Genomic DNA, 72,089 nt, shown 5'->3' with positions numbered 1-72,089 from the left:
ATCCATGTGGAATTGAGAAAAGCCAGGATCGCTTTCAAAACAAAATGAAAAAAGCTTAGGCGCTCTCTATCCTCTATTTTTTACTACTTTTATGAAGTTTCTATGTCTACCTAGCCCACCCTTAAGTAAGTTCAATCCCTTAATTAATTAGTCAAGTAATACATAGACCCGGGTATAATTTGTGAAATTTTATACCAGACCTAGACCCAACCCAAGTTTCGAATTAAGACCCATAAATTTTCAATGTAAAAATGATAAAAAAATATGGTTTTATCGGGTATGGTCCAGGTTTTGTTCATGTAGTTCTTATCAGGTCCGGGTATGTTTTTTCTTATACTAGACCTGATTAGACTTGGGTCCAGTCTCGATACCATACTAAAAAATTTGGTCCAAGTCTGGTTCCACCTGGTCCGAACCAAACCCAGCCGGTTGCCCTAGCTATACTACCTGTATTAATAAATTTATATATTAAATATATCATATAATGCATATTATATATAATATATTAGTAAAATACTATAAAATATAGATAGTATATACATATATTTGTATTTGTTATATAAAATATAAAGTTAACATGACCCGAGTTACGAGTCACTTCATTGGATTTTAAAACCATGTTTCATTATCTTAAACAACCATGTTATTTACCCATCAAAAAGAGTTTTCATTTTCAACAGTTAACTGAACCAAATGTAGGTCAAGAGGTGATCTAAAATTTTCTTGAAAGGTTGATCGTTTATCATAAATAGTTGAAACCTGAGGCACTCTATTGTAAATCTGTCATATCTTAGGCACGTACACGTCGATTATCTTTAAAAATTTTAAAAAGTTATTAGGAATGAATATTTAAATAAATAAATATATTTATTGGTATGAACCAAGATTTTCTTACTTTTTTTCAAAAATTTTACTGTACGGATGTGATCTAACCCCTTGGTTTTATAAAACCAGATTCTTGGATCATCCAATTAACTATGTACAAGAAGAATCTTTTAAGAGTAAAAAAATCAATGGCTTAGAAATTTTCACAATTCAAGCAAAAAAAATCATATTTTTTATCCCATTAGGATGATCCAACAATGGATTCCTAGCAAATGGACTATGTTGAATGCATCTGCAGGGCAAGATTCAAAAAAATTAAAAAATGAATTATCGATTCATACCAGCAAGCATTGGTTGGTAAACATATTTTAGTTTTCTTATATATATATATATATATACCGTCTCACCAATTGCTACCCATATTAGCCAGAAGCTTATAATGCCATATGTCAGCGATGAAAATGGCTTTATTGCCACTAATACCCAGATACCAACTCAAGTTAAGTGCAGAATTAAATTCAGTAAGACGGGCCAAAGCCAGCCAATTATTGAATGCAATGAGGGTTAAATTTTCCTCTTCACCTCGATTCTTTTATCTCCTCTCCAAATGGCAAGGCATAGGTCATGCCAATGCTACAAAACTCCAAAGAAAAGTACATGTAAGTTCCTCTGAAAGTTAAAAAAACTTTTCCTTACACGAAGGACACCATCTGCTGCAAAAATTTCCTCTTGAATGTAAAGTCATTTCACTAGACAGTGTACCCTTATCCCAATTGATCCTTTTAGGGGTGCCCTTAAATTTAAGGGTCACTTCATATTACTCAATACAAGCAACCAAGAGAATGCCTTGAAACCAATCAGGTGGACACCATTAATTCTGGTTGCATTTCCAATACCCTCTTTTGTACCTTTGATCTTACCTTGAATAAAAAAAAAGGTGACTATTGGAGCTACACCTTAGTGTTTTCTTCTGTCCCTTGTACCACAAAGCAGGTTATATGTTCCCCCCCGAACAGGGCAGTTAGCTACATCTCATGCTCGGGGGTCCCAAAAAGCACCACGTATGTAAGCATGTGTGTCTCGTATCCCCATGTTTGTCAACATTAATTAGCGTTGGAGTTTGATGCGATTGCAAAGACTTAAGTACCCTCTTCTCCATTGGTGCCAAAAAAAATGACGATTCTTGAAAAGGAGTGGTTGTAAAGACTTAAGTGCCCCGAAGATGATTATTTAAGACCCAGACTCTGCACTGCAGGATTATCTGAGAAAGAAATCTCCCCTGGAGGAGGCCATGAACATCAACCCTCTCACACTCTCTCTCCCTTCTATTTCTGCTTCTATGCACATCCAACAGAAGATCTTACATTGCTCCATCAAGCACCGACTGACCTGCACATTGACTGTTGTGGAGCCTGATTCAGAGTTTTTACCCTTATAGGAGGAGGGTTTGGGGGTTCATCCCAGCGTGGGTAGCATCATTCAACTAAATGAGTTGTAGATCCCGATTAAGAGTTTTTACCCTTATAGAAGAGGGGTCTGGGGGCTCCTCCCAACGTGGGTAGCATCATTCAACTTGAAGAGTTGTGGAGTCTGATTCAAAGTTTTTACCCTTACAGAAAAGGGGGTCTGAGGGCTCCTCCCAGCGTGGGTAGCATCATTCAACTTGATGAGTTGTGGAGTCTGATTCACAGTTTTTACCCTTATAGGATGAGGGTTTGGGGGCTCCTCCCAATGTGGATAGCATCGTTCAACTTGATTTGTTGCGGAGCCTGATTCAGAGTTTTTGCCCTTACATGAGAAGGGTTTGGAAGCTCCTCCCGATGGTCATCCGACGAAACAAACCTAAGCCATCAAAAATGTCTGTTTGAACTTTTCATCGTCATCTTCTTCTTCTTCCTTCTCCGTAAAACACTGTAAAACCCTCTCTCTCTCTAGAGAAGAAATCAAGGGAGGCAAAGAGTTCCCCCTGGAGAAGGCCATGAACATCAACCATCTCACTCTCTCTCCCTTCTCTCTCTACTTCTGTGCACATCCAACAAACGATCCAACATTTCTCCATCAAACACCGACTGACCTGCACACTAACTGTAGCATCATTCAACTTGATGAGTTGTGGAGTCTGATTTAGAGTTTTTGCCCTTACAGGAGAGGGGTTTGGGGGCTCCTCCCAGCGTGGGTAGCATCATTCAACTTGAAGAGTTGTGGAGTCTGATTCAAAGTTTTTACTCATTCATATTTTAAGGCATTAGATCTCATGTTTGAACATCCACGCATGTGCAGTTTGCTTTCATCATGTTCAGTTGCTTTCTAGATTATACTTTGAATTCTGGTGCATTTTAGATCTATCGATTTGTATGTAACCAGAGCTCATTTTAATCTGATTTTTTTACTGCAACTTCATGCATATGTCTTCATGCTCTCCACCAAAAATCAGATCATTCTGAGTTTGTTTGACCCACTTTAAAAATCGAGATTCAAAACCTATTATTTTGCACCGTCAGGATTTTAGCAGAATCAGGACCAACTTGCAAGAGTGATTTCTCCCTAACCAGAGATGATCTTTCCGATCCGTAAAAAGGGTTGTTTTCTAAATTGAATCTAGTTTGTTTATACCAAATTTCAGCGATTTCTATGGTGTTTTCATACCAGTTTTTGGGTCAAAAATTATAACCCTGTCACCCTATGTCATTTTAACGGCTCAGATTTTGATCTATTTTGTTTAAATTTTATTTTCCTAATGAAAGATCATTTTTCAATTCTGTAAAACGGGTTTTCTTTGTTTATGTGTCTAGTTCATCCCTGTAAATTTTTAGAATTTTTCATGGTCAATTACTATTTTATTTTGATTAAATACCAGAACCTTGTATCCAGATTTTATAAATGTTCTGATTTTGGCCCCCATATCATGACTGTTGTAGCACTTCTTCAAAAAATCGTTATTTGATTGGCAATATTATTCAGCAAATTATTGTTATGATTTTTTTGGGTCTCTAATGAGTCCCTACTATGATTTGTAGTATTTTTGGGTCTCCAACGAGCCTCACAATGATTTATAGTGTTGTTCGGTCTTTTAACTATGATTTATAATGCTTTGGGGTCTCCAACAAGCCCCACAGCGATTTGTAGTGTTTTTCGGTCTTTTAACTATAATTTATAGTGTTTTCGGGTCTCTAACGAGACTCACAGCGATTTATAGTGTTGCTGGACCTCGCTATAGCGATTTGTAGTGTTTCTCGCTAAACACTACAGCGATTTGTGATACAAATCGCTATCCGAATCAGGACCAACTTGTTAGGGTCATATCTCCCTAACCAGAGATCGGATTTCAAATCCGTAAAAAGCGGTGTCTTCGTTATGAAGTCTAGTTTATTTCTGTAAATTTTCAGCGATTTCTATGGTCATTTGATACCCTATTTAGATCTAAAATCAAACCCCTATCAGTGTGCCTTATTTGAGTGAGATAGGTTTTTATTTCATTTTGTAAGAGTCATATCTCCCCAACGGAAGATCATTTTCCAAATCCGTAAAAAGGGTTTTTTTCCTCTATGTGTCTAGTTTATATCTGGAAAGTTTTATAACTTTTTATGCTCGTTTGATATTTCAAATCTGTTAAAAACCGAGAAGGGTTATAATTAACTTCCATCTACTCACTTAAAACGGAATAATAACATGTTTGTCCTTTTTTTGAACTGTTTGTTTTTTCTTTTTTGAATGAAAGGCATTTTTGTCATTTTCTCAAACCATCACTTTATGAGAAGAATAGCAAGAAAGGGTACTTAAGTCTTTGCAACAACACCAGAGTCCGATGCAAAGTTATGTCAACATACACGGGAATACGAGCCCCATGTGCTTGTATACGTGGTGCTCATTCAAAGCCCCGAACACAGACGTGGGATTCAGTGAATCATCGGGGGGGAACATACACCACCCTCTCCTTGTACCAAACCCCTTGAATCTCTTGCACTTGGGCCGGAGCCTGTACTGTCTGGGGTGGCAGTGTCACCTTCCCATTTCCCAAGCAGTCACATGGACTAGGAATATTAGGGTCACTTCATTTTGGGCTCGGTGTGATCATCATGGAAATCTACAAGACATAGTTTGAATGAACTTGGCTAGGTGCATGCGGTCACTATTTGGCTCGAACCCAGATGTTGTCATGGTAGAGAGAGTTAACTCAACCTTCTGACTGTACTAATGAAGGTGCTTGATATTTTTGGCTTTTTCATCTTTTTTGTTTTGGATAATTGAATGAAAAAAATCCATCACCGACTGCACATTGGTTGGCCTTTGGTTAGTCAAACCCTTACACCAAGCTTCGACCTTGCATCAAGGGATGCCACTTGTGTGTTTCGAACTTATAACATCCAATCAACTTGGTGGCATTAATTACAAGTCGCCCCTATCAGATGAGCTTTTGCAAAGCTTAATGCAAGCATATACTTACCAAAAATTTTGGGAGGATTTTCTAAGGTGATAAATTTTAGGGCACAATGTACATTGACTTCCTAAAGAATCATTGATCGTGGCCTATCATCCAACCCAGTTTACAACATGGGACGTCACAAGAATGCGGGCAAAAGGACACGAGACACGGGATCAATGAGTAATTTCCCAATAAAAGTGGCATGTAAGAGGACACGACATGGGAGTAGATTGGGAGTATCTTTGTGACAGAATGTGTAATGGAATCTGACATGTGACCAATTATTGTATGCTATATTACAACCAATGTTGTAGTGTCGGTGTGATCATCATGGAAAGCTACACGACATAGTTTGAATGAACTTGGCTCGGTGCATGCGGTCACGATTTGGCTTGACCCCACATTTGGCTCGAACCCAGATGTTGTCATGGTAGAGCGAGTTAACCTTCTGACTGTACTAATGAAGGTGCTTGATCTTTTTGGCTTTTTCATCTTTTTTGTTTTGGATAATTCAAGAAAAAAAACCCATCCCCGACTGCACATTGGTTGACCTTTGGCTGGTCAAACTCTTACACCAAGCTTCGACCTTGCAGCAAGGGATACCACTTGTGTGTTTCGAACTTGTGACATCCGGTCAACTTGGTTGCATTAATTACAAGTCGCCCTTATCAGATGAGCGAAGCCCTTGTGGGCACATTTTTGCAAAGCTTAATGCAAGCATATATATCTATATATATATATATATATATATATATATATATATATATACTTACCAAAATTTTTTGGGAGGATTTTCTAAGGGGATAGATTTTAGGGCACAATGTACATTGACTTCCTAAAGAATCATTGATCGTGGCCTATCATCCAACCCAGTTTACAACATGCGACGTCACAAGAATGCGGGCAAAAGGACACGAGACACGGGATCAATGAGTAATTTCCCAATAAAAGTGGCATGTAAGAGGACACGACATGGGAGTAGATTGGGAGTATCCTTGTGACAGATTGTGTACTGGAATCTGACATATGACCAATTATTGTATGCTATATTACAACCAATGTTGTAGTATCGGCCGATACATATCATATGGACAAAAACTCGATACGCTTCACCCCTGAATTGACTATTTTTTAATAAATGTAAAAAAATACTTAAAATTAGTTTTTAACATTATTTTAAAAGCTTTAACGTGTCACGTTCTGATTGACATGACATTTTTTTGCTGATTTAGAACGGTTCACTTGAGTATATATCTATATCGGCCGATACTGGGCCGATACCGATTGATTACAACCATTAGGTCTGTCACCATCAACTAACAAAAGGTCATTTATAGGGTAACAGGAGGGCTTTTAATCACTTTTGCTTAGGGAAGAAAAATGATCCCATAACCTAGGTTGGAGCATGAAACATGCGTCCTGACAATGTTGCCAGTATAGGAATCGGACCTGTAGCGTTTGGCCAACGATTCCGAAATCGATTCGGTTTTGAATCGGCCAAAAATTAATTAAAAGATATTATGTGTCAATCAGAACGTGATATGTGTTAAAGCTATTAAAATAATATTTAAAATATTAAAAAATAAATTTAAGTTATTTTTTTTATATTAGCCGATTTAAGTCAGTATCATATCGATTTTCTGGCGATACGTATCAGCTTTTACACACCGGTACTGACAAATTGGTCCTGACAACCTTTTTGATGCCACATAGTTTCTCCCCAACTAGGGATGTAAACGGTTCCGATTTGATAATTAGAAGAAACCAGAGTTCGATATCTTATTATGGGATGAGAGGAGCCACATGAACTGTGACCCTGTTTTGATGTACATAGAGTGCGGTTGTTGATGTGGGTTTTTTTCCTGTACTAATAAAAAAAAACACCTTATAAGTAGGGATGCAGACGAGCTGGGCTGAACTCATGAGCTTGGCCTGGCTCGGCTCAGCTCAGCTCATGAAGAAATATTGGTTGTTCAACCATGGCTTGGGATTGGCTTGAGTCGAGCACAGCACAGCTCAGCTTGGCTCAAGCTGAAAACCTTTATTTTAAAAACTTTTAAAATTTGTGTAAAATGCTTTTTTGAAGAGTGGAAAACTATGAGATTTAAACTCATGCTAGTTCCAAAGATAACTTGTCCATTAGGGTAAGACCCTTCTTTGTGTTAACATTATGAACATTTTTTTTTGAAAGGGGGTTAGGCAGACCCCTACCAGTTATAAAACTGATGCCATTGGGATTTGAACTTGCAAAGTCCCAACACAATGTGACATGCACTAGCTGCTCCTACTAGACAACCCAAGCCCCCAGTTCGTTAACATTAGAAAACTATTTTTTTATATAACTATGTGATCCCAGCTTAATCGGGCTTACCGATCTTAATCCAGATAGACTGCCTTTTCAAGCTCGATTCGTTTGTGTACCAAACCTGAACCCTTGTTCAAGCTCAGCTCATTTATATTTTTAATGGGTTCAAAACGAGCTTAAATGGGTCAAGCACGACTCGTTGTGCATCCCTACTTATAAGTACTCGCTCTGGTGCACAAGGAATAGATTCTCGTAGGTTTTGACCTTGTGGCACACCAAGTATCGAACTCATGATGTTCTTCAACTTGTTAGTCAGATCCAGTGTTCGATGTAGTGGCTGCCCCCACTAAAACAAAAGGGGGTGCCTCCCCACCTCAGGAAAGAATGCATTATTTATTGGTCTATTCTTGAGATCTTTTCTACTGTATAGATAAAAGAACCATATGTGAGATAATTAAAAGAATTTGTATGGGAGAAATATTTAACTGTGGATATAGGCCAAGTCTATCCTATATGTGTATGTTTTATTCATGGTTTTTGTGCTCTGCTCATCCTCATCTTGATGCTTTCTAGTAGTCCACTAGCATGCATCCATCTCTACTCTAGAAAAATTAGTTTCTTATGAATTCTTAAAAGGCCCTTTATCAATAACACCTATCATCTCCATAAAGAGCATTGTCATCAAATGCCGAAAGACCATCCCCGGTGCCAGTTTTTGTTGTTCTCTTTATTTTTCTTTTGTTTCCAGCAACGTCTGCCCCAGCCAAAATTCATTATTCCCAGCAGATTTTCAGTCAATAATACTGTCATGGCTTCAGTGTTGTAAGTTCATGAATCAAAGTCTTGTGGTTGCATTATAATTATAGATGGTCTGTCGGTTGCCAAAGGTTTGCCACCAAAAGGAAAATGATCATAAGGCCTCTGGTCCACAATGCAAGATGAGGATGGCTCCGTGCATTAGAAATCATGTAGGTCCAGTGTTTTTTGACTCGGGCAAATGATTTCTAATTGCCATGTAATGTTCAACCAGCACCAGCAACAAAGGTGTTGCATTTCTCTTTTATACAAACCCACAGGTGGCGCCTCTTGCCGCAAGGTCGAAACTAGGTGTGCTCTCCGATGGGCAGAGGGGACCTCAAGCCTCAAGGGTTTTACCGACCTGAAAACAGCCAATATGCAGTCGGCACCAAAGTACTCGTCCCACAAGGACTCCACCTTCCTGGCTAGAAGCAAATGTGGTTTCTTACCTGACATGGTTTAACCGTAGTTTGAGACTCACAACGGGCACCCCTTGCCCCCACAAGATCGAAGATGTGTGAACTTCCCAGTCGGCTGAGGATACCTAAAGGGCTGTTTTTCTATTAGCCTAGTGAAAAAAAAGTATCAAAATGCTCATGAGTGGACCTAAGGTGGCAAAAGTAACTGTGGGATGAGATGATATACCAATACACAATTTCTTTTTGTTTTGAAATCACCGCCACTAGTGTATAGTGTCAACGGGTCTGGTTTATCCGGACCCGACCCTGACCAAACAATATAGGGTCTGGGTATGGTGACAAATAAGAAGACCCAATTAAGACATGGGTCTGGACCCTAAGGTCCGATTAATACATGGACCTGGGTATAGTTTGTGAAATTTTACATCAGACCTGACCCGACCTGAGTTCTGATTAAGACATGCAAATTTTCAATGTAAAAATAATAAAAAATATTATTTTACCAGGTATAGTTCGGGTCTTGTTCATATTGTTCTTATCGGGTTTGGGTATGGTTTTTTTTATAGTAGCCCCGATTAAACCCGCATTCAAACCTAATACCATACCCAAAAATTTAGTCCAAGTCTGGTTTCACTTGGGTCCGAACCAAACCCGACCCATTGACATCCCTAATAATGATGATAACAAGTGTTTTTTGGTGGGCCCCACTAACATTGATAATGATGGTATTGGATGGTGGTGGTTTCAAAACACAAAAAAAAGAAGAAGAAAGAAAACTTGTGCTTTGGCATATTACTTGATCCGGCCTCTCAGCATGGCCAATTGATTTCAAAATCATGGATGTAGTTGTAAGAGCATTGGTGCACCTAGGAGTGTCTTTCTAGTGGGTGAGGGGGGCAATTTAGGGGTTTTATTGTCCAAGCAGGGGCTTCGTAGTGTCATGGGCAAAAAATTACCTGGAGAGGGTGATTGGGGAACTCTTTGCACCATGACCAGCTCGCAATTTGCCTTTGAGGGAGTATGAAAGCTTTGGGGGGACAAACTACGTAAGCCTTTGAGAGTGTGAAAGCTAATTCAAGGTTGCACATATCTCATGCATGCTTAGCACATCAAAAGTTTTGAAGAAACTAAGCTGAGTGGGTCGAAAACATAGTTATGCTAATGCCTTTGGCATAGAAGCAACCAAATGAAGAATGTTTGCATCGCCTTCCCGTGTCAAGTGCACAAGCAATTGATGGTCAAATAACCAACAATGCATTTGAAGAAGCACCACGAACATTGTAGAACATGAGTTCCAACAGAACACCGAACGAGACAATAATTGAGTCTTGGGGCCTGTGGGTCCTGCATGACGTATAGCGGGCCCCACAAGAGACCTTATATTGAGGAAAAGAAAAGTCTTATGACCCTCAGCCAAAGCCAGTTGCTAGAATGATTTAGTGAAACTTTCTAGCTAAGAAGAATCATCATCGCTCGACATGCACTCGTCAAGCCCTTCACAAGGATGCAAGATTGAGTGGCAAGGTGGGGAGTAAGATTTGACCCCAACTCATGCTTTAGATGCCCATGAAAAGAATTTGCATACTCATGGGTATCCTCGTGCACACTAATGTCTACTCGTGAGATATAAGGGTTGTCTCTTCAAATCTGTATGATTGACATATCAATGAAAGTCAAGAAAAATGGTTCATATATAAGTGTTATAGGAATTGCCCCCCCTTGCTACTAGGAGGAACTCGAAAATCATAAATTTTTACTTAGCCAAATTCTTAAGAGTGTGCTTGAACGAAGTATCGAATTTTCACAAACTGACCACAGCATGGTTTTTTCCATATATGAATGTGTGGGCGACTTTTGATATTGGGAAGTAATTTCTCAATATGTATGGAGGAAAGTGGGGTTGTGTGGGCATTAGCGAGGCATCATTGCACGAAGTTGCTCCTCTTCATGTTTTTTCACGTACATGTTCTCCATATATGATTGAGTAGGATAATACCAAACAGTGTGTAGTGAATTCCACATAGAGCATGGGCAAATGCTCGTCCAAAGTTAAGTAGGGTTGTGGGTAGCTTAAGACGCCCCCGTGGCATGGCCATAGGAGGTCGTGGGTGGCCTAACACCCCCCAATGAAGAGAACATGAGTAGGAGCAGATGTACTTGAGATAGAAGATGCATACCAATGCTTGCTTGTCAAGGAGTTATTTAGTGTGCTGCCTTGCCTCGTGCCGCCATCACATGGCATAGCCATAGGCAGGGGCGTAGCTAGGGGGGGGCAGGACTGGGCTGTAGCCCAGTCCTGCCTCCCCAAACAGTTAAATTTTTTTTTTTTTTAAAAGCCCAATCCTAGCCAGCCCAGTCCTGCCTCCCCAAACAGTTAATTTTTTTTTTTAAAAAGCCCAGTCCTAGCCCTGCCCTGATTCCATATGAAATAGATTTTTATCCATTTTTTAGCCCAGCCCAGTCCTAGCCCAGCCCTTACTGCAGCAAATAGTTTGATTTGTCCATATGAAATAGATTTTTATTAATAATTGTAGCCATTTTTTATTTTATCTCAAAAAAAAAAATTTCGGGGGCGCTGGCCCCGAACCCCCAACTGACACACAAATAATTTTTTTTTCTACACCCCTGTTTGCCCCCCCCCCCCCCTCACATGAATCCTAGCTACGCCCCTGGCCATAGGCATGGACTTTTCACTTAGCAGCACACACATCACCATAGGCACCACTGCTGCATGCACACCATAGCAACACGCCACAATTTGTCAATGATGAACAAAGTTCAGAATAGGAGAAGAGCAAATCTAATGTTCGAGGCAAAACATCGTATTAAGGTGTTCTACCCAACTAGGTGGAGATAGCCACGTAGTGGCTGCCCCCTATTGAAAAGGGTCCAGTTGGGGTTAGGCAGACCTTACCAGTTGCACAATGATACCATTGGGGTTTGAACTTGCAACGTCCCAACACAAGGTGACATGCACTAGCTGCTCCTACCAGTTATACAATGATACCATTGGGATACACATTTGATTGAGGAGAGAGGTACAAATCCAAGAATGCCAAAAGCAATGCACTCCAGGTGCACTTGTAAATTGGCTTTGGCTATTTGAGGTCTTTTTTTAGAAGAAATTCCTTAAGTGAAAGCTAAGACATATCGGTACCTACTCAAGTTACACAGATGAAATGTGTTTGCTCACCAAAAATGTGTTTGCTCACCAAAATTGCCATGTGAGGAATTCTTTCAAAGCTGTCACAAAATTGGAAAATATTCTCAAATTTAGAAAGTGTATTGAAGTGAAAATATTGTTTCTTAAGTCCCTCCTCCAACCCATGTAACAAATATCGGTGATATTTGAATTATCACAATTTTATCACTGTATTTTCAAAAGGTGCTACATTTTCAAAAGAATGCATGTAATATTTTCAAGCCAATTTTAAATATTGCATTTTATCACGAAATTAACACACACAAAAAAACACATATTTATATTTTCTACCCATTTATATTTTCTTTATAGTTTTACATATATTCTATATATTTAATTGGTATCAATAATTAAACAGAGAGAGATATCAAAACAATTGGTTGGTATATTTTCTGGTAAGATCAACAAGTATGATTTGTTGTGAATTAATCAAGACTTTGTTAAGTTAGGAAACAAGAGTAATATCATGAAACAACATCTATAGCCTAATTAATTAACTAATTTGTTCTGAAAACCTTTTAACAAATCTAACTAAACAGGTTTAGGTCAGTGAGATCTCTGACCCAAACCGGTGTGGTCACATGCCCATAGACTATGAATAAAGTTATAGGCTAAGCGGGTTCATCTCTATAATGAGTGATATTGAGCCTTTTTAGTTTTTATGTGGTGGGTTTGACTTGTGATATGGCACGTATGGGCCTGGATTAGCAATCCAACTGAGTCTTGAGGAGGAGGACACCAACTAGTGAGAGGAGATCATATTGCATTTAACCAATCTTAATATTCAATCCTAATTGCATATCTTCCTTGATGGAGGTGTGTATGGGCCTCACTCTTGCAGTTCTCAAATCCCAAGTGTACTATGCAGTTAGCAAGCAAGTCAGATGTGTAGTGGAGATTGAGTATGACCTATGATCGGTTATATACAATATGACCTAATATGTCCTCCCAGTTACCAGCAGTCCAGATGAGACATGAGGGGGATCACCACGTATGAGTTTGGGGCTGGGCATTGGAGCAGGAAGCTAGTGTGTTTGGGTTGGTCATAGCCCACAATTTTGAATCCCAACCTGGCCTAGACATGCATGGACCATTATTTTGAATCTCAGTGGTGCAATATTTAAAAATTTTAAATGTGAAATTCAGAATAATTATGTAAATTTACATAAGTTTAAATTTGGGAACGACCTGAGTGAGATTCAGACTGACATAAATTCTGAAAAGCTTGTTTAAGCGACAATGGATCAGGTGCATTTTTGGGTTCGAACTTCAATTTGAATAACCCAAACTCAATATGGTAATTATGAAATAAAGAATACTAACGGAGGGGTAAAATTGGAAAATAAATAAATAAAATAAAATAAAATAAAAGAATTAAAATATGTTGGTATTAGAGCAATCAAAATAAGTGCAGATTCAATGCAGAAAAAAAATTGGAAAAGTCTATAAAATCCGTACTTGGCGACATCCTGGATAGCATAAATTTTAAGTCTAAGGTATAAGTTCAGATTAAAAATGAGAAATTCATCATGATTTCTTTTCGCTTTTGTCAGGGTAGATAGCTTATCAGCCGAGAAACTGGGAGTAGCAGATGGACTTCCTGATGGGAGCCCTCCACACCTTGACTAAAGCAGTGCAGTATAGCCAACAGTCTCAGCCACCGCAACCCTCAATGGTTACTTTTAAGCAGTTCATGAAAATGAAGGCGCCAGCGTTTATGGGTAGGGTCAACCAGAAAATGCTAAGATGTGGATCCGTGAGACATAGCAGATATTCGTTATCCTCATGGTCTTCGAGGATAAGAAGACAAGCTACTTGCAAAAGTGCAAGTTATACCTTGGGACAATTTTTTAGAAGCTTTCTACAAGGCTTATTTCCTCATTTATGTCCATGAGAAGGAGTTCCTGGATCTCAATCAAGACAACATGACATTGGTGGAGTACACTTCAGATTTAAGAATTTAAAGCGTCATTACACAAGTACCCATCTGATTGAGCATGCATGAGCGATAAAGTATATTCGAGGGTTGAAAGGTGGACTCAGGAGTCGGATCCCAACTAATCACCCTCAAACCCTGGTTAAGGCCATTGAGGCAATCACCACCCTTAAGAATAACTGAGAACAGTCCAGGAGCGCCCAAAAGCATCTTGAGCAGTCTGTTTCAAGGAGGGACAAAACAAGATCCTTCTACATGGGCAAGGGAAAAGCACCACTACAGAATAGGTAGAGTACCCTGTACGAGGGTTACAAACAAACCCAGCCAGCTGCTAGGATCTGCCCGAGGAGCAAAGGTAGTCACCTAGGGCGTCTATGCCCACATGACATTGGGGTTGTCTCTATTGTGGAGAGATAGGGCACTATGTCAAAGATTGCTTGAAAAAGAGGGCACCCTCAACCTCAGCAGAGACCCAACAACAGTAGCGATATCAACATCAACCTCAACAACGATTTCAGCAGTGTCCCAACGACAGTACTTGTCATCACCTCAGCAATAACAGTCTCAGTAGAATCAGCACTAGAGGTAGAACACAAGTAGAGTATACATGACCACTACAGAGGAAGTAGGCTGAGCAGCATAATCATCAATGGTATTATCTTTGTAGCTGATCACTCTGCACGAGTGTTGTTTGACTCAAGTACCTCTCACTCTTTTGTTTCTGTCAGTTTTGCTAAACTCCTTAGTCTACCGACGAGGGAGTTAGATTTTAGTCTGGAGGTGATCAATCTACTGAGAGTGAACATTACTTGTGTCGAATTCTTTCATAGTGTAGATATGTCTATTGAGGGATACCAATTGCCAATAGATCTCATCCTGATGGAGATGACCTACTATGGCATCATACTCGAGATGGATTGGTTGCACCAGCATTTTGCCATTTTAAAGTTTTGTGGTAGAAGGGTCTTGTTATAGCAACCCAACCACCCAGTGATTTAATTCAGCGCAATAAACCATACTAAAGGTGGAAAGATGATTTATGCATTAAAGGTGCAAAAATACATTCAACAGGGTTGTCAGGTCTTCCTTGCGAGCCTGATTGCCTTAAATAGTTCACTCGTGCGAGAAATCAATTTATCCATCGACTTGGTGCTCAAGACAACAATAGTCTCAAAGGCATTGTACCACATGGCTCCAGTGGAATTAGCTAAGCTGAAGAAGCAGTTGTAGAAATTGATGAATAAGGGTTTCATCAGACCCAACGTGTCACCATAGGGTGCACCAGTCCTGTTTATGAAAAAGGATGGTTCCTATGGATATGTGTCAATTATCGCATGTTAAACTAGGTTATGATAAAAAAACAAGTATCTTCTACCCAAGATCGATGACTTGTTTGATTAGCTGAAGTCAACCAGAGTGTTTTTGAAGATTGATTTGAGATCTAGCTGCCATCAGTTGTGCATAAAGGCTAACGATGTTCAGAAGACAACCTTTATAATCAGCTATGACCATTATGAGTTCTTTGTTATGCTATTTGGACTCATGAATGCGCCAACATCTTTTATGGATCTGATAAACCGTGTTTTAATGAACTACTTAGCCCAATTTGTCATTATATTAATAGATGACATATTAATATATTCAGATAACGAAGAGTAACACAAGAACCATCTACAGATAGTGCTTGTGACACTAAGAGAACATCAATTGTATGAAAAGTTCTCAAAGTACGCATCCTAACTAGATCACATTATGTTTTTGGGGCACATCATTTTTGGCAATGGCGTTGAAGTAAATCCAACAAAGGTTGAGGCAGTGTTGTCTTGAGAACAATGGAAGATTGTCTTTGAGATTTGTAGTTTATTAAGATTAGCAGAGTATTATTGTTGGTTTATCCAGGTTTTTGTGAGGATAGCGGCCTCTATCACTAAGTTGTTGAAAAAAGGAGTCAAGTTTGTTTGGAATCCTTAGTGTAAGGAAGGTTTCAAGGAATTGAAGAGGAAGCTAACCACAACTTCAGTGTTAGCCTTACCCAGTGGATTATGAAGCTTCTTCATGTACAACGATGCCTGAGATACTGGTTTGAGATATATGTTGATACAACACAAAAAAGTAATCGCTTATGTATCCAGACAGTTGAGAGTTCACGAGTAGAACTATCTCATTCATGACATTGAGTTAGCAGCCGTGGTGTTCGCTTTGAAAATTTGGTGCCATTACTTATATGGTGAGAAGTTTGAGGCCTTTTTGGACTATAACAACCTCAAGTAGGAGGACTTGAAGTTGAGGTAGAAAATATTGTTAGAAATTTTGAAAGACTATGATTTCTCTATTTTCTATTAACTTGGGAAAGCGAATATAGTCGCTGATGCCCTTAATTTATCATGAGATTGTCAAGGGTTTGGCTAGCTTAGGACCATTTAAAACCAATGGTTCTTTGGTAGTGAAGATCCAGCTCCATCGAGACATTTCATGCATATAGTCAAAAGGGCCAAACAGGACCATTACTACCCAGTTTGGGTAAGTTTCATTGGGCTTCAGGGGCTTGTTAGGAAACCCTAATCTTGGAATGGCATCATAGTCACAAATAGGCTGAACAAATTGAGTTTGAAGTGTTGAAGCTTGGCTCATTCTTGTGGTGAGCCAATCCGAGTTTGAGCTCAAAATGAGCCCGAGTAAAAACAAGCCAAGTTAGAGATGGCATGTTTGTAAAAAAAATATATATTGGTTTAGAAAGGAAAGAAATATGATTAAAAAAAAATATTTTTATTACCTAACGAGCTTACACAAGTCAAGCCGAGCCAAGTGCCTATTGTTCATATTCAGCTTGCCGAGTTCGAATGAGCGCTTTATAAGCCTAATGTGAGCTGAGCCATGAGCAACTCGGCTTGTTTTCCAGCCATAGTCACATATATTGCCTTTTGATTGAAAATCTCATGATTTTAACCTAAAATTTTCCAAGGCTGATATAATCCAAAAAAAAAAGTGACCTATTTTTGAAAATGTCATGCTTTTATTATGATATTATCACATCATTAACATGATATTCAATTGTTTATATATTTTTTATATGTTTGTATATATTTAAAAAATTCAAATATATGATGTTTTTATGAGAAAAACAAATCTCATCCCATTGGCTGCCACAAGAAAAACTCCCTCCATAGTTTAATAGCCTCTTTCTCTCTCATTTTTTCTTACATTTTTCATTTTGTTTTTTTACATTCTACATAAACAAGTGAAAAATAAAAATTTAGAAAAGTTATCGTATCAAAACATCTCATAAGCAAAATTTTCTTTTTACGTGAGGAATTTCTTTGCTTCCAAACAGGCCCTTAATTTATCGTGAGATTGTCCTTGGCTGAACAATCTGTTTCCGGTCCGGGTCAGGACAGAGCTGGCTAGATGTCAGCCAAGAACATAAGCATAGTTACGCTGTACACCCATGCATTGAGCACCGTCTATCTTCGAGATGGGCGACGATCAAGTCTTCCCGTGACCAACTTACCACCAATGAATACAGGATCAAGTAGAATAATACTGTGCTGCATCCTGCCTAGCACCCAAACAGGGATGGCAGTGGACCGGGGCGGGGACGGGGGACAAGGTCTCCACTCTCACCCAGTCTCAAAATTTCGCCCTCCATCCCCGCCTCCATTCCCACGCAGGTTTTGATTTTAACCTCCATTCCCTCTTATATTCTCGCACGGGTTTTGATTTTAACCTCCATCCCCACTTTCATTCTCGTTTCATGTCTTCCATCACCTGTCCAAACTGAGCGAGGCAGGGCGGGGCTCCATTTCTCCTTGATCCACTCTTGTTCTTAAAGGCATTTTAGTTATTTTATTAACCAGAATCGGGGGACAGGACGGTTGGCGTGGTGGAGGAAAGCATAAGTCCGTCCCCGCCTCCATCTCCGACGGGTTTTGATTTTAACCTTCATCCCCCCCTTCATCTCTAGTCCACGCTGGGCGAGGCCGTTCGGGGGCCCCGTTTTCCCCCGGTCCACTGCCATCCCTGCACCCAAATATAAGCAACCCCACCACAGGAGTGGGGACACGATCACAGACGAGAGTTTCTGCGATTCGCGAGAGAAGGAGAAGATGACGATGTTCCACTTCTTCAATTGCGCGATTCTCACGTTCGGCCCTCACGCCGTTTACTACTCAGCAACACCACTGTGAGTCCCTCGATTTCCTCCTTTCGATTAATCTTTCGCGAGTTTTCTTTTTGTTGTTTCTTTTTTTTCTTTTTTCTTCGTGGTGGTTGAATACCTTGACGTCTCTGATCCATTTTAGGGTTTTTTCACGATGATTTCCCAAGTTGGGATTCTCTATTTTTCAGTTTCGCGGTTGATTTCGACTTTTTTTCGTTGTCTGATTGTCGATTGTATTGTTAGATCTGGTTGTGGGTATCCGAGGAATGGTTTTTGACACGGTAGTGTAGTTGGTGTACATAATGGGAATGGAATAATGTGTAATGGGGGAAGGAGAATTTGGATGTAGCTTAGCGTTCAGTCCTTTGATTTCTAGCCGTATACGGTGAAATTTGTTATCCGGTATCTAAAATTTCTTAGTTCTTGGTTTCCTCATAGGTATGTTTGTGGCAGAATGAATCAGTGTAATTGTTTAGATTATTCTTAGCAACGGTATTTTGCTTTGATCTTTACTTGGTGTAGGCGGATGTCCTACATTGTTCTGTTTGCCAAATTTGATCACACTAGATTGACAACTGTTTGTTAGTGAATAATCTTCGGTAGTTTTTGATGCCAAAGAGATGCTTGGGGTTCGGCTCTTTTGGTGTAGATGGGTTCCTACTAACGTTGTGACATTATGTTCCTGATAATTTTGTTTGTCCCTGTTTTCCTCTTGAATTTAGTTCTGTGACAGTTTGTAAGTTCCATCTTTTGTGTTTGTTTAGTGAAAGTTAGTCTGAATCGTTCGTCTTGGTTTAGACCATGTTTCTGATTCTATTTTTTCACCACCCGTTGTGATTTTAGTCTAATGGAAGTTCTGGTTGGTTTTGGCATATTTTGTACGGTCGAGTTACTTCCAACAGATTCTCTCTTATTAGTCCTCTTTTCTCTTTCAAGGACGTTTTCTATCTAACCATCTGACTACCACCAAAATACCATTCAAGAAGAACCTTCTGTTGCTTTGCTCGTACAGAGCTGCCCACTTAGTTCCCTTTGAGTGTTCAAATAAATGCAGGGTTTTGCACATAAAACTTTGAAAATATTAGGTAAAACATCCTACCTTTGCCATCATCTGCTAGGATGTGGAATGCACTTTTTTCTTTATGTTAAGCCTATTTCTTCTCCAATAGTTATTGCTGCATTCTATAGTGTATTTTGACTTCAGTTTCCAATGGCCTCTTTGATTCATAATTTTCATTCCTCCATCCATGTGCTTATGTTATGTAACTTCAGGTTGCTGTCTGGAGTCTGTAGGTTGCATAGGATTTGCATCTTCTCTATCATCATGACTTGGACTCCAAGAGCAGGAGCATGTGGGGAGTGACAGAATCAGCCAGTGGGATTTTTTTCACATGCAAAAGCAGCTCTAGAATTTTAGTTGTGGGATGCTCATGGATCAGCTGATCCACTGGTTGCCATCTAAGATGCACTGATATGGAATAAGAAATGGAAAAATAAGTTGAATATAAAGAAATAAAGGATTGAATTATGGTATAGAATATCCAATCAGATTGTTCACTTTAATACTTTGATCCATGTATATTTGAGGTATCATAAAGAAGCATAAGAGACTTGCGAGAAAAATGGCATAAACGACAGTGTATGAGATCTTCAAAATGAAAAGTTAAATGTGATTTTCATTAACATCAATAATGCAATTTGAGTCACTAATGTTTGAAAAACTACTTAATTGCTTCTAGGCTCTAACATGATTAACAATAAAAGTAAATACATAAACACAACAATACAGGAATATGAGAAGACTAACTTGACACCTAGGTTTCAGCATAACAAAGCTTGCATTCATAGTTGGAAAACTCGATGAGTCAACTCGCGACTTGGCCGAGTTGACTCATATCGGCACCAAACCGAGTTAAAAAAGTAAGTTAACTCTGTTTAGAGCAAAGTCAACCAAGTCTTTCTATTTTCCTCGGTCCTGGCAATTAAAACTCGGCCGAGTCAACGAGTTTTACCATTGACTCAGCCAAGTTGGACGAGTCAGAGTTAAAACTCAATAAGAAACCAAGAAACCAAGAAAACAAGAAAACAATTGCTTTTAAATGGGCAAAAAGGTAAATTGAAGGTATAACCTTCAATGCTACTTTTAAAGCCCTTACCAAAAGTAGGACGTGTTTATTTGGGTGAGTGAAAGGCCTATTTATAATACATGCTAGATGAGTCTTCCACCCTTTCCCATCGATATGAGACTATTTTTCTGCCCATACAGGTACTACACATGACATGAGTTCTATCACCAAGGGATGGTGCACTAGGTAAGGTTGCTAGGTTATTCTAACTAGAAAAAATAAAATAAAGATCTTATATTAAAAATAACATAACAACGAAAAGCTCTCTTAACTAGGAAAAAAATAGAATAGAACCCATCAACCCAAAAATATTATAAGATATTGAGATGATTAAATATTTTCTTTATATTTAAGGAGATAATCAAATATTTTGCTTATATTAAAAAAGAAGAAGAATATCTACAAGTCTTATAAAATAATAAAATAATAAAATATTTAAATATTTGGCATTATATATATGTATATATTATATAAGTGTGTTAAATATATAATAGATTTAATAATATATATATATATATATATATATATATATATATATATATATATATATATATATATATATATATATATATATATATATATATATATATATATATATATATATATGAGAAATTCATATTTAAAACCAAGCTTGTAAGTATCATATTTTTACCCATATCAGTTGGTCACAAAGTAACACCGTATCGTATCATAAACGTATCATAATTTTTTAATAAAAAAGTTTTAAAAGATAAAAAAAATCAAGAAAAATCAGAAACAATTAGCAAAAATTATAAAAAAATCATAACACATGAAACAATGATGAATTGCATAAAATACAACCATAAAATCACATTTATGTCTCTATGAGCTATATAAGACATCATCAAACATCAACTAATATATAATCATAGATAATATTGCTTGCATATCTCACAAGAACAATGCCACAAGACCCATACTTTCATATTGCATAAACATAAATAAAATAACCAAGTTTATGAAAAACAATTCAAAAAAAAAAAGTACCGTATCGTACGATACGATACAATACAGGGGTATATCATACGATACACCAGATATAGGTACGATACACACCTGTATCAAGATATGGATGTGTATCGTATCGTTTCACCCCAAAGTAACGATACATATCGTACCGTATCGTACAATGCTTACAACACTGCTTCAAATGGATATATTCTTTAAAAAAAGCTTATATATAAAATATATGTTCGTTATTAATTTTTGATAAATTAAATAAAAAATCTTGGCTCACCCGAGTCACCGAGTTAGGTTTGGCCGATCCGATACCGAGTTCCAAGAATGCCAACCATGCTTGCATTGCCTTTTTGCACTTAGGTACACACTCAGTCTCTCATTGGTAATGATTCTACTACGGTGTCACATATTCACAAGCTGATCCTAAGTAATTATCATTGTTCATTGGATTCTAGAGAAATTACTTTGTTAGGATTGGGGAATTGCTGTGATTTTTCCTGAATAGCCTTGATTCTTCTGTTGAGAGTCACTTGGAAAGTCTTACCTATACTCTTCCACTGAATATAATAAATCCTATAAAATGCTGAGCTACAATTCTTCATTATAGATTGAGATCTTCTTTGAACTCAGGTCAACCTGTAGTCTCTTTTAGTGGACTACACTTGATGGCTGGATCGTGACTGAGTAGAAAATCAAAATCATACATTGTTGTTCCAGCAGAAATACTTGGAATAATTCTACCACTTCTGCTAGGAGTAACATTTTTAGCATGAGTTGAACATAAAGCAATGACTTTGAGCGATATACCTGAAAAAGAAGGGCACTGATGTAGTAGGATTGTTTGTATTGTTGCAACCTCCAGCAGAGGTTACTGTAGCAAATTAGACATCCAAAATCTTATCTTTCTCTTTATGTGTGGTTGACTTTGCATGTGTCACATGGATACAGATGCAGGAGCGGGCATGATGTGGATACACTTGGTATGATGCGATAATTTTCAAAAAATAGGATACAGGGACACAGCCGTACACACACATATGTATACATGTGTGTGAGTGTATGTTTACAACAACAAATCTAAATCACTATAATTAGGAACATCAAAAAATGAAAATAAGTTGAAATGGAAATGTAGTGTAATTGATGACAAATTTTAAAAGAAAAAAAAATCAAGTGAATATGAAATAAGTAACTAAGTTCATAAAAGAAAATAGATAAATTTAATGACACAATGTTGACTGTGTGAAAAATGGTTTGATCATGTTCATGAAGTGTCATATCGTGTCCATGAAGTGTCCGAGTGTTGTGTCGTGCCGACGTGGGATACACATGCTAAGGGAAGTGTCAGTGTGACGTAGCTTTGCATTTTTTTTACAGTCTCATATGCTCTATCATTCAGCTATCTTTTAGTCTATGTGGCATAAATTTTGAGCTTGTCATACAGAGTGTATACACATGATGTCCTGTTCCCGCATCTGTATCCAATATCCACGTGACATAGCATGATTGATGGCTAGTGCTATTTTTTTCTCCATCTTGATTGCCACATTCAGCATAAGTTCATCTGAGATTTATTGTTGCTAATGCAATTTGAGATTCTCTATGATGAGTATTTTGCAGGTCTGAGTATGACACTATTGGAACTTCAGCAAAAGCTGTCCTTGTTTATCTTGGAACAGCATTAGTCAAGGTTAGTTAATTGCCTGCTAGCTGCATTTTCTGTTTAGCAATACTAAGCATCTGCGATGGGCCAATGAAACACTGTATCTCGTGCAAGAAAAAGTAATTCACAAGTATCTTTTTTTCTTGTCACCCTTCCATCCTCAGTTGCAGTCTCTGTTGTTTCCCAAGTTTTTGAGGGCTAGTCATAGCGACTTATCTTCATGTTGATGTCTAACTTAAAGGGCATTGTATTGGAGCTATTAGTGTTAAGATATATATATATATATATATATATATATATATATACATTTGCTGTAAACCGAAATACCCAGCAAGGGTATTTCGGTCTTTTATTGTAATAGGCATCAGCCCATTAGGGGCTGTCAATCTTTTACTTATACTTTTATTTTATTTTATATTTTTTGTTTTTCAGTTTTTGTGTTTTTGGGGCAGATGACCGTTGGGAGCAGCCCAACCGTCATATTGGGGCCACTCCCTAGTGGCCCATTTGTATTATAAATAGGCCCTTTGTGCCCTTGTATTTCTAACTCATTTTTGAGTGACTCTATGCAATAACAAATTTGTTAGACCCCTGTGTGGGTGGTTTGATGATTCAATCAAGTATTCTACTTGATTGAAAGTGTGTTCTTGCATGTTTATTGGATTCAATCCATTTCATTACATGGTATCAGAGCTTTGGTGGTCCAAAAGCAATTCTTAGAAGAAAGTTCGTGACAATATCAAGGGGAGGATTGTGAGCTTAGCGAATACAACAAATTGTGGATTGTTGCATCGGAAAGCATGACACATCTCAAGAAAGTTTTGTATTACTTTTTCTTTCTCTTTCTCTACCCTTTCTCTTCGAATTGTAAAGAAATGGAGAATGAGAGGGAAGTAATAGTCTCCATTCCTGTATGCCTAAACAATACTAACTATGTGATGTGGGCATCCATAGTAAAACACAAAATATGAAAAAAAGGACTATGGGGTTTGGTGGACGGTATCGAAAAAATGTCTAAGCTCATTCTTATAAAAATTGAGAATGGGAATGAGGTTGTACTTCAAGGAGAGAAAATGGGTAAAGTCGTTTCCGACTATGAAAGAAATGGAAAGAGTGGAGGATGGGCCATTCCAAAATAATTGGATGGCTCATCAATAGTGTTGACATCAACAAATGTTCTAACTTGGCGAAATTTGATTTTGCTAGTAATGCGTGGAAATATCTTAAAGACACGTATAGTCTTAAAGATATTGCATACATATGCAATGTTCAAAACAAGGTGAGAACCATGACTCAAGGAGAGATGAACATTAGATAATACTACAATGTACTCTCTTCTTTGGGATGAATTGGCTCTTTTTGAGTCAAAGTGACATTGCCCACAAGACGTAGAACTCCGTGAAAACCAAATTAAAACAGAGCATTTCTACCGATTTATTAACGAGTTTAGACACACTACACAAGATTTCTGACAATGGAGAAGGTCCTTTTTTGTCCCACTAAATATTAGGAGTTTGAGCTCCTTTCCCCTTATACTGGGCTGTTACAGATAACAACAAAGAATAAGAGTTTTTTCTTTATCTCGGGAATAGGTTCAGCTTAGATTAATGAACCAGCTTGTGAATGAAAGTTGAACTATACCACAGTTTCAGCTTGCACTTAAGTGCATTGGGTGGAACCTATATGATGAGCAGCCTAGAAACTTAACATGGATTGGTTTCACCCTTGACACACTAGTTTTCTCCTACTATGAATTCTAGAAAGTGTTGGAGGTTATAAGTGACTAGTCCCAGGAGACTGGTTTCAACTGTTCACCAAAAGATGGGTTCCCGTAAAGTTGTAAGGCAATATGTGGGCCTTGGCTTCTACTCTGTTCTAGAAGGTTGTGGAAGTTGGTTGCCTGGTGACAGAGGTGCTGGTGATTGAAGCACTCTTGTTAGGTAAGTTCTGATCCACAAGAAGGGATTGATAATGTACACATTTTCTTGGAGAGAGGCTTAGTGAAAATACATGTTTCTGAAGATGAAGACTTCTTGCTTCTACATAGAAAGACCTTATGCAGCTTTAGGAATGTTTGGTTGCTGATTTTGTGATAAATGTATTTTTTGATAAAGTACATTTTCAATAAATTAGATAGTACCTGTTTTGTCTAGTCATATTTTCCTTCAAAAGTTGTGCCTAGCAAAAGCAAACTAAATGTGTGAAACTTGTATAACTGTTTTGCCCAAAATACATTTTGATCATTCAACAAGACATCCTCTGACTGTTTACTGAGATTGATTTTGAGCTTCCTAGATAAGTTAGGTGCAGAACGAAGAAGACCTCCTTTCGAGGGAGAGTTTGAGCTATTAGTGGGACAACAGTCTATAAGAGCTAGAATTCTGAACTGACACACACAGCTAGAATTCTGAACTCACATGCGCATGCACACACACACACACACACACACACACAGGTTCTTTCTGCCATTGGGGGGTGCAAACTCTTTTGCCTACCTTTGTGCCAGCATGTTGCATACTCTTTTCACTTCCTCCCTACTGTTCCACATTAGCCAGATCTGAAAAATACCGACAATAATGATGTTGATATCTGTCGGCTTGACTTTGAATTATCAATCTTCACTGCTTGATATGTAGACTATGTAGTTATGTACAATTTTTTTGTCGCTTTCTTTCTTTGATTTCCAACTTTTCATGCATGTTTTGCTTTTCTCACATTAGTGCTTCAGCATCATTATTTTGTCCATGTTTTCCTATTTTATTGGTTATTTTTTATGTTTTATTACTTTAGGAATAATTTCTCATTTTACTTTTCACGTCATTTATTCATGGAGTATACATTTATTCAAAACTAAGCATAAGTTTTCAAAATTCCAGAAACTCCAAACATTTTCAATATTAGGCTTCGGTTATCTTCTAAAAACCTTGGCAGTTTGCATATCATCTGCAATTTCAAATTTTAATTTGTTCCAACTCAATGCAATGCTATCTTGGCTTTATCATCATCATCAAGCTTCTCCCATCTAATATAGCTTTATTGCTGAAATAACATGTCTTGGTTGCAGATAGACTCTAGGTTGCAGTTGATTGATATGTTTTTGTTAGATGTAATTATTAATGTGTTTTTTTCTTTTTCTTTTGTTTGGGGGGGCGGCAGGTATGAGCACTACCCTGATTCCTATTGGTGGCCGGAGTGCCAGTGAATAGGTGATGACTGATGATCCAAACAATGCATGTTTTGTGCCCTGGACTGTTGGATCACACCAATCACATAACTTTAGCTGTCTAGAATATATTATTACTATGATGTGCACCCTTAAATCTGTTTCTCTTGAGTCAAAATTTTAATTATGAAATGTGCTTCAACCAAAAGTTTGATGTTGCTATTTTCTCTTTGTTTTCAGTTTAACTCACATATTCTAACTATTTTGGCAGCTTGTTTGCCTTGCCACTTTTCTCAAAGTTACTGAGAATGACAGCTTTGATCCATCTCAGGTATTTGTTTAATCCTAAGTACGTGGTAAACTTTCATTGAAGATTGCCTGCTTTGATTGGATGAGATGGTTCTTATGGTCTTTAGAACTTGAAGTTGTTACTTTTCAGGATTAGTGCCATGATAATGCTACATTTTAAATGGTATTATGGATATTTATAGGACTTTAAAATGTAGTTGAATTTTCTTATTTCTTAAATTAGTAGGTAGAGTTAGTAGAGTTAGTAGATGTTATGTGTAGGAGAAAGATTGATATTTTATGTCTTCAAGAGACCAAATGGGTAGGTGAGAAAGCTAAAGTGATAGAACCTTGGGGATATAAGATTTGGTATACAGGAATAAATAGGAATAGGAATGGAGTAGGGATTGCTATGAGTCGTCAGTTTATAGATAATGTAGTTGAGGTCCGTAGGAAGGGTGATAGAATTTTACTTATTAAATTAGTATTAGGTACGGATATTATTAATATTATTAGTGTTTATGCACCTCAAGTAGGTTTAGATGATTCCATTAAGCATCAATTTTGGGAAGATTTAGATGGAGTAGTACAAGAGACATCTTATGGAGAAAAGCTTTTCATCGGCGGTGACCTTAATGGACATGTAGGCATTAGTAGGGATGGATTTGAGAATATCCATGGAGGCTATGGTATAGGAGAAAGAAATGAAAGTGGAGAAAGGATTTTAGATTTTTGTTTGTCCTATGATATGATCTTAGCAAACACTTGGTTTAGGAAGAGGGAGTCTCACCTAGTAACATTTAAAAGTGGGGTTAATACGAGTCAGATAGATTTTTTCCTACTTAGAAAGAGAGATAGGGGTTGTTGCATCGATTGTAAGGTTATACCAGGAGAAAGTGTAGCTACACAACATAGAGTCTTAATTTTAGATCTTAGAATTAGACAATGCCGCAAAAGGGATAGACATAGGATAGATCCTAGAATTAAGTGGTGGGCACTGAAAGGAGCTAAACAAGGAATGTTTGTAGAGCAGGTAGTTAAGGAAGTTGATTGGTGTCTCGAGGAGGATTCAGAATCAATGTGGAATAAGATAGCGGGTGGTATGAGAAAAGTAGCTAAGGAGGTATTGGGTGAGTCTAAAGGCGGTGCACCACTAGGTAAGGATACATCATGGTGGAACGAGGATGTCAAATTAGCTATTAAGGTTAAAAGAGAGTGTTATAGAAATCTAAGTAAGAGTCGTGATAATGAGAATTTGGAGAAGTATATGATAGCAAAGAAGGAAGCTAAAAAAGTTGTTCGAAACGCGAGGGCTAAGGTATATAAGGAGGTTTATGACAAGTTGGATACCAAAGAAGGCGAGAAGGATATTTATAGGCTTGCAAAGATGAGAGATAGGAAATCGAAGGATTTGGGTATGGTTAGATGTATCAAAGATGAAACGCAAAGGGTTTTAGTCAAAGATGAGGAGATTAAGGAGAGATGGAAAGATTATTTTGATAAGCTATTTAATGATAGTCATGCTCAAGATCTTGGAGACTTCTCCATTCCTTTTCATGAGATAAATCGTGACTTCATGCGCAAGATTCAAAAGAAAGAAATTGCAGAGGCTTTGAAGAAAATGAAATCAAGAAGGGCAGTTGGCCCAGATGGTATACCTATCGAGGCTTGGAAATGCTTGGGAGAGAAAGGTTTAGAATGGTTGACAAATCTTTTTAACTTGATTTGGCGAACAAATAAGATGCCTAATGAGTGGAGGAAGAGTACTTTGGTGCCTTTATATAAGAATAAGGGTGATATACAAGATTGCACAAACTATCGTGGTATAAAACTCATGAGTCATACTATGAAACTTTGGGAGAGGGTGATTGAGTCTAGGTTGAGGAAGGTTGTCATGATATCGGAGAATCAATTTGGTTTTATGCCTGGAAGATCAACTATGGAAGCTATACATCTTCTTAGACAACTTATTGAAAGATATAGAGAGAGGAACAAAGATTTGCATATGGTTTTTATTGATTTAGAGAAGGCATACGATAGAGTACCTAGGGACGTTCTCTGGTGGACAATGATGAAGAAAGGTGTTTCTCTCAAGTACATTAGTATAATTAAAGATATGTATGAAGGAGTAGTAACCAATGTCCGCACTTGTGGAGGGGTGACAACCAATTTTCCGATAACGGTTGGGTTACATCAAGGATCTGCTTTAAGCCCTTTCCTATTTGCGATAGTGATGGATGAGCTTACGAGATCAATTCAAGAAAATGTACCGTGGTGTATGTTGTTTGCTGATGATATTGTTTTGATTGATGAGTCTAGAGCTGGGGTTAATGCTAAGTTAGAATTATGGAGACAGACATTGGAAGCTAGAGGTTTTAAGTTGAGTAAGAGTAAGACTGAATATATGGAATGTCGGTTTAGTAAGCAACGAAGTAGTGATGGGAGTGTAGTGAAGCTTGGTGAGCAAGATATACCGGTGAATGATTATTTCAAATATTTGGGATCCATCATTCAAAAGTATGGAGAAATTGATGGAGATGTAAATCATAGGATAAAGGTTGGGTGGATGAAATGGAAAAGTGCTACTGGAGTGCTGTGCGATCGTAGAATGCCATTGCGGTTGAAGGGAAAGTTTTATAGGACGACTATTAGACCCGCTTTACTATATGGTACGGAATGTTGGGCTGCCAAGAGACATCATATTCAAAAAATGAGTGTAGCTGAGATGCGGATGCTTAGATGGATGTGTGGAAATACAATAAAAGATAAGATTCGGAACAAAGAGATACGTAAGAAGGTAGGTGTTGCACCCATTGAAAATAAGATGCGAGAGAATCGTTTACGGTGGTTTGGACATATTCGGCGAAGGCCTAATGATGCTCCAGTTAGAGGGTTGGAGAAATGGGAAAATATATTAGTTAAAAGAGGTCGGGGTAGGCCTAGGAAGACTTGGATGGAGATGATAGGAAAGGATATGAATGCTTTGAACCTCACCGAGGACATGGCGTTGGATAGAAATGATTGGAGGAAAAGGATTCATGTGGAAGACCCAAAATGAATTTCTTTTTTGGTTCATATCGCTGACCCCAATTGTTTTGGGATGAAGGCGTAGTTGTTGTTGTTGTTTTGTTGTTGTTGTTGTTAATCAATATTATGCACTTTTGCGGTCCTTTAAAAGCTAGGTCTATTTTATCTATATAATTGTTATTAAATAATAGTCTATTTTTCAAGCATATTTATGCATGTGTATTAAATGAATAAACTTCAAATTGATAAGAAAATGCAAAAATAACTATGAATTAATAAAATAAAAATATTAAAATAAAAAATATCTGTTGCTTATCATTATTCTTGTAGCTTGATGCATGTCGGGCCGTGTCTCCTAAACTCCCTTTGACATAGTCTAAATATATTTGTTCTTGTGGAACTAAACTTAGTTTAAACCTATAAGTTTTGAGTCCTTGAAAGTTTAAGAAATTTAACCTATAATTGGATCATAATATCAATTATTTACTTGTTGAATCTCTTATAGATAGAAGTGCTTTAGAGAACCTTGTACAAGTGGGATGGAGTGGCTATACTTGATTCAGTAGAGGCAAATGTAATGGGTATTGGGAGGATCTTGGGTCCATGGAATTTATACGTCTCTTCAAGCTTAAGAAGTGACTAAACATAGAATAAAAGTGGGGACGGGCCAAGTAAGGGGAGGGACTTTTGATTGGGATTTGTTGTTTTAGGGTAGAGATGGAAAAGAGAGATATTACCCTATGTCAGTTCCATCTCCTTTTTCTGAGGATCATTCTCTCCATTATGCCCTTAGTTGTTTAAGACAAAAACTCTTTTAAGAGTACTTTCATAAAAAAAAATCAGTTTTTTTAGTTTAGTTTTGATGCTGTCAAGTTTCAACCTGGACCTAAATCTACATGTTGCAAAACCTTGCTAATCTCTCGTTTGATGAATTGAAGTCAATTAAAAAAGAGCCATGCATCGTTCAACCAATTTATTGAATGAATTAACAATCTTGACAGGGGTTTGAGATATTTAAGCAAAATTTTGGCACTCCAATTCTAGAAATTGTCTAAGATTTGGAAAAACTGCAAAATGATTGTAGGACCTTCAAGTTTCACAACCAGGTAGAAATCAGGAGACTAATGTTCTTCCCTTGTTTTATTCGCACATTAACTACTACATGTAAGCTCCTATTACAACCAAGTTGCCTACCTAACGTGCTTTAGTTGTTAAGCCACCCAAATTGAACCATGCTATGCTCCAAAATTCAAATCAAAGTTCAAATGTGGTATAACCTGGTTTGTACATGTCAGTTTCTTTTGATCAATAACATTGTTGAAAACCTGATGAATTGACCTAGGCGGCATTTGAGAGCTGAGGATCTGAGGTTTCATGGGACATGTTGAACCGTGGGCTGATGCCAAGATCCAAGGCTTCTCAAATGTGGGATCTCAGATCTCAGATCTAAGGTCTCTCATATGAGAGAAAGAGAGAGAGGATCGGTTCTCAGATCCTCGGATCATAAATCCAAGGATCTCCCTCAGATTTGATATCTGAGGGATCCAAATGCACCTCTAGTGATCAAGTGAGTTGACTTGGATAGTGTCTTGTATGGTTAATACAATTGATTGACCTGGTTCTCATAAATGATTGGCTTCATGCATATGAATTATGAACATAGAAATAGGAATGTATTTGTTGTATTGTTTATGAACTCATTTGGTTTCATGTATATGAATTATGAAGATAGAAATACAAATTTATTTGTTGTATTTTTTATGAATCTCATCCTCATGTAATTTTTGTTAGCATATGCCATTCAAGCCTTTTCGATAATCACTTACATTTTACTACTTCAGATCTGTAAGTTTTTTTTTTAAATTGAAATTACGTGAATCTTTATTGAAATATAAATTTCAGATCCCCATTTTGGAGATCTGAGGTTCATTCAATGTTTGTTTAGCCTGAATGTTGGTGGGCTCCGTGCCAGATTCAATACACGAATCTGAGATCTATGGCGTGAAACACACTCTAAATGTTTGTGAAATATTACTTAGATATATTTTGACATCCTAGATGCTTCTGCCAAATATATCTTTTAACATTTAGGTGGTATACTTTTTATTGAATTTTGCATGAAAAACAAAAGTTAACAAGACTTGGCTGACCTGCCCAAGTTTTAAGTCAAGTCCAAATAAGTTCATTCATGAGTTATTTGCCCCTGACAGACCCGATACATGCCATTTCAAGCTCGACAATGTGTTTGCACAGCTGTCGCTGTAAGAGGGGGCCTTTCTTGGTATAGAGATCCAACAATTTATGGTTCTTCAAGTGATTTTCAGGTTCCTCCTGTCTAGAGAGGGTCAGCTCCTAAATTACCAATGTGGAGACCTCATGTCTTGGCCGGCAATGCTTCTAGGCACCAGTTTGGCCTAGGGCAGACTCTATATATTACGAGTAGCACATTGAGTGCTTGAAGGTGCTCGTGAGTAGTAGAAATCCCACCATGGTCATGCTAGCATGGACCGACACTTCGGTATCATCCTGGCCATGCACCCAACCATGCATGGAGATGCACGAGGCTTCACTAGCGCATGCCAAGCACCAACAATTGTCCTTGGTTGGGCGTCTTTTCTATGGTTCACCAACAACTAGCGTCGGCTGGGGTTTTTCAGACCTTGCTACCTGGTGAACAGAGGCTATGCTGACATGGCGACGTAAGGAGAACTATGTCGTTCGCAGGTCCTACTTTGTCTTGTCACCCTGTCGCTCAGTTTGGTTACCCCAAAGGAACTCATGTCCCTTTATTCTTCGTGCACGTCATGAGTAGGCGATGCATGCTTGGTCACTCAGGCGACATATCAGTTGGTTGGTTGCTTCTATGCCAAAGTACTGGCTTAATCCCTTCTTTGGCCCTTCTCGCTTGGCAAGTTGAAAGACTTCCGATGTGCTTACGTGCATGGGATGTGCACGAATTCACTTCTACACTCTTCAGGCTTATGCAGCTCGTTGCTCAAGCTTCCACAAACTCCTTCTAAGGGTGGGTCACATGCGAGTCATGGTGTTGAGAGCTATGCCAAATGCCTTCTTGCGAGGAATAGAGGAGGATAGCTTTCTGCCTATGACAAAAGGTTTCCTAACTATGTTCTGGAAAAATTTCTAACTACTTGGTTATTCTTTTTACTTGCACACCTGATTCTGCATCAATAGGGATTTGGACGATCCTGAAACCATGGAAATGGAATTGGTAAATTAAAGTTGTCTCTTGGCATCCCTTGGGGAAAGGTTCATTTTAGCTAATTTGACATATGATTGGATTACTTAAATTAGAAAACTATGAAAACATCTTCACTTTTAACTAATTAATGAAATCATCACATTATAACTAGCAGATATGCAGGAGTGCAAGGTACAGATTTGGTTAAATTCATCTATGCCACATGGGCGCATCACTTGGGCTGACACACCTGTGTCGACTCGGCAGGGTACGGGCGCAGTACTGCCCGCATACCAGGTGTGGTATGGGCGGGTTGGGTCCTGACCTGGCCCATCCTGACCCAAAACTCTTTTTATTTTTTTATGTCAAATGTCGGTACCTGGCCTGCACAAAAGAAGAAGAAGAAAGAGGAGGAGGAAGAGAGAAGGAAGAGGGGGAGGAGGAGGAGGAGGAAGAAAGGGCGGTGGGGAGAGGGGCGGGGGTAGTACCTGCCTCCTTTTCTTTCCTCTTCTTCTTCGTCTTCCTCTTTTTTCATATATATATATATGTAGAGAGAGAGAGAGAGAGAGAGAGAGAGAGAGAGAGAGAGAGAGAGAGAGAGAGAGAGTATGCTTACTGGAGTGTGAACTAGGTATTTGTGGCGATTTTTTCGCAAATCCGACCCTGCAGATCCACTCAACATGGTTTGTTTGCTAGGATATCGGATCACGTGTTTTCAACAAAAAAAATACAAATTTTGGATACTCAAATATTTACATGAATTCTGAGCTGTCGATTTTCAAGTCTTAAAAGATCCTCCTTATGCGTTGTAATCGGCCAATCTGAGAGTAGTCACCCATATATATATATATATTTATATATATTATATATACATACATTTCAGTTCCTACCCTCCAAACTGGTAATCTAAGGAGAGCAAAGATTGCAGTTTTTTTTTCCTTTTTCCCCCTTAATCAAAGATTTGGATCAAAGAAGAAGCTTAGGTGCTTCCTGGCCCAGCTTGGGACCACTTTTTTTACTATAAGATGCCTCCTCACTAGGCATGATAGCGAGGTGAGATATATGCCACTCATCGATAGCAGCTAGCAATAAATTCCGTACATAGTGGTGAGGGAAAGTTTCTCATTATAGTGTGCTGCTTTGTAAGTGTGAAGCAAGTCAGGTTATTCGTTCACTCATTTTTTAGTAGGCGAAGGGCTAAACGCTTGTCAGTTTAGTGGGTAATACAGTAGGCATTCGGGATAGTTAAGTCAAGCTAGTTCGGTCATCGGTTGGTGGATCAGAAAATACATCTCCAGTTCTGGTAGTCATTCCAGCAGCTGGGATTAGCGGAAGTTGGCTTAGAGAATAAAGAAAGATATCTTTTTTGGGAAAGCGTAATACTGTAGCAGCTTCGGTAAATTCCCTCTTTTTATAGGAAGGAAGGTGGGCGCTCTAAAGGTAAGTGAAGAATCATATATATATATATATATATATATATATATATATATATATATATATGTGTGTGTGTGTGTGTGTGTGTGTGTGTGTGTGTGTGTGTGTGGTGAGATTTAAAAAAAAACAAAACAAAAAACCCATGAAAATCTTGGTTCATACTCCAGTAAACATATTCTAGTGACCCTCTTTCCCTCTCTCTCTCTCTCTCTCTATATATATATATATATATATATATATATATATATATATATATATATCGTCATATCCCCGCACCCACTTTTTTAAAAATTGTCATGTCGTACCCTTGAACCCTAACCTGTATCCACACCCTGTATTTATGTGACAGAGATATTCATGATGTGGAGGGTTGAGGAAGGGTGTAGTGTTTGTTGATATAAATTGTGAATAATATCTCTGCTGACAATGAGTCAAGGCTTGGATTCTAGGAAATTTTAATGTCTATGTTCCCGAAGACCCTGATATTTTACAGTGGGACTTAGGATTTATTGTATATACATTTTTCTGTGATTTTCCAAATGCAGATAGTTAATTGTAAGCACATGCTGTCATGAGCTGCAATTCCAAGTGAATCAATATATATATATATATATATATATATATATATATATATATATATATATATATATATATATATATGCAGCTGTGTGATTGCTTGCTCTTATTGTGAACAACTGCTATAATAGATTGACATCAAAACATGATGAGTGATGACTAAACAACTATGTTTCTTGCTAAAATAATTGGAGGTTTGCTAGAAGTGGATCTGCACCATCAATTTTTTTTATACAAACATGTTTTTTGATACAAATATGTTTTGTACGTGTGATTTTGTTGGCAGTAGTGCAATGACTTTCTTTTATATATTTGAGGCCATCAAATTTTTTCTTAAATAAAGTCGGATATGGTGAGTTGTGATTGGTGACCCAGATTGGAATGGAAAGTCAAGTTCTAGTTGCCATGTTGCCACTTGTGCAAATTTTGAGCTACATGTGGAGTTTACCGAAAAAGGTTGTCTTTAGGGAGAAACTTCATTTAACTTCACAATTGGCAGCAAATTGTCACAGCTTATTTATCAAAACTCACTACTAGGATAAGCAATTACTTTCCTTCAAAATACTTTGAGTTACAAAAGTAGATCAGTTTTACACCATAACATAGGTTCTTCCGGCACTTAAAGTTGCTGGTGCTGGGTGTTGGATCAGAATACCTATACTAGAGATTGCATGTATATGTGTCACATACTTTTATATATGTTTGATATTGTAACGTGATCTGTATTTCCTATGCTATTATCTTCATATATACATGCATATGCATGTGTGTGTATCTAAAAAGTGCATCCTTTTGTGAGAAAACACCTGTGTCATATCTGCCGTATCGACATCCATCAGATGTAGCATAAGTTCTGCAGAATTCCAACTCTATCCAGTGAACATGATTCCAATTGCTAAAGACAAATGAAAACTTCACTTTCATCCAGAACATCTCCTTCAAGTTGCTATTGGGTCAACTTTTCATCTAAATCATTTTGTAAATGACACTGACTGAAAATTTGAAAGGGAATATCAGATCTGTTTTATGACTGATGCTCACATTAAGCTTTATTTTGATCCCATAAAACTTTTACATTTTACTCTTGTCAAAATAAAGTTATTGGGAAGATCAAGGTTTTTGAAGAAATCAGAACTCCCTGAATATCTCAACAGCTTCTAACATCAAGGGTTGATTCTTGAACCAACAATTAGCCTATGGCCCTACTCAAGCTAATTATACATGTGTAATGGAGCCTATAAGACCTTTTATGAGTTACATATTTTTTCTTCAATTTTAAAATGAATTTACTGTTGCTTTTTTTTTTTTTGCTTACTGAGAGTTTATTCTTCTTTGTTGCAGGTTGGGCATTTGCAGATTCTATTTTACACAGGCTAGCTCCCCTCTGGGTTGGAGCTAGGGGATTAGAGTTCACATGGGATTACCTTCTGCAAGGACTTAAAGCAAATGCAAATCTGGTTTGATATCCCTCTCAAATACTGATATCTTGTATTAAATAAGCTCATTGCAATGATATGATTGCATTAATGTTTTCTTGAAAAATATATTACAGCCAATAAACATGCTTATCCAAGAGTGCTGCCACTCATCTTATGTCAACCAAACAATAACTTCAATGATAATCTGGATATGGGATGGAGGTATAAGCCTTGACCCCTGGTGCATTTGAAGACTAAGTTTAGGCCTTGAGAAGTTGGTGCCTTACCAGTGTATTTTATAGATCCACAAGCTATTGGCAATCACATCTTATGATATGATCAAGTAAAATCCTGTTTTTTTGGCAAACTTGGAACAAACTTTGATAAGCTCTGGAATGATGCCTTGGAGCAGAATACCTAGAAATAAGGTTTCATGAAATTTGATATTAGATAGTAAAACTAGTGCATGATCTCCTTCTCCTTTTGCTTTATGAGATTATCTTTTTCTGAATGAAAGCAATACTTTCACCAAAATCAGCAAAAGTTTGCCCAGGTAGCAACCAGAGTACATAATCACTGCCAAATCAAATAAATCAAAAGATCAACATGTAAGAGACATAATTTGAGAATCATAAGTGAACCAATCTGGGATGCTCCAAATCCAACTCATATCTTGATCCTTTCATAAATTATACACAAACATCTTGAGCTAGCATTTAATGCTAATATGGATAACCTAAAGGTTGCTGATGGCTTCTTAAAGTTTCCTATCATTTCTTTGCAGCCAAATATTTCACCAGGCAATGGTATGCCAGCATCTTTTTTTTTTTCGACAGAGAAAGATGGGGTTAGGCAGACCCCTACCAGTTATACAACCATACCTTTGGGTTCGAACTTGCAACGTCCCAACACAAGGTGACGTGCACTAACTGCTCCTGCCAGACAAGCGGAGCCCCCAATGGTGTGTGCCAGCATCTTAGCTTCACATAAAAACTCAAATATTATCCAGCAAACCTTCCCAGTCTCTCTATGGCAAGGGAATGATTCTGAAAAGGATCAACTCTAGAAAAATATAGAGCAGTGATTCCTCTACTTTATGACATAGAAGGCATTTATTTCCCGTTGAAAAACCTCTCTTCTTTAGATTAATCCTCGTCAGACTCCACATACAGATGTGGACCATTAAGGTACGTTTTCTCTTGGAGTTGGGATTCTTCCCCATATGTTCCCCTCTGGAAACTGGGCATTGGTTGCTGGAAGAAGTAAGAGCAATGCCTAATTGAAAATCTACTCAACAAGTTGCATTTTGATGAATATTCTCATCAGATTGGAAGTCTGTACACCAGCCAGCATCTTCATCATCCTTTCCCAAGTTGTTAATTCAGGTGTGACAGGGTGTAATTAAAGCTACATCCCCCACTCCACCGCCACAAATGCAGTCAGCCAAACCTTTTTGTTCTTAGAAAGATGAAAAGGGAACCAAAACATTGAGTTACCGAACCTAAATAAAACCATGGTTTTAACCAGTGTATCTTTCTTTAATGTTGCCTAAAAACTTCCACCCATCCTCTCCATATTCCTGAACCGGAATCCATCTCATATTTGCTGCCCGACTGGGAAGACCCTCAACCATGTATTTGGATTTAATCAACTTTTCCCACCACTGATCTTCCTTAAACGGCCACCGCCACCATTTCTTGTAGACCACCTTACTTATTACTCCCATTTTCTTGATGCCCCAGTCCCTCCCAATTGTCTTGGAACGAATATTCTGATCCACACTGTCCAACGAAATCCTGATTAACCTCCCTTGTCCTTGCATATGAATCTTACCTTAACTATTTTTTTTCCAGTGGGGAAACTTTAAATACATATAAGATAATGAGGGTATTGAAGAGAGCACAGGATTAATTAGGCCTAATCTACCTATTTTAGATCCATACTCTGAAGTCCAGGATTGTGTTCAACTGTCATTGAGATTATCAACCCTAGACCAACGAATAGGGATCCCAGTATGAAGGTGGATTCCAAATATTTCAAAGGTAAGCTACCAATGCAACGACCAAGGATTAGTGGCACTACTGACATGTTTGAGACCTTCCTAGTTCATTTCAAACTTACATCTGGGATGTGAGATTCATACATGAGAGTGAGAATCAAGCACCCAAAAGGGACGTGTCTCTTCATCTCTTAAAACTTTCTCTCAATTTATTGTAGAATGTATTTTGATATATGTGATGTCAAAAATCCACCTTTTCATTTTTTTTTGTTTGCATTTAGCTTTGTTTATTCATTATTTCATTTGTTGTGACTTAATTCTATTTTTTGAAGGATCATCGCTCCAAATATTAACATGAAAATTCAGTATATGAACCACCTGCATTCTTTTATATGTAAATTTGATGTAATGAAAGTACTCATCCTGTTGATTTTTGGGTTGTTTAAACATTTCTAGAGGTTCAGTTCACGATCAAGTAGAACCATGTTAGTGATGTTCATATATCCATTCCATGATTTTATTTTTGTGGAAAGCCAAGAAGAAATTCACTCAAGGACATAAGATTGAAACTTAAAAGAATACAACTATTGTGAAAAGCAGTGACCATGTCAAATGCCTATGTATCAAACATTATGTTTACCTCTTTGGTTCTAAATCACCAAGAATTTGATTAGTTTGTCCAGCAGGCGGCCATGTTTTATCACCTGCCTCTTTGTAGCTTCAGGGATGGTTTCTTAGAACTTGACATTAGTTGCATGTACTTTTTTTTCTCTTCTTGGTAGAAGTAATGCCTACTATAAGTGCAAAAGAAAGTTAAGGGAATAGGGTGCAACATGACCGTCGGAGTTAAAACAAATGTTAAATGTGCATGGACTGTCTTTATGAATGTCTTATCTTTTTTTTCTTTGTGCAGGTGCTGAATGTCTCACTTGCTGCATTAGTATCTTTGATGTGGCTTAGGAAGAACAAACCAAAAGCACTAATCCCTATTATATATTTCTGTGCTGGGATACTTGCAACAATGCCATCTATAACTAGGTATAATAATAACTTTATGTGGTTCTTACAAGATTAAAGTATAGCTAAATGGATAATCACAAGGACACAGTTTTGAGATGTGCATAGGGTGACCTAACATGAGCGTCACACATGGGACATGATCAATGTGTTTGGCCATCTCTTTTGTACTTCGTTATTTTCACGACTTTGTTTCTGTTTGTTTTAGTTATTCGAGTCTTGACTAAAGTACATACCTCTCTCTCTCTCTATATATATATATGTATCCATTGTCGGTGTAGCATAGATAACTCAAAATGTAACAGCTTGTCCTTGAGTGCATCTTTGTGTGATTTTCCCATATTATTTAGGTTTTCTACACACTAAAGTCAGTTCTCTTGGACATGGTGTGTGACTATATTAACCTGGCTATTATTGTTTAGTTTGCTAATTTCTTGGGACCATCTATCTATGTAGTTGCAACAAATAGTAATCAATTTAGAGCATCCTTTTATATATATATATATATATATATATATATATATAGAGAGAGAGAGAGAGAGAGAGAGAGAGAGAGAGAGAGAGAGAGAGATTGTGCTGCCCCTTTTTCGTTAGGTCACCATTAGAACCCTCCAAAATCATAGTTTTAGTTGTTTTATGCTAGATCTGAACCATTAGACGTATTTATCATTGCTTATTTATTAAGAAACAAGCTTTGTTTCGAATTGATTCAATGTAAAAAATGTAAATATTTTTTCATCAAATTTTAGTACAATATCAACCATTCATTTTTTACCTCTTTAAAATACACATCTGAGCACAAAGATGTTTAACCGAAAACATGTTTTCTATTGAATAAACAATAATAAACACATGTAACGGTTCATATCTAGCATAAAATACCTATAACTATGATTTTTGAAGGGTCCTAACAGTGACTTAACGAAAAAATGGCAGCACAGTCCCCATTCTCATATATATATATATATAAACTGGTTTGCCTTGTCAGAATGATAATTACTAAAATATGCTGTCCTTTTTTGTCCTATCAGGATTTGGAATTTAGCTTCGCTGAATTTTCTTTAATGCTTTTGAGATGCAAAATATAGAAAATAATAAACACTTTTCTTTGATCAGTTCTTTCTTCAAGGGTTGTTTGCTCCACCATCTTAACTATTCGCATGTAACCTGACTTTACTCCTGGACTGAATCCACATGACTAACCAATTGCAAGAAAAGGTCTACTCACATTTTATCAAAATGTATATCTAATGATAGCTGGCATACATGCACAATGAGCATTTTTGTACCCAGTTTCTGTTTATTTCAAATGTATATCTAATGGTAGCTGACAATTAAATTACATGTACAATGAGGATCTGCGGTGGCCAGTTTCTGATTATTTTCCTACAGTTGAGTTTTTGTATTTAGTTGTTTCCTTTTGACTCATGAAGAACAACCCTTGCGCATATTTTTTGCAGCCATATGAGACGGAGCCTGGGGTGGCACTTTCCTAGGGTAGTGGGATTTGAATTGTTTTCATCTCTTGTGATGGCGTTGATCAGTTGGCAGTTATTCAGTGCATGCCAGAGACCCTCAGCATGATAACAGAATACCTCAGATTAGGGTCTGCTCTCCCTTGAGGAAACTTGGTCCTGTCATTCTCATTCTTATATCTAAAGAATCAGTTCCTTCCGGTTGTTTTTTCCTGATTGTAAAGCCATGCACATAGTGCTGGCCTACGTAGCTTGTAGCAACTGTCGAATATTAAGCTTGTATCACCAAATTAATGCTTATGTACAACAAAGAGTGCAACTATGCACACTCTTCCCAGGAATTTACAATTTATTCATCAAGATCAAATTTTCCCTATTATGTTCAGAGGCAATGATTTTCCAGCATGGTTGCCAGAAACAGGTGTGGGTACTTGCTGGTATTAGTCTGCTTTTAGAAAATTCGGTTTATACCTGAAACACATTTATACGGTTTCAAAATATTTTGATACGGGCATCTAATAAACATTGATACGGTTTCTAAAAGAATTAGTGCAAGTTCTAAAAAATTGATGCAAAGTATATATTTTCTTGAACATACATACAAAGTTAATTAGCTAAGATTACATATTTCATCAATCGGTATATTCTGTTATAATTTCTGTATGTCATAATAGTCAAGTCAATGAAAAATCTGTCATAGGGACATGCCATGCTTTGGCACACTGATTCGGATACTGATACATACTGTCATTATTTTAATATTTCTAAATAATTTTTAATACTTTGATGTTATTCAATAAAAATGCAGTTCTGTAAATGAATATGCTTGTATAATAACAAATCAACAATGTTATTTATGGTAAAAAACCGAATTGGCAACGGATGAACACAACTTTCTCAAAATAAACACCAATCTTTTTCATTTTGTTTCCATTACTCTTCTTCAAGAGATGCTTCTACTCGAAGGAGAATGAAACCGACAGCCACGCCAATCAGAACAAGGCCATTCATGATGGCAGCAATCCTGAAGATTTCATCCGCAGCATTGCAGGTTGATGAAAGAGCCCCACCACCTCTTCCTTTGGCCTTGGTGGAATTCAACACCTTAGCAAATGCTTGCTGAGTGCACATGGGAAGTCCCAAGCAACTGATCTGGTTCTGAGTTTTCAGCCCCCCAAAGGAATTGATACCACGAATATAGTTCACCGTTGTGCCTTTCCTTTTAGCAGAGCTGCTGCAAACCGTGCGGCGTGTAATCGCTGCCTGAGATGCAGTCACGGAGGAGGTAGCCATCCCTGAAGAGCTAATTCAGAACAACAAAGAATACACAGACAATTGATGGAGATTAGGATAAATAAAGCTCTTCTGCTTCACCAAAGCAGAACATATATACATACATAGGCAGACTACACATCACCACAACTCTCATGGGTTTCGAGCTGTAGTCATCCCATGTCAAGTGACAAACCACGGTTGCTCCTTATTAACTAGGAACACAAAGTCCCGGGGGCAAACAGAATAGTCCAATTGGATCAGCGAAAAAGGAGAAAATAGAGACATACCCAGGGAAGGAAGGGAGACTATACCTTGGGGAGATCAATGGGTACTTGCTTGCTTGGAGTGTAAGTGGATTTGCAGGTGAAAATGGCGAAGGGGTACTTAGCATGAGATGAGTAGAGTGGAGAGTTTGAGGATAAGATGAGGAGCAGATGGATGGTGGACAGAGTCTTCTGATCCTTTTGTTGAAGAAATAAATTTCTTGTGGCCAATAAAATTGGCTCCCTACTTTTTTGCTTGAAGGAATCTAAGAGTCGTCAGCAGCCAGCTCGAAACATGGGCTTCGTAGCTTCCTAATCTGACGGTCCTGCTTTCGGGCTTCTTTGTGGGACCTGTACTTGGTCCAAGTGTTGTTTGTCTTGGTACAGATGTACACACTTACACAGTGCCATTGGCTCATTCAATAAATAAATAAATAAATAAATATATATATATATATATATATATATATATATATATATATATATATATATATATATATATATATATATATATATATATATATATATGGTAATGCTAAAGTGCTCCGGGAGTACCTACTCCCACCAAATAGAAACTAGATTTCCAAATTCCTTAAACTTTTTTTTGTTAATCAGATATAAGTATTATTTATTAGAAAACAAGATTTGGATCATGTGATTATAGCATACATATATGTTTTTTAAGACCTTTAAAAATCAATGGCTCGTAATGTATCACAATTTCATGACTTTAAAAATTCTATTTTTATTTCCAAAAAACATGATTCAAAGCATGATTCCTATCAAATAAACTATGTTGAGTACATCCATAAGGTTTAATTGAGAAGATACAACCTACAACCAAATTTGTATCCTAAATAAGGATCCAAACTATAACAGATCTGAATCTGATCTGAGAATCTAGATATGAATCACAACTAAATCTAGATCCAAACCAAAATTGGATCTAGATCTGAATCAGGGCTGGATTTAGGTTAAACCATATTAGGAACTCTCTAAGAAGATCAAATCTCTACCTGAATTTGGGTCTAACTTAGGAAAGAGAAAAGCACCAAAATTAGAGATAGAGAGAAAAATCTCAACTCGAGAGAGAGAGAGGAGAGCATAGCTCGAGATAGAGAGAAGAAAGCAGTGAGGGATGAGAAATGAGGTAGAGGAGTTGGGTTTATATAGGCTCCTAGCCCACAAGCCCCATTAAAGGGTCATAAAGTAGACCAAACGGACCACCATAAAAGGTGAAAAGGTCAAACAGGTAAGGTTGAGAAACCTAGACAAAAAGGGTATAGGTTGGGTTCAAATTGACCCTCTCAAACACTTAACTGTCTCTATACTAGTCAAAGTCAATGGTCAACAGGTCTAAGGATAAGGGTGACAAATCTACCTAGATAGATCTTTTAGAGGAGATGTCACCCTCTAAATAAACCTCTAATTAAAAAAAGAGAGAGAGATAAGATAATAAGGAGAGGTTAGAGAGAGATATAGTTCTATATTTGGTAGAACTCTATCCTATGTAGGATAGAGATCTCTAGAAAGAGTGTCACTCTCTAGAGGCGCCTTTTAGAGAATATATATATATATATATATATATATATATATATATATATATATATATATATATATATATATATATATATATATATATATATATATATATATATATATAAGGGGTCTAACTTGTCTCTCCCTTTAGATCTCATTTTCTAGAGAGAGAAAGATAAAGAAAAAGGGAAAAGAAAAGAGAGAAAAAAGAGAAAAGAGAGGGAAAGAGAGAAAGGAAGGAAGAAAAAAAGAAAGGAAGGAAAGAAGAAGAAGAATCCAGCTTTCTCGCCGATCATCCATCATTTTTAGGTCTTTTCCATCTACTAAGGTACGGGTTCCTCTCTAAATTCGTAAAGGAAGAAAGGTTTTAAGTCAGGTCCATGTAAAATTTTAGATGGAAAAACAAAATCTAAATCTAAAAGCATGTTAAACCCATGCCTTGAGTCGCGATTTCATATATTTTTGGTTGATGTAACCATTCCAATGATTTTTATGCTTAAACATGTGTTCAACATCAAGTATTTTTTTATTTACATACATGCTATCAATTTTTGCATTTAATCTTCTTTTATGTTGGATATATATATATATATATATATATATTGGCCCTACCGATTTTGTCCTAGGATGGTCTTTTTATCGCTCTTGCTCAAAGAATAATATACACATATAGTTTCTGGTTTGGGATCAGACTTGATCCAAATTAGGTTGTCAGGTTCATCTTATTTGGCATTCTGATCAGATTGGCCTATGTGCTTTCATAGGCAGTCTGATCTGTCAACAATCTTAGAGTTGGTTTTGATGGTTGAATCAGTGTATATTCATGTCTTGACGCGGACAACATGCTATTTATAATTTTTGCCTTCTTAATGTCATCAAATCTGAACTGTGCTAGCATGTATATTGATAGTTATCATGATTTTGTCGTGCAACCTGATCAGATTGTCGATGCATATGTGTATGGGCAACTTGATCAGATCAACATTTTTGGGTGTGGATGCAATCTGATTAGACTGACCCACATGCAGTGTTAGTGCAGGCCGATTAGGCCTGCTGAAATTTTGTTTTTTTTTAAGATGTCAACCTATTTTTAGGCTGATCTTGTTGATTGTGTTGAGCATATTTCTAGTCATATTAGTGACTGATTACTTGGCGATTGTCGACAACTCGATTTCATGTAAAAAAAATGATTTTGACACTTACATGTGGATTGTTATAAAAGTTCACTTTTCGAACTGAAAATCAGATTGGTCAAACCATATCATGGACTGTATTAAACTAATTCTATTATTGCCAACTGTCATTAGTTTCTTTCATATAAAAAAAAAATATGTTTTGGACAATTATATTTGGATTGCCATCAAACTCGTTTTGTTTGTCATCAGTCTATTTCACGTCACAAAAACCTGTTTTGCTGTCATACATATCAGATTGTGTATTGTCATGCATGTGAAGCCTGTTTCACTGTTAGACATATACAAAAAAATCAGTTTTGTTGCTATGCACATCAAAACAAGTTTGCTGCTATGCACAACAAAACTGTTTTGCGGATTGCATGCAAAACAGTTTTGCTATGATGCGTAGCAAACTTGTTTTGTCAAATACATATCAAGTTGTTTGCCAATTTTGAATATCATGCTATGTTGCTGGAATGCATACCAAACTGTTTTGCAGAAATTTCAAATTGTTTGGTTGACATTCATAACAAAATGTTTTGTTGTTATAAAAAAATTTGTTTCGTTGATTATGCATATTAAACTGTCTTACTATTATGCATTTGGCGAGCTGTTTGGGGCAGCAATGTTGCACCCTTTGTGCAGCCACATAATGTTGTTCGTAGCACCTTAGTATGCTCTTGAGCAGCACAACATGATGCAAGCATCATGTTGTTGCTTGCTTTAGCACAACAGTGACATGCGGCTGACCACATGTCATTGTACTAGATAATACATGTGTTGAATATTAATTTTGCATGATATACATTTAATTAATATGTTGTAAATGTTCATGTTATATGCATAGAAAATTTTGAAATTTATTTTGATGTTTGCGTAAATATGATCATGTGTATGTTTGAGAGCTTATGCATGAATTGGATCATGTTAATGAATGTTGCAAGCATTTGTTCGTATACGTATGCAAATTATTTTATATGTGCATTCTTGTTGTGTGATGGAATGTGCATTGTGGACATATTGTGATAAAGTGTGTGCATATTCATTAAATTTTTTGCATGAGATGCATATATCACTGGAGATGCTCATTTAGTCAGTCGTGTACCATTGTAGGCCATGTGGGCTTAGAGTATGTGTTACTCCAAAATTTTGTTTATGCATTGCAAAATTTATTCTAGAATTATTGGCTTTTCAAATTAGTTGCATTGTTAAAATATGACAGGTCAGGGCTGCAGTTGGGTTTTGCATGTTGATTTGCAAAACGGTTCTTGTGTAAAGAACTTGAATTTGTTAAAAAGTTAAAAAACACCAAATAGTGTAATTAATTCTTCTTAGATGTTCTTTCTACATTGTGAGAATTCTGGATGATAGTTTTGGAGAAATCATGAGGATACTAAAACTTTGTGTGTGATTGTACCTTAGAACCTGATGTGGTGGTTTACCTCCCAACTATGGTTTTAGAAAAATTTTAGCCACTTTACCTGGGAGTGGTGTTATTGACACAAATGTTGTTATTGGTATACCAAGAAAGTAACTTCAATATATGCTAATTTTTCTGATATCCCAACATTAGATGTTGATTTCTAATGTTTTGATAGATGATGTTGATTCTTGATATCAGTCGATGAACAAGTGTGAAACCCAGTAATAAATTATAATTTATGTGTTAACCTACAACTGAGAACTTAACTTGAACTTAGAGAATTGTTGTGCCTGTTTTGAGTATTTGCAAGTTTAATGAAAAGTAAAAATTAAATTTTTGTGCATTTAATAGGGACATAAATATAAAAGAAACTCCGATTAATAACTTAATAAGTTATTCATGCATGTGCATTGAATCATGCATATTTACTGTTCTGCATTAGTTCATGCATTAATACTGATTTTGTCTCGTATAAAAATTGTTATCGCATGATATTTGTTTTAAATGCTTGAATGATAAATTGATTATGAAATTGTTGTTATATTCCTCTGAATTTATGTATGAATTTAGTTTATGCTATTTCCTTTCTGTTTGGATTTTTAGAAGAATTCCTATAAAGAACTTTGATTTTTACCCTGTATTTCAAAAAAAAAAATTCAGAACCGGGAGATCAGTGATGGGGTGACTGCTACATAGGGCCTGTGTGTTTGCATGACATGTTCTGGTGTTCTTGACAGAGTGGCTTTATATTACAAACTATTTATTTATTTTTATGACATTTATTTTATTGGTTAATAAAGTTAGTTATGGTTGATTCAATGCACTATCTCTTGTAGTTTGATATTTATTAAATTTGTGAGGCTCTGGATCCTTGGGTTTTGTTTTCACAATTATTTATTTATTTATTTATTTTACTTTTCACGAGGATAAGTTGAGATCGATACAGATAGAAGATATACTTAAGTAATTTTGAGCAAAAGAAACCAACACAAAATACGTAAAAAAAATGAGAATTTCAACTTAATGTGGCATAACGGCAAAATGATATAATATATACACATATATAATTATTTTGAGACTTGATGCTCTTTATTACATTATTTGGTATAAAGAAATGGCCGTAGTAATCTTACAAAGTTGAAATTTTATAACTGGGCTCCACTTGTTTGGTAGGAGCTGTTAGTGCACATCGCCATGTGTTGGGTCGTGGAAAATTCAAAACCCAATGGTATGTTGTGTAACTGGTGGGGGTCGGACTAAACCCAATGGTAGGTTGTGTAACTCTAGGGGGTCGGCCTAACCCCAGCTTGCCTATCAAAAAAAAAAAGTTGAAATTTTATAAACTGTGCAAGTACTTTATAAAATTTTAAATAAAAAAAATCCCCTGTCGCCATTAGCCATTTGACGAGGCTTCTAAGATGGCTTTGAATTTGGATTTCCACTAGCTGTTGGCGACATGGAATGCTGCTCTATTGGTGAATGATTACAAAAGTGGCCTATAAACAATCAGCTGACTTGATGGTTACAATTACCGTTGTAATTTTTTGTATGCCCCCCTTCCCTAATTTGGATTTCCTTTTGCCCTCAAATGATACTAGGAATAAATATTGCCTCATTTCAAGGTTATGGGTAGATATCACTTGGGGGCATTTGTTATACTCCCACTCAAGAGAAGACATTTTCCCTTATACTCAAGAGAGAAAGTTCTTCCCTACGGCTAGGGATGCACAACGAGCCGAGCTAGCTCAAGCTCAGCTTGGGCTCAACTCGTTTAAACCCTACTTGGACTCATTCCAGTAATTAAACGAGCCGAGTTTGATTAGAAGTTCGAACTTGATTAAGCTGGATTAGCCTGATTAAGCTCAGCTAATAGAGATATATGGGGACTAGTTTTAGGATATGTATTATTTTTGTTGGCTATTAATTGTAAAACGTGCTTTTAGCTTAGTGGGTGTATGTCAGTGGTCTTGAGTTCAAATCCCGTAATCTAGTTTAATTTATTTTCTTTTAAATAAGTTAGTGTGCCTCAAGCCGAGACAGGCTTGAGCTTCAACTCAAGCAGAGTTTGTAGACATCCTTTCAAGCTCGGTTAGATGTGAGCCGAGCTCGGCTCATGTGCACCCCTACCCACGGGGGGGGGGGGGGGACGTGTTAACCCATTTTAATAGGAAAGATACTTTTTTTTACAATATTATATGAGCCCACCATATATTTCTCACTTAAATGTTTCACCCCCTTTATAAAAAAAGCAAGCTGGGATTACATAGACCCCGCTATTATTCAACTTACCACTGGGGTTTGAACCTGCAACCTCCCACCACAAGGAGACATGCACTGACAGCTCCTACTAACCATGCAGAACCCCCTTTATGGAAAAGGTCATCTTTCTTAAGAAAGAGAATCTCTTTCATATACCAAGGGACTCCGAGTGGTTGGTAGGAGCTGTCAGTGCATCTCCTTGTGGTGGGACGTTGCCGATTCAAAACCTAGTGAAACTTTGAATAATAACTGGTGGGGGTCTGCCTAACCCCAGCTTGCCTTTCAAAAAAAAAAAAGAGAATCTCTTTCATACAAAAGGGTATGTAACAAACGGCCTCTTAAGTTAGATTAATGTTGCATTACTATTTGGATCCGAGTGGGATATAGCTGGATAGTTAGGTTTACACTGTCATAAATAAAGGGTCTTGGATTTGAATCCTATGGAGTTTATCCCCAGCCTGCCAATTTAAAAAAAATGCTTTTTTCCTCTTATTATCTTATACAGAAGACAGAGTAGAGAGCCATAGCATTGGAATCATCTAAACTGTTGGAAATAACTATTAGGGCATGTTTGATAGCGCATTTTGTGCATCGCCCAGGACGCCACGGACCCGCATCTGTGGAACGCCCCCCCTCTTGTTACGCTGGGAACAGGGATGGGGTTACACTAAAAAAAAGAAAAAGATAAATTATCGGGTAGAGGGTAGTACCTACTGACGTCCTTCATTTTATCCCCCGCTGCTCTGTGCGTCTCCCCCTCCCCTCTCTGTGAGCCTCCCCCCGAAGCTGACTGCCCCTTCTTTGTGAGCCTCCCCTAATGGCAATCTACACATCTTGATTTGGAAGGGCTAGGGTGTGGAATTCATTTTTCTTGCATATTATTATTTAGATTTAGATCTCTCATAATCGCTAGGATTTGGCATGCTCTGTGTATTGAATATCAATATGGATGGCCAAAATTTTAATGTTTTAGGGTTTAGATTAGGGCCTTTAGCTTTAATTGTAGGGTATATTTGATTTGAATGGCATGCTATATGAGTTGACTATGGATGGTCAGATTTTTATTTGGTTTAGGGTTTACATTTAGGGCTTTTGCTTGATTTTGATTTTTATTCAATTATAGGGTATATTTGATATGAATGACATGTTATATGTGTTGAATCTCATTGTGGATGGCAGGATTTTTACTATATTTAACGTTTACATTTGGGGCTTTTGCTTGATTCAGATTTTTTTTCTATTCTAGAATATACGTGATATGAATTGCATGTTATATGTATTGAATCTCATTGTGGATGACCTGATTTGAATTGTGCATAGAGATTACATTTGAGGTTTTTGTTGAATAGTACTATGGATGGCCTGATTTTTATTGTTTTTATAGTTTAGATTCAGTTTTTGCTTCAATTTAAGGATTATTATTATTTTTATGGTTTATACACCTACACATATATGGTTTAACCTAGATTTCAAAGAGAATTGTTAGACACCAACCTTGTATGAATTTGTTCTAAAGATTTAAAGCTTATGACAATGTATTTTGCACATGTATTTACAGTTATGCTTAATTCATTATTCAGTTATTTTGATTATTATTATAATGAAATTATACTTTTGAAGTGTTAAGTATGAGATGCTATAATGAGCGAAGTATAAGCAGTGCATGCTAGCCAAATAGATAAAAATGTAATAGAGTACACCAATGATGCGCTATTTGTTTGCTTATCAGGCTAGGATAGTTGGAATGAAATGTTCTCACAATGAGGGTGGTGAAAAGGCAAATGATAGAGAAGTTTAGGTCTAAATTCACATTGGACAAAATCAAGAATAGATTGAAGTGTGTGAAGCCTAAATAATCATGAACCAAATGTTGAACACTTTTGAGTTTGGATGGGACCTAGAAAAGAAGGTGCTTGGGTACGATACAAAAATATTGATTTAATGTGTGAAAAAAAAACCCAGTAATTGTTCATAATTTCATACATAAGGGTCATGATTTCATGTGTGATTGTGTACTTGGTAATTGACAAAATTATTTTAACATCTTCCACATAAAAAAAGACACATACATATCATTACGCGAGACTCTTTACAATAATTAATTATTGTAGGATGGCTATGATGTAGGAGTTGAAAAACAAATTATAATTTTTTTATTAACATTGAATCACAATAAGTGAAATAGAGTAGCTCAGCATGTGTTTCAACACTCAGGATAAATAATTAACAAATATTTTAATTTGGTGTTAGACAATACTTAATATTAGACATAGATTCATGAGCCGACACAGTGATAATACCCCACAAAAAATTAGGGTAGAGCAAGATTTTACCTATATTTGAAGGTAATCTTGCATCTTCAACACCTGTATTAAAATTTACATATTCAACATGCATACACATAGGCATATATATAAGTGTGTATAGAAACTTGCATTTATATTGTGAATGATAGAATTGTTTGGGAACGATAGATGAAACACATATTTTAATGAGGTTTCAAAATAGAAAATAGTGGTTGTCAAAAAATGTCTTTATTGTAGTGAGGTTTGACATGCAATTTAACTATATACTTGTTAGTTGGGAAGGAAGCGCAAACGATGCAAAAGTGTTGAATAATGCACTTGATGATCTTGACCAACCTCTACTAATACTTGAAGGTAAGTAAATGTATATTATATGTAATTTGCAATGAATAAAAATTTTTGCCAAGTTAAACCAAATACATATATAATACGTATATGTAGGCAAATATTATCTTGGAGATGATGGATGTCTAAATATTGTTGAGTTTATAACTCCACATAAAGGGTATCATTATCACTTGTCAGAATTTAATGCACCCAACAAAATACAATAATTATACAACCATGGGCATTCCTCATTGCGAACAAAGAGAATAACATGTTTTTGGTTTGCTAAAAGCTCAATTTTCAATTTTAAAGTGCTAAGTACAATATCTAGTTCCTACTCAAGTTAAAATTATTCATGCAACATGCATATTATAAAATTTTATAAAAGAAAAGAACTCAAATGCCAAACAATTCATAATTGAAAATGATAATCATATCATACGTCAACTTAAATCTAAAGAGGAAAATGCAAGACAACTAGTTAATCGTTGTAACAACAAGGATCTGAGAGATGTAATAACAACTCAAATGTGGAATGATTGACCACATAATAAGTATATTTGATAATTTTATTACTTGTTACATGAGTTTCATGATTAGTAAAAATGTTTTAATGAAATTTATATTTTATGTATGTTTGATTGATAACATTATATGTTTAACTTCTATTATTATTTTCAAGAGCTAAGATAATGATGTCTTATATTCGAATGGAGGGCTAGACACATCTACCACTCTTGGGAGGCATGTCAACCACACATGTACAGAAATAGTAGAACATTATACAGATCATTCACCAACATTGAAGAAGCAGATAGCCGATTGCAGGAGCACATGTCAAAGAGAATGTGGGTGCAACAATGAGAGGTAAACTTAAGAGCAACTAAAAATGTTCAAGGAAATGTTGTATTTCTCTTGTCATGTTACTCTTCCTGCTTTTTTTTAAGTTTTTTCTAGTATTTTGATGTATTTTGATGTTAGGTGATATACGTTTTTTGGAGTTGGAGTAGGTGATTGACATACTATATGACTTAATTTTGGTTTTGATTTGACTCGATATTCTCTCACATACTATGATATTTTCTCATATGTTGTTACATTACTTCTTTTGATAACATTTTGGTTTTTCGTATACTATGATACTTTATAGGTATGCAAGGAGGTTTATGACAAGTTGGATACCAAAGAGGGCGAGAAGGATATTTATAGGCTTGCAAAGATGAGAGATAGAAAATCGAGGGATCTGGGTATGATTAGATGTATCAAAGATGAAATGCAAAAGGTTTTAGTCAAAGATGAGGAGATTAATGAGAGATGAAAAGATTATTTTGATAAGCTATTTAATGAAAGTCATGCTTAGGATCTTAGAGACTTCTCCGTTCCTTTTCATGAGATGAATCATGACTTCATACGCAAGATTCAAAAGAAAGAAATTGCAGAGGCTTTGAAGAAAATGAAATCAAGAAGGGCAGTTGGCCCAGATGGTATACCTATCGAGGCTTGTAAATGTTTGAGAGAGAAATATTTAGAATGGTTGACAAATCTTTTTAACAAGATTTGGCGGACAAATAAGATGCCTAATGAGTGGAGGAAGAGTACTTTGGTGCCTTTATATAAGAATAAGGGTGATATACAAGATTGCACAAACTATCGTGGTATAAAACTCATGAGTCATACTATGAAACTTTGGGAGAGGATGATTGAGTCTAGGTTGAGGAAGGTTGTCATGATATCGAAGAATCAATTTGGTTTTATGCCTGGAAGATCAACTATGGAAGCTATACATCTTTTTAGACAACTTATTGAGAGATATAGAGAGAGGAACAAAGATTTGCATACGGTTTTTATTGATTTGGAGAAGGCATACGATAAAGTACCTAGGGATGTTCTCTGGTGAACAATAATGAAGAAAGGTGTTTCTCTCAAGTACATTAGTATAATTAAAGATATGTACGAAGGAGCAGTAACCAATGTTCGCACTTGTAGAGGGGTGACAACCAATTTTCCTATAACGATTGGGTTACATCAAGGATCTGCATTAAGCCCTTTCATATTTGCTATAGTGATGGATGAGCTTACGAGACAATTCAAGAAAATGTGTCGTGGTGTATGTTGTTTGCTGATGATATTGTTTTAATTGATGAGTCTAGAGCTGGGGTTAATGCTAAGTCAGAATTATGGAAACAGACATTAGAAGCAAGAGGTTTTAAGTTGAGTAAGAGTAAGACAAAATATATGAAATGTTGGTTTAGTAAGCAACGAAGTAGTGATGGGAGTGTAGTGAAGCTTGGTGAGCAAGAAATACCGGTGGATGATTGTTTCAAATATTTGAGATCTATCATTCAAAAGTATTGAAAAATTGATAGAGATGTAAATCATAGGATAAAGGTTGGGTGGATGAAATGAAAAAGTGCAACTGGAGTGTTGTGCGATCGTAGAATGCCATTGCGGTTGAAGGGAAAGTTTTATAGGGCGACTATTAGGCCCACTTTATTATATGGTACGAAATGTTGGCCTGCCAAGAGACATCATATTCAAAAAATGAGTGTAGCTGAGATGCGTATGCTTAGATGGATGTGTAGAAATACAATAAAAGATAAGTTTCGAAACGAGGAGATACGTAAGAAGGTAGACGTTGCACCCATTGAAAATAAGATGAGAGAAAATCGTTTACGGTGGCTTAGACATATTCGGCAAAGGCTTAATGATGCTCCAGTTAGAAGGATGGAGAAATGAAAAAATATATTAGTTAAAAGAGGTCGGGGTAGGCCTAGGAAGACATGGATGGAGATGATAGGAAAGGATATGAATGCTTTGAACCTCACCAAGGACATGACATTGGATATAAATGATTGGAGGAGAAGGATTCATGTGGAAAACCCAGAATGATTTTCTTTTTTTGGTTCATATCGCGAACCCCTATTGTTTTGGGATGAAAGCATAGTTAATGTTGTTTGTATACTATGATACTTTTCATGTACTTGATTTTGAATACATGAATGAATATATGAGCAGGTTTATTTTATTATGATAAAAAATTTATGAATTTCTATGTATATTTGGTATTTTAAATGAATAAATCATTGTATGAGCATGTTTATTTTTTAATGAATGCATGTATAAGTTCATTTTTTTAATGAATGAATGTATAAGCATGTTCATTTTGAACGAACGAATGAATATATGTATGAACCTGCTCATTTTTAATAAATGAATAAATGTACAAACAAACTCAAATTAAAATGAATGAATGCATGCAAATATGTATAAGTATGCTCATTTTGGATGAATGAAACAAGTAAATGTATCATTTTTTAATGAATGAATTGAGCATGTTCATTTTGAATGAATGATCAAATTTATTTTGAATGAACGCATGTATGAGCAAACTCATTTTCAAATGAATGAATATATGAGTAGATTTATTTTTTAATGAATGAACGTATGAGCTGATCCATTTTGAATGAATGTACGAGCAAATTCATTTTTAAATAAATGAACAAATGATTGTAAAAAAATCATTTTTGAATGAATTATTTATTTATGAGCATGTTCATTTTTTAATGAATGTATAAGCAAATTGATTTTTGAATGAATGAAACTTTATAAATTCATATTTTTTAATTCTTATTATTTTTCTTCAAATTACATAAGTTTCATACTATTTTTTATATGAATCCAATTAGAGATCCATATTAAAAAAAAAATCTAAAATTTTTCACATATATTCATAATTCAATCCAATATGATACCCATGCAAATATCTGTATATAAAAAAATTGTCTTTGTTTTCCTTTTAAATTACATAAATTTTATACTTTTTTTGTATTTGAATCCAATCTAAGTTTCATATCCGAGGCTAAAACCCATAATAAACATGTCAAAACACTCGTATAGTAGGGTAGATCGGGTCATACTAGCCAAAATAAAATGATCTAAGCCATTGTCCATGTGTATCCAAGCTGTCCATAATGTAACTCAAATGCCAAACACAAAGAACACAACTTTTTGTACAATCAAAACAAATGCTGGATGGAGTACAGTTGTTACAAAACAGACAGACAGATATATTCTATTTGTTTTGTTTACTGTTTTGTCCAATCTTGGACAAGCAAACACACCCTTAGGGTGCGCTTGTGTAACATAGAAGGGTGCTCCATGCCACCACACCACCCTCGGACCCCTTCAGGAATACCTTGTTAACATAACAAAGAGTTATCCTTGTCAAATTTTTTTCTGTTTTTGACAGGCAACCCCAGGGAATTCGAAGAAGCATGACCCTATCATCTAGCTATCTCATTTGGCTCCTATCACATTGTTATTTATTTAGATTTATGAAATCATTTTCATTAAAAAGAAAAAAGCAAAGAACAGTTTATAGAACCATGGCTGTTAATCGGTCTGAATCTATTAAAACATAAAAGAATAAACGTCAAAATTAAGTAAACCAAATTTTCGATCATAGATGCAACTGGGTAAGGTTTACTCTTTTTCCTTGGAACTCAAACCAGAGACCACTAGTTTATGATAGTGCGACCTAGCCATCAAGCTAACTCATTCGACCCTGGGTAGGGCCTACTTTATTGTCTGGCCTAACACCTTATTGAACTGAAGCATTGAAACACATTCAGCCGACCCTGAATAACTGAAAGTTTCATCACTACATGGTCAAGAAAAGTTAGGTTATAGCTGAAATCATCAAGCACAGGTAAGAGAATCCAATACAGGTCAATGTGAGCTTCAATAGAAAAAAGATATTTTTCCACTCCAAAGCACAGTATGGATACTCATTCCATGTATAAGCATTCAAGTTGGTATTCTTTTCTCATCACACACGCAGAAATCACAGTTAAAAAAATAGGTAGGATGAAGGGTTGGTCACCTACCTCCATATCAAATTTCAAACATTAGGATCATACCGACATGCAAATAAAAAATGATTGTAAGATGCGGATGTGATGTGCAACATTATTTGTCATTTATACAGGCAAAGGATAAGTAACAGCAGATCAGGTTAGAGGTATCGTCATTCAGATGTCATTCATTCATATGATGAACGGCATCCAACCACTGTGGATCTTGCCCTTGGTCTCAGCCGTTAATCTAGAATATGAACGCCCAAAAACACGTGGGGCCATCAGAAACATAAACAAATCCAACAGTGGTGATTGGTTGCCATTCACAGTATCCGAGGGACCCCTGACCTGACCTTCCATACATCTAAATTAGTCTTTGTAACAGAAAATACATGCATAAGAGTTTGCACATTTGCCTGTTTGCCCAAGGATGTATTGAGAGAGAGAGAGAGAATGCTCTGCAAGTAGGCTGCGAGCATCATGAAAACCTGTTCTCAAACCACAACAAAGCAGTCACTATCCTAATTCCTTCATCAATAGCATGGCCGTTTAGAAGATTTTGTTCAAAATTCAAACATCAAAAACATCAAATCTATAAGGGAACAGATATATGCACATATGTTCCCTTAGGAGTGTGCTTGTAGTGTCCCTTGGATTCTTACAAAAACGTCAAAGATACTAGATCTACAATGCACAGTTCTTACCTCTTCCCAGCATCCAATAGTAACAACAGGAACCTGCTAGCCAATACTCCCATGTACTTTGCACCTTGTCACCTGGAAAATGTTAACTTTGGTGCTTCTGCGAGCAAACCATACATAAAAGATATCAACTTACAGGAAAATTAAGTCAACAGCATTTACGGTTAGGAGAAGCAAAACAATAGCTACAAACCTTGCACATTCTGAACATAGTAACGTTTTGCCAGGGGAGTAATTTGTTCCACCACCCTAAATATAGTAACATTCATCACCAACTCTTCGCCACCGTTGATGTGTTCGAAAACACAAGCATCACCCTCCTCCAGATTGTTGGCAAAAACAAAATCAGACCAACCACCCAAAAACCCAGATCTTCCTTCTTTGTAAAGGTAACTCACTTGCCATTCTTTCCCCTCTGGATTCCGAAGCATGAATTTCGCATCCTGCTGAGGCAGATGTGCCTTGACAAATTTCAAAGGAATATGCTGCATGCAGGGCATACGTTAAACAACAAATCATTCTCAATGTTCGAAAGTGGATACTTTTCCAAGAAACTACTAGCATTACCATGTAAAACCCTCTAGAAACAAATGTTGCTTTCATGACAACGACAAAGAATGGATGGACAGACTGGAAGGAGAGTGCAGCTGTTTTTGTTCTGGTTTTTTCTTCATCTGTCACAGGTCTCCTGCTCGAGACAAAAGCTCTTGTGTAAGTTGACCGCTTAATTGTTGCTCCAGATTGACCTGCATCGGTTTGTACAGCAATCATCAGCAAATCATCCTTGACCTCCCAAATCAAAGACAGAATCATCAATTTTCATGTGCAAAAGCAGTGTTTTTTCACACTGAACCAGATAAGCTAAATCAGACAAACCATCTCTATCTAATATTGAACTAACAAAAAGAATTGGTGAACTGGGTAAGCTAGTTTACTATACAAATGAAGCAAGCACAATCATGCGTGCACATGCATATTCTCAAGTGTTTAGTTGCCAATGTCTACCAAAAAGTTATGGATTGATATGGACAACACATTCAGGAGTATTGCTAATATTTTGAATTGTGATATTACCATGATACAATATAGAAACAATTTAAAGGGAAAACATTATGGTATTTTCAAAGTATCACCTATTAAAAATTTAAAAATTATAATACCATCAATTTTTTTAGATTTTATATCTTCTAGGTTTAAACTTTAAATATAATTTTCTTTTCTCTACACTTTGAGAAATTGTCTATCCTTTCATTATACTTCTACAAGAAACCACAATATGTTTTTGCAATTATTTTCTATATTTTTTTTAGACATATTTTGATTTATATGACAGTGAAAAATATCACAGGAAATTGCCTTGACCAAGATACAGCTCAGACATTGTGCAGGCATGAGTGTCACAAATGCACATGAGTAAACACACACACACACACACACACACACACACACACACACACACATATATATATATATATATATATATATATATATATATATATATATATATATATATATATATATATATATAGAGAGAGAGAGAGAGAGAGAGAGAGAGAGAGAGCATGGTTGGAAAACACGGCCAAGTCATCTGGTATCGGCCCCTTGCAACTCACAAAATTAGCATAACTCATTTTATGCTAAATTTACCTGAATTTTTCTATTAACTTGCTTAGCTCGGCCAAGTCACAAGCCAGAGACTACTCACCCGAGTTTGGTAAATCATTTTGTAACACGAAAGAAACTCTTTTTTGTTTCCTACCTTTCCCCAATTTATGACTGGAATTTGTTTGATCACTACTTTACCAATCACAACACAGCGCAATGGAGAGTGGAGACCAAGGTCTTCAGCCATTTTCAGGGCAAGACTGGGGTTACACCTTCTAGAAGGGTTCGGTGTTACTCTGATCTCATCTGGCTGTTCGAAGCCCTATACCCATCACCCTCTTGAGCAAATGCCAAATGTCGATTCTTAGTTCCTTGTGTTCCTAGATGTGGCAAGAGAGAGAGAGAGATGATGATGATGCAGCCATCATCGATAGCCACGTCACTGACTAGGACGCAGTGGGTTCATGCCCTTCTAGTAGCCTCTATAACCAGAAGGGTGTTAGACACAGAAAGGGAAGAATATTCCCGATTCATGGTTTTAATAATCTGACATTTCAATGCCTCTGCTTTCTTAACATTTCAAAGAGTGCTTGTGAAACTTATGTTTCAGTGGTTTTGACCAGAGTTACCGGAAGCTTCTTAGATAGGTGGGAAGCTCGCTTCCCAGAAACTCGCTTCGGAAGCACGATACTCCTCGCTTCCGAAACTTGATGAGAACCTCGATTCCCCCACGCTTCTCGTAGGCTTTCCACACACTTCATTTATTCATCTTATATGTTCTCTTACTCAACTTTTCATGTTTTTTATGTGTTTTCTCTCACTCTTCTCACTCACTTCCATGTGCTTTCTCTAAATTGGTAATCATCATTTTTAGATTTTGTTAAAAATTTAATTCTTACACTAAAAAATCATGAAATTTAATATTAGTCACTTTTATTTTAGTTTTTATTTGTGTTTCATTATTATTCACATTCAATTATTATATTTCTTTTTTTCATTCCTCGCTTCCCGCTTCCTATACATTTTAAAATGCATCGCTTCTCGCTTCCGCTTCCCGTATTGTTTCCCGCGGCTTCCGCTTCCTAGTCTGGCAACCTTGGTTTTGACCATTTGGCAATTCCATTTCAAAGGTCCTTGCGATTAGTAATTGCTAATCAGTGAAAAACTGATTTTCTGAAAAATACAAGCGAATGCTTCAAGATTCTTTGAATATTATAAAAAATGGTTCTGTTTTATCGAGATTGCAGAACACTGTTTTGGTTCTCTGGAATTTCTAAACAGTAGCTATTTAGCATTTAAGAATCTATGGAAATACTAGAATGTCAAAAAGTATATTTTAACTATTTTGAATATTGCCAACTAGGGTATTTCTTTTTTATTATTTTTATCTGGGAACAGGTTGCGATGAATAGACTTACAGTTTGCTGTCCTATACTTAGGTTGATTTTTTTTTTAATATGAAACCATAACTTGTAAATTTTTCTCCATACATTGGGGAAAAGTCGTGACTCATCTGAGTCACTGAGTCAAGTTTGGTCGATCCGAAACCGAGTTCCAAGATTGCCAACCACGATGTGTGTTGTGCGTGAGAGAGAGAGAGTCTCAAACCATCCTAAACACTTATAGAAAACATAACTGCATGGCATTTTTGCTTAATCCAAACCTGTAGATATGTTCATTGCTTATTCACAAAAAATTATGCTTTGGATCAAATCAGTTTAATGGGAAACCGTGATTTTTATTTTATCAAGTTCTTGGTGCATGAGCCATTGATTTTCAATCGCTCTAAAACCTATGTCACATGGGTGCGGGTACGGGTGCGACACGGGTGCGGAGAAATTTCAAAAATTTTGGACAGGGACACGGCTATATATATATATAACAATAATAAAACAATAATAAGGTTGTAAATTTTAAAGCAAAAATAAAAAAGTAATTCTATTGAAGTAACACAAACTTACCAAAATAAATGGACAAAATAGACTCGGTCAAAGTTGACCGAGTCCAAAATGCGGACGGACTCGGCCCCGGTGCATTGACCGAGTCCGACACTTAGTTGACCGTGTCCACCCCGTGTCCGAAGCCGCACCTGTGTCCGCACCCGTGTCGGGGCATGTCAACGCGGGTGCGTCGACCTTTTAGCCAAGTCCGTGTGACGGTCTAAAACATATCTAAACATGAAAAGTACCTGATCAGTACACTATGGAATATACATCTATAACTTTGGATTAAGCAAACAACAGCAATTTTGTACTTTGAAGCCATTTAGGATGGTTAAGATGAGACTGTTAGGGCGTAAGCCCTGTGTGTCGGGACTATATTGTACTCTGGTAAAAACAACTTGCTTTTCAGCATCTTCTTGATTTTCTTTAGACCAAGGCCTAGAAATATAATATACATGGTTTGATTAGTTAAAAACATGTTTTGGATCGTCTAGTCATGATGTGTAAGCAAATATTTTGAGAGCATAAAAAATCAAAACCACACATTGCATTAACTATTTTCAATTAAAAAATAATGTTCTATGTCAAAACAATTTGATCTAAAGAACGATTTCTAATAGACAAACCATGCTGAATACATCTGTGGTCAGATTGAGCAAATAAAACTAGGATTATGAAAAGTGTATTGATGCCTATATGGGTCATGCTTAAAATAGGATACGCATAGAGGTCACACCCAAAATAGGATACCCATCATAACATACCTTAAAAAATTATAATTTGTAGAAAAAGATAAATAAAAACAAAGGAAAATTGTTAAAAAATCACAATGCAAGAAACAATGATACTAGCTACCAAAAAAAACATAATATCACATATCAAAAAATTATAAACCATATAAAACATTGAACATTCATTAATAAAGATAATTTTCTATGAATAGCATGGATATAAGGACAAAGAAAAATGAAAATAATAAAATAATACGAATATTAAACAACTAAACTAAGCTAACACGTTAAAAAAATGTTCCCTTGGAGGTAATGTGAAATCCTATCCCTCTTGGAAAAAACCGCTCCCAAATCACTCTCAAGCTTTGTAAGGTATATGAATATCCTCTTCCAGTACTCCTAAGAGTGAGTATGAACAAACCCTTAAAAACCTAATAGATTAAAAAAAAAAGAATCATACAGTACACCCTCCATCCTGGGTACATTCTAAGATACACCCAATACATGTACAACATACTACCAAAATGGGTTTTAGGTGTGTTTCGTGTTGGATTCCCCTCTAGTTACAGAACATATTATACGATATACTACAATACTTGCAACACTGAACCAAACTCAGATCTGTGATGTTTAGCTAGATCATACGATATGATCAAGAGCAGCCAAGTCTGTGTTATATATATATATATATATATTATTTTATTGTCACCTACTCATGCATTTTCAAGTAGATCTGGCCACACAAATGGGTTTAGCTAGGTTCATTTGGTACAAATCATGTTTTCCATATAGCAATTTGGACGTAACAAGCCTTTTTATAGTTACATTTTAGTGCAGGGTTTTCTCTCTTCATAGTTTAAAATATATTTTAACATTAAATGTATTCATTTGAAGTATGTTCGAAAGCAAATGAATCATGAATAAGCGGTCTGCACGATCAGGTTTACTTAAAAGATGAATGAGCAATGACATATAGATAACAAATATGTGGTGGGTGTGTGCATGTGTGTATATGTGCTTTTTGTGTGTGCGCAAAGGGATGAGGAGTGTGATGGAAGCTTTCATCTGGATAAACGTGGATAGAAGAATCACCTGGTTTCAAGATTTCTAAATAACCACGTTGAGAATTGCAGCTATTCCGTTTCTTATGGTGGCCTGATCCATCATCGACCTTTCTCTTAGAAGCAGGAAGAGAGAGGATCTTTTGCTCACAGCTCGAGCCCTGTTTAGCAGTTTTCCTCTTTGATGAACTGGCAATCCCTTTCTTTTCCTTTTTATATGTGGTTCCAGAAGCACATCGAACAGGTGGCACTTCAGTTGAAGCATTGGCTGGCTCCTCCGATGGAGTTGTGAGTTTCACCACCAAAGAGTTCTGCATGAAATCATGTTGCACATTCTTCTCTTCCACATCAAAATCTAGGGATCTCAGATGAACTGATTGACTTACGTGACTCAATTCATTATCCTGATTTAAATCATCAGAAACCTTCCCCTTCAAAGAGTAATTGCTGCAATATTTTAGCTCAGAGTTCAAGCCCTTTCCCCCTGAACTATGGGAGTGTGAGGTAGTTGACCCTATAGTTTTCCGATCTGATGAAATTATTGTAACTTTGTTTTCCATTTTCTTGGATGCCTCAGAAACACATTTAGCAAATGGTGATACACTAATTATATTAGTCAGAGCTTCTGATTCAGCACTCAGTTCCTCATCTTGAAGGAATAAGCCTGAACCATGCTCTAAATATTTCCCTTTTCCACTAGAGGATAAAGATCTCAGAACAAGTGCTGTTCGTGGGCTTCATATGTCACATGGCCCTCAGTTTGCATGCATCCATGGGTTCCATGTGGTAGCGATATGATTTCAACCAAAGTTTCCTCCGTTTCCCCCTGCGTTAGTCGTTCTCTGCTCCCATTAACCTTTTTGAAGCTCAAAACAGAAAATGCATCTTCTCTCTCCCATCCAGTGTCATCAAATATTTGAACTGAAAATTGTGAAGCACCATCGTACCTGAAAAGTGAAAACTAATCCATCTCTTTGATTTAAAGAGTGCTGTTCTACAAATTCCCACCAGCCATTCTCGAAAGAGAACCTGCCACCAGTTTTCTTCAGTTGGACATTCCAAATGATGCTGCTAGGACCCCACAAGGCAGTTTCACGCTGTTCTCTTACAATGTGTTGTATAAAATTTTGTGGAATTTCCTACAGGTCATGATCAGCATTACTTAAAGTATGGTATTGTTCACTTAAACATGTGACTACAAGTAAAAAATATTCAGTGTACAAGCTTCATAAGAGAACAAACAAACTGCCACAAGGCCAAAAGTGTCGACTTACTAACTTAGTTGAGAAGTTTCCTGTGAGGACCTTGAGAAAGTAAACTCTTCATCCTGGACCATGGATCCAAAATAAGTGATCTTTCCAATTCCTACACTCATCACACATCATCTTCACATTCACAAAAAACTTTCCTGAAGAAACTTTTTAAACATGACCAGAAAGTTAATATGAAAGACAGCTTCATTAGCAAAATATGAAAACTGTGTGAACATACACGTGAAAAAGTTAGGGTTTGGGAAAACCAAATACTGTAGCAGCCTATACACCAACTGCTACAATCTTGTTAGTACATAGTAAAAAATATACCTAGCTAAAAGAGCATTGCAAAAAACTATGGTAACCTAGCACTCACGATCCCAAGGATAATGAATAAAGTTACCAGAAGCTTCTTATACAGGTGGGAAGCATTATTCGCGGAAACTCATTTCGGAAGATACTCCTCGCTTCCGAAACTTAATGGGAATCTTGATTCTCTCACGTTTCTCCTATGCTTCTCATACGCTTCATTCATGTTTTCTACATGCTTCTTATAAGTTCTCACACGCTTCTTTTCATGTTTTCTATGTGTCTCATTGTAAAGAAACAAGAATCTTTCAATCACACTCAATATGCTTACCAAAGATTCGAAATAACACGCACAATAAGTGTCCACGAAAGGGAACACTCAATACCAAACCCACACAAGGGGTATTTCACAAGAGGGCTAAAATAAATATTATTGTATTCATCATTATGCAAGAAACATTATTATACAAGAGAGGGGGAACACCCCTATTTATATACAAGCAAAAGGCAAGAAGGAGAGAGACTCAAAAGAGTCGTTGGACTAACCCCAACAGCTGAAAATAGAGCCATTGGAGCTAGTCCAACGACTCCTTTGACTATTCAACAAAGTGTTGACTAGTCCAACTCTAGTTTTAAATGAACTAGATAAAATAAAAAAACAAAAAAAACAAAAAAAACATATACATCAATAATATATATATAATATATATACACATATATATAAATATATATGTACAATTTAACACTCCCTCTCAGACTTACGGTATGATAACCGAAAGTTTGTCTAAGAAAAAGTGGAATGGGGGGGGGCAACGAGAGGTTTGGTGAAGAAATCTACTATCTGATGCTATGATGTAACATAGGGCAGATTTATGGTCCCATGTACATACTCCTATCGAATATTGTAACAGTCCATTTCGATGTGCAATGAAAAAGTACAATTGCTGACAATCCAGATTGTACTCTTATTGTCACAACACATGTGGGAGGCTCCTGTCACTTGAACTCCCATATCAGCCAACAACCCTTTGAGTCAGACTACCTTCATCGTTATGGTTGCTATGACCCAATATTCAGCCTCAATTGATGAAAGCGAAACCTTCTGCTGCTTCTTGCATCGCCACAAAATAAGAGATTCACCTAAAAAACACAAAAACCAGTGGTTAAGTGTCTGTTATTGGGATCTCTTCCCCAATCAGCATCAATATAAGCAATTAAATCTAAAGAAGATGAAACAGACAAAAAAAGGCCTTGACAAAGAGAGGTTTTAATATATCTAATAATACACAAAACTGCTCCCATGTGAACAAAAGTAGGAGTGTGCTGAAATTGACTAGTTGTGCGTACATCATGTGTTATATCAGGTCTAGTAATTGAAAGATAAGAGAGTGCTCCAATAAGTTGTTTGTATTGAGTAAGATCTTCAAGAAGTTCATCATCAATTTGCATCTTGGTGTTAGCAATCTCAGGGGTATCAACTCTCTTATCATCTATGATTCAATAGCTGGAGACAATGTCAAAAGCAAATTTAGATTGAGATAATAAATATTCTCTAGGAGAGTAAGTAACCTCGATTCCTAAGAAGTATTTCAAGAAGCCTAAATCGATTATATCAAAATAGTTTTTGAGAAGTTTTTTAATATTTTCAACTCCCTATTTGTATCTTCCAGTAATGATCATGTTGTCCACCTAAAGAAGAATAATAATACTTCCATTAGAAATCTTAACAAGCAATGCAGTGTCAGTCAAACAATTTTTAAATCCAATATCAAACATAACTCGACTAAACCGGTCACACCAAGCCTTTGGTACTTGTTTAAGACCATAAAAAGCCTTTTTCAGATGAAGAGCTTTACTCTTAGTAATATTTATACCAGGTGGTGCTTCCATATAAACTTCTTCAACTAGATTTTCATTAAAAAAAATATTTTTGCCATCCATTTGAAATATAGGCCATTTTCAAACATATGCTAAGGCTACTAGAGTTCTAACAGTGGTGTCATATTCTTGAGAATATCCCTTGGCAACTAATCTGACTTTATATCTTTTAAGAGTTTTATTGCTCTTGGTTTTTAATCCTTGAATGATCCAAGTCTTAGCCTTTTCCAAAGCTTCTAACTCTATTGTCATGGCTTCTATCCATTCAAAATATTTTTTAGCTTGAGGATAGGTTAAGGGTTTCACGTATGAATGAATTAATACAAAAAATGCCTTGTATTTTGAAGAAAAAGAGTCATGTGACACAAACTTTATAGGTGGTTTAGAAATCCTAGATGATCTTCGGGTTTGTACTTCAGGTTGTTCAACATATTTCTCTAATGGACATGGCTGATTAAGGACCCTACGCCTAGAATATTGTAAATAGTTTTGTTCATATGGGTTTGCTCTTCAGTAATTATATCATCATGACTATTATCAAGATCACATTCATCAAACCAATATCAATGTCACATTCATAATCACATTTTTCATAACTTGAGATCAAATTAAATAAGAATGAGTAGTCAGCTACTTCCTTAGTCTTTTCATAGTAAAAAAACCTTCCTTTTCTAAAAAGGACACATTTCTTGAAACATATAGTTTTGTACTTTTGGTATCAAAGCATTGATAGCCTTTTTTATTATTTGCATAACCTAAAAAGGCACAGGGAACATCCCGAGGGGAGAGCTTATCATTTTTGTTAGTAAAAACAAAACAGTTGCATACAAAAACTCTCAATCTAGAGTAATCAGGAGCTAGTTTAAAAAAAATTCAACTGTTGTTATATTTTGCAGAAAAGAAGATGGCATTCTATTAATGAGATATGTGGCATTTGGGCTGCTTCAGCCCAAAAATCCTTTGGTACTTGACTTGCTATCAGCAAAGTTCCAGTTGTTTCAATGATGTGCCTATGTTTTCGTTTAGCTAAACCATTTTATTGTAGTATGTGAGGACAAGATTTTTGATGTGTGATGCCATGTAAATTGAAATAATCTTTAAATTATTCTGATAAGTATTCTCCTCCTGAATCAGTGCGAAAAATAGAAATGTCATTTTTAAACTTATTTTTTATTAAGTTGTGAAATATTTGAAAATGAGAAAAGACTTCAGACTTATGCTTAAGAAAATACATTCAAGTATGCCTAGCGAAATCATCAATAAAAATCACATAATATGCATATCCACCCTTTGATATAACTAGTGTTGGCTCGCAGACATCCAAATGTAATAACTCAAGCGGTCTAGAGGAAATAAAAGTTCTTCCATGAAATGATAATCTCTTCATTTTACCAAGGATACAGTTTTTACATTTAAAACTTTCAGAGTTACAAAAAATTTTAGATTTGAAAAATATTGAATTTTGGATAATGAAAGTTGTTTGTGTCATAAATCCAAGCCAATTTTCTGAACATTTTCAAACAATCCTACTAGAGGCCTCCTTCTCTATGACCTTCCCCAATCAGCTTCTCTAACTGGTGACCCTACACCCAACAACTATTAGAAGAGAATGAGACATTACATCCATGGTCAGATATTTGAGAAACTGATAAAAAAATTAAATTAAATTTAGAAATATACCTTACTTTTGGAATAATAAATCTTTTAGATTTTTGTAAAGTATTTTCGAAATTTTTAATTCCTTTTATTTCAAGGAAATGAGGTTGACAACAAACATTATTGAAAACAAAGCAATGAGTATGACAATAAGAAGATTATTTGTTATAATTGTCATAAGTCAAGACATACCAAACCTCAATGTCCTTTTTTAGTCATTGTCCGAACTTTGTTTTGCAAATTGCACACATGTGCAATATCTTTAAGGAAATACATATTCTTAAGGTATTCTCATGCTTTGTTGGCATGCTCAAACTTTGCGAGACTAGATCACTTTTTAATATATATGCTATTGATTAACCAAAACAAAATCTTGGCATGCCCCATTCTCCAGTTTTTTCACTTTTTTTCATAAGTGACTAATGTCTTAGCCTTCTCACCATCTGTAAGAGGCACTTCTTTTTCATTTTCAACCTTTGCGAGGACTAGTTTAGGCTCCGGATCGAAAACATCAACAAATCCCCATAATCCTTTTCCCCATATGTGATGCTTAGTTATTGAAGACCACGTTACAAAGTTTGTATCATTGAGCTTCATAGGTATGATGGTGACTTTCTCATTGTCATCAATTCTTACAAAGAGAGAAAGAGATGAGGTAAGAGAATATATGAGAAAAGAACGAGAACTAAAACGAGTGCACCACCACGAACTAGCACGAATACACCACCACGATCACCCGAACCAACAAGCCACACTTGCACAATTTCACGAAAATTTTGATTTACCAAGAAGATCTTTCTTTCTTCCTTGGGCACAAAAAATGAGACAACAAGCAATCTTCAAGAGACAAGAGCAACCAAGGCCTTGATACCATGTAAAGAAACAAGAATCTTTAAATCACACTCAATATGCTCACCAAAGATTCAAAAGAACACGCACAAGTGTCCAAACAAGGGCACACTCAATACCAAACCCATACAAGGGGTATTTCACAAGAGGGCCAAGATAAATATTATTTTATTCATCACTATGCAAGAAGCATTGTTATACAAGAGAGAGAGAACACACCTATTTATATACAAGCACGAGGCAAGAAGGAGAGGGACTCAAAAGAGTCGTTGGACTAGCTCCAAGGGCTGGAAATAGAGTCGTTGGAGCTAGTCCAACAACTCCTTTGACTAGTCAACAAAGTGTTGACTAGTCCAACTCTAATTCTAAATGAACTAGATAAAATAAAAATAAAATAAAGAAAATAAAAATATATATAATATATATATACACATATATAAATGTATATATATATGTACAATTTAACACTCATCTTGTGCTTCTACTCACCTCCCATGTGCTTTCTCTAAATAGGTGACCATCATTTTTAGGTTTTGACAAAAGTTTAATTCTTATACTAAAAAACCATGAAAATGAAGAAGTTATTTTTATTTTTATTCCCTTCCCATTTGATTCACGTTTTACTTCCCATTCGATTCTAATATCGTTTCCTGTTCAATTTCGATTTTGTTTTCAAATTGATTCCTTGCTTCTGCTTCTTATAAATTTCAAAAGGCCTCGCTTCTCGGTTCCACTTCCTAGTATGGGAACCTTGATAAAAACAATGGCATCGGGAACCAATTTCTACAGTTATTAATTAAATAAACAAATTTTCATCAAAAAATCAAGGTTTGACTTTTTTTATTCAAAAAGCCATTTGCCAACTTAGAAAAAAGGTTGCTAATAAGGGAAATTGGCATATGTTAAGGTCAGAAAGCATCATTTTTAAATAAAAGCATAACAGCCAAAAGTGGAAGATGGATATGGCATAATGTAAGATAAAAAAAGGTTCGATGATTGATATGTAGATCTAGCACTCATGAAGAGTAACTTGGAAATAAATCTGAAAAGAAATTATATCTTTGATATGTTACACAATAGCAATCTAATAATTCATATCCTCAGTTCCTCACTTATCACAATCTACTAGTCTAAAAGAGGAATCATGCATGAAAAGCATTACATCAATCCACAATAAATTGTCAATTTGTCATTTGGCGAAAATGTGTTCCAGGACATGTGGCCAGAAGCAGCTGCTGTCAAGCTTTACATCTCTTCCTTTGACATATCCTCCACTTTCCAATTAGTTGTCCCTAAGACCTTCCTTGCTATCTAGCCATTGGGAAAGTGAAAAGATGCCTTCAACCTCTCAAGGAAGACTTACTGAAATAAAAAGTAATTGTGAGCTAAATGATCTTATTGGAATGCATAGATTAGATTCTTCTTTCCTTCCATGAAAAAAAAAATGACAATAGAACTGTATGTGGAAGTTTTCTCTTACACATTTAGCAGATGAATTATTAGAAAGGCTCTTCAATGAAAGGCTCGAGATATAGAACAACATATATACAAAATGCTTTCTCTGATAAAGTGATCCTAACTTGTTAAAAAAAATCTCAATCAGAGAAGATGTTCCTTTCTGGGCGCTTTCGTGTAATCATCATGATAACCATTATGTTACAAAGGGGGTGATTTGTACAACATGGTCCTCATATGTAGAAATATAACAAAGAGAGCTAATAAATTTTCTGTATGATTAGCTAAAAAGATTTAGAAATTCCATGTCAGTATTCCTATCTGTGCATCAGGATGCTTCCTTTTCTTTTCCAGAGATTGGAGAACGAATGGTTAATATTCATTTAAGGCATACAAATATGACTACATTTCCTTTGACCCTTTGGTCCTAAGCAATGTCTTGTACATGTGTTTTCTTAACTGATGTAATCTTCATTCACACGTCCCACAGTTTAGCTGTGGCATAGTTGCACCATTTTACAAGAAACAGATAGTATAGAAGTTAAACCAGAACTAACAAAAATACATATGAAATATGAATGCACGAATGTCAAGTTCACTTAACCTTCTTTATAGAACTTAAAACAACAAAATAAGTAAAGTCATATAATCAGAATGCTGATGGAAATTATCTTAAAAGGTCTCTTCATACTATTTTAATGATGGCTACAAAGAACCTGCAAGGGTCCGCATTCTCTCAGTAGAATGCATCAGAAGCCCAAAAAGAAAATGATGTAACTTCGAGTTCTATGTAACCAAGATTGTACCTAGGACTAGTTTGAAGGAAACAAACAACAACATACTGAAAGAAAGAGCACAACTACACAGGACGAGTACAATAGCAAGAAATCAGAACATTAATCTTCATCAATTCACATCCAGTTTTTTATCTCCAATACTCCAAAGATAGTTCATATTGGATAGAAACATTTCCCCATTCACTTCATTCCATTCAAAGGTTCCCTCTTCATCCTTCTTTCAGTTCAAAGGGCTTTCTTGCCAGTTAGTTCACTGTCTAATGGACTACGCAACCTTCATTTTGCTCATTCATGATTCGGGCTGGGGAAAGAAAGGAACTACACGTAAATCATCTAACTTGGGAAAAGAAAAGGACACGAAAACAAAAAACCCCAAATTCAAAAAAACTACTCTCGGTAATGAGACGAAGAAAAAGAACAAGAAAACAATCTCTCGCACTCGGCATTCCTCTTTCCGCTCTTAGCTTTACCCTCTTCTGTAACAATTATCACAGTCATCACAGTAATAAAGGAGTCTTCTTTTAATACCGCAGTCTTCATGAGCTTTATCATACAACACAACCAACCAAATCATGCGCTCTCGTCACACAACACATCCATGTGGAAAACAACACCAACTTTGCACAAAATCATTTACAGAACTCAACACAACATCCCAATCCACAAATCACATGCAACAAACACGACCAACATCAACCATCTTATTCCAACTAAAAAAAAACATCGAGCACACAGATCCTGAACACACCAAACAACTACCAGACTTAACTACGAAACCAGTGAAAACTTTCCCATCTGACACATGTCATCAGTAATAAAAACAAAAAAACAAAGTTCTCCCATACTCATCAATCCGTGAGATAATTTCCACTTCCTTTTCTCCAATAGGCTTCCCTGGGTAACATCACGTGATATCCACAAAAACCAACATAGCAAACAGAGCATGCCTTTGGGGATCGCAACAATCTCCAAAATCCCCCCCCCCCCCCCAACCAACAAAGAACACACATAAGGTAACCAGGCTCAAAGGAACGAACAATAAAACTGAAATAAAGCATACCAACATAAACTTAATACAACACCAACAATCTAAAACAAACTAAGGAAAAAAAACAAAAAAAGAAACACCCATCAAGCAAAAAGATGAGATAAACACTCTGGAGACTTAAAACCTTGGGAGTAGAAGAAACCAACCGCCCTGAGAGGCTGAGACCTTCGTTCTCTAGAGAGTTCAGGCTATTTCCTCAAAGCCTCTTCTTCTGCATCTCCCTCTTCTCACACTACCCACCAGGGGGAGAGAGAAAGAGAGACCAACAAACAAAGAGAGAAAAGAGTTGCTGCGCCTCCGATTTTGGGAAAAGCAGAACGAGTGTTGGGTGGGGATAGGGAGGAGAAGTCCAGAAGGGGACTGCTTTGCCCTTCTTTTTTTGGTATTTTTAAAGGGGAAGGGCTAACACCATCGCCATGTAAGCCTGCCCACCTCTCTCTCCCCCCCCCCCCCCCCCCCCCCCATGTGACAGGGTGCTTAGGGCGGTGGGACCCACCGACGAGGCCCTTTGGGGGTGATTACTATATTCCGGTCCCCCGACTCTGCTCTGCGTGCAAAGTTGGATCCACATGACCCCCTCCCTCGCTTTGTCTTCAGCCCCGAGCAGGGTTGGTTGGGTTGGGTTGGGTTGGCTCGGCTCGGCTCGGCTCGGCTCGGGTCGGGTCGGATTGGATTGGATCATGTTCCACCAAACCCCAAAGTCTCATTTTTTGTTTGTTTTTTGACCCCACCCAGGCTTTTGCTGAGCTCACTAGTTAAAGGCACCCACACAATCATCGGGTCGGGTCGGATTGGATCATGTTCTACCAAACCCCAAAGTCTCATTTTTTGTTTGTTTTTTGACCCCACCCAGGCTTTTGCTGAGCTCACTAGTTAAAGGCACCCACACAATCAGCGGGCGTCGAACCTAGGACGAAAGGGTCTGCATCTTCCCTCCAGGCTTGCTGCCA

General features: G+C 36.6%; 3 protein-coding genes across 9 annotated transcripts; 1 reads left to right on the top strand and 2 right to left on the bottom strand.

The window, feature by feature from the left end:
* Positions 1-17,787: 17,787 nt before the first annotated feature.
* Positions 17,788-40,771, top strand: LOC149847904 (uncharacterized). The gene is made up of 6 exons (XM_090009705.1): positions 17,788-18,088; positions 22,792-22,861; positions 26,269-26,328; positions 35,863-35,978; positions 38,852-38,976; positions 40,416-40,771. Exons 1-4 carry the CDS (start codon positions 18,012-18,014, stop codon positions 35,896-35,898), a joined length of 243 nt encoding a protein of 80 aa, XP_089865831.1. The 5' UTR covers positions 17,788-18,011; the 3' UTR covers positions 35,899-35,978; positions 38,852-38,976; positions 40,416-40,771.
* Positions 40,772-41,363: 592 nt separating this feature from the next.
* Positions 41,364-41,723, bottom strand: LOC149847903 (uncharacterized). The gene has a single exon (XM_090002689.1). The coding sequence runs from the start codon at positions 41,721-41,723 to the stop codon at positions 41,364-41,366; it is 360 nt and encodes a 119-aa protein (XP_089858815.1).
* Positions 41,724-56,370: 14,647 nt separating this feature from the next.
* On the bottom strand, positions 56,371-71,574 carry LOC149847902 (uncharacterized). Of its 7 annotated transcripts, XM_090008032.1 has the most exons (8): positions 71,286-71,464; positions 64,499-64,596; positions 63,169-63,221; positions 62,924-63,033; positions 61,926-62,841; positions 57,122-57,300; positions 56,748-57,039; positions 56,371-56,654 (listed from the first exon to the last, which is right to left on the bottom strand). In XM_090008032.1, the coding sequence occupies exons 5-8, from the start codon at positions 62,452-62,454 to the stop codon at positions 56,626-56,628; spliced, it is 1,029 nt and encodes a 342-aa protein (XP_089864158.1). In that variant the 5' UTR covers positions 62,455-62,841; positions 62,924-63,033; positions 63,169-63,221; positions 64,499-64,596; positions 71,286-71,464; the 3' UTR covers positions 56,371-56,625. The 7 variants fall into 7 exon arrangements, 6 of the variants coding, with proteins under 6 accessions (XP_089864158.1, XP_089863901.1, XP_089864118.1 ...); XM_090007775.1 differs by lacking the exon at positions 64,499-64,596 and having other exon boundaries at positions 61,926-63,033; positions 71,264-71,574; XM_090007992.1 differs by lacking the exon at positions 64,499-64,596 and having other exon boundaries at positions 61,926-63,033; positions 63,173-63,221; positions 71,264-71,464.
* Between the last annotated feature and the right edge of the window lie 515 nt (positions 71,575-72,089).

This window comes from Nuphar pumila, chromosome 1 (genome assembly GCF_984573655.1).
Source record: "Nuphar pumila chromosome 1, dmNupPumi1.hap1.1, whole genome shotgun sequence".
Lineage (NCBI taxonomy): Eukaryota > Viridiplantae > Streptophyta > Magnoliopsida > Nymphaeales > Nymphaeaceae > Nuphar > Nuphar pumila.
The sequence above is the reverse complement of the archived record's forward strand: the minus strand, read 5'-3'. Positions and strand labels throughout refer to the sequence as shown.

What these genes read in the sequence shown, in the direction of transcription:
- LOC149847904 (XM_090009705.1), top strand. Translation starts at nt 18,012, where the DNA reads ATGACGATGTTCCACTTCTTCAATTGCGCGATTCTCACGTTCGGCCCT. An exon ending in TACTACTCAGCAACACCACT is followed by an intron (nt 18,089 to 22,791) that starts GTGAGTCCCTCG and finishes AGTATTTTGCAG; the next exon opens with GTCTGAGTATGACACTATTG. An exon ending in ACAGCTTTGATCCATCTCAG is followed by an intron (nt 26,329 to 35,862) that starts GTATTTGTTTAA and finishes TCTTTGTTGCAG; the next exon opens with GTTGGGCATTTGCAGATTCT.
- LOC149847903 (XM_090002689.1), bottom strand. Translation starts at nt 41,723, where the DNA reads ATGGCTACCTCCTCCGTGACTGCATCTCAGGCAGCGATTACACGCCGC.
- LOC149847902 (XM_090007775.1), bottom strand. Translation starts at nt 62,454, where the DNA reads ATGGAAAACAAAGTTACAATAATTTCATCAGATCGGAAAACTATAGGG. An exon ending in TTTAGAAATCTTGAAACCAG is followed by an intron (nt 57,301 to 61,925) that starts GTGATTCTTCTA and finishes AAACCGATGCAG; the next exon opens with GTCAATCTGGAGCAACAATT. An exon ending in CTATGTTCAGAATGTGCAAG is followed by an intron (nt 56,655 to 56,747) that starts GTTTGTAGCTAT and finishes GTTTGCTCGCAG; the next exon opens with AAGCACCAAAGTTAACATTT.